The sequence below is a fragment of the Petromyzon marinus genome, unplaced genomic scaffold, assembly GCF_048934315.1.
Source record: "Petromyzon marinus isolate PM22_M1 ecotype Great Lakes invasive population unplaced genomic scaffold, UKy_Petmar_22M1.pri1.0 PM_Scaffold_14, whole genome shotgun sequence".
In the NCBI taxonomy this organism is placed as follows: Eukaryota; Metazoa; Chordata; class Hyperoartia; order Petromyzontiformes; family Petromyzontidae; genus Petromyzon; species Petromyzon marinus.
The window spans coordinates 611,694-672,641 of NW_027423102.1; the positions used below are offsets into that span (position 1 = coordinate 611,694).

The following is a 60,948-nucleotide window of genomic DNA, read 5'->3' on the forward strand; positions in this document are numbered from 1 at the left end:
CTGACCCTATAGCCCTGACCCTATAGCCCTGACCCTAACCTAATACTTTTGGTGTCCTTCCCCGGCACCTCCGATTAGCACGGTTGGCTATGTACGGTGCGAAAGAAATTCAGCCTTCAATAGCTGCCCCCAGACATGAGTTATCATTTGTGGTCAAGTGGCTTCTGAAAAATAAGCTAATACCTCATTGGACTTTACCTGATAATATTTTTAAAAATTGCTTAGTTTATTCTTTTTTTAGTGATTTGTTTACATTTCCTATACCTTGCACTCCGATCGTTTTTTTTGTATTGTTTGTTGATGTAACGTACAAAGCCGTCCCTACTGGACATCTCTGAAAAAAGCTTTATAGCTCATCGGATTCCTCCAGTATGATTACATATTCAGATTTTGATTCTTATATACATATCTGGGGCAGCTCGTGTTGGTAGTGAGCCCCGATGAAGGCCAGCAAGGCGCTCGAAGGGGACGGAATGGTCAGAACAGTGTCTGGTTCTCAGACTCACCAGAGACACTCACCAGGGACAGACTCACCACATATCGACACACTCACTCACCCACCCACTCATCCACTCACTCAATCTCCCACCCACCCACTCACCCTCACCCACCCATCCACCCACCTACTCACCCATCCACTCTGACTCACCCACCCACCCACTCTCACTCACCCACCCACTCACTCACTCATACACACACTCACCAACTCACCCAATCACTCAATCATTCAAATACCACTTACCCACGTACTTATTCACCCACTCACTCAATTACCCACTCACCCACCCACTCAACTACTCACCCACCCACTCACCCACTCACTCACCCACCCACTCACCCACCCACCCATTCAACCACCCACTCACCCAGCCACCCACTCACTCACTCACTGACCCGCTCACTCACTCACCCACCTACTAACTCACCCACTCGCTCTCCCACCCACCCACGCACCCACTTGCCCACCAGCTAACTCACCCACTCACTCAATCACCTCCCCACTCACCCACCACTCATTCACCCACTAATTTACCCACTCACACATCCAACCACTCCATTACCCTCTCACACACAGACTCACGAACTCACCCATTCACCCAATCACTCATTCAAAAATCCACTCACCCCTATACTCATTCACCCACTCGCTCAATTACCCACTGACCCACCCAAGCACCAAATCATGTATTCAGCTCCCCATTCATTTAATTAGCCACTCAACCACTGATTCATTCAAACTAACTCACTGACCCACCCACTCACTCATCCACCCACCTAATAATTCACCAACTCAACCATCCACTTACTCATTAACACATTCACACATCCACCAATTTACACACTAACCAACTCATTCAATTACCCATCCACCCATTCAACCACCAACCATCCACTCAACCAGGCACCAACTGATCCAATTACCCATCCACTCACCCACATATCCACACACCGATGCACTCATTCATCCACCACCTACCCACCCACTTACTCAATTTCCCACTCACCCAAGCAGTAATGTGATGGTTTATAATGTGCAGTCAATGGCAACCGCGCTGAGACCATTAATTCACCAGACTTGAGAACCTGCTTTAATCGTAGGTGAATGCCTGGATTCAACCCCATTTTAGTGCTCTGACCTCTGAGCCACTGGACCATCTCTAAACAATCAACACCTCCCCCCATGTTAAATACATATGCAGCCTGTTTAGAACGCAGCATTATTGGAATACTTTGCCAACACAATTGGTATTGTGGAGCAGTCCTGCAATTGCTTTCTCATGCCTCTGCTGGCAGGAAGAATTTCCACAAGAGAGACCTCTAGAAAGGCGTTTGAACGATATTTTGGTCTATTCTTCCATACTCGTCAGATCATTTTGAAGAGGAAGGAGTACCCACACTTTTACCCACCACACGCAACTTGCCACTCGATTTTGGTGTACCCAGTTGTACTGTTTGGCGGACAGAGGCAGGGGAACTTCAGATACTCGACCATTTGTTTCAACTGCTGTGCCAGAAGGTGGAACCAGCAATCTCTCTATTGCCAGTGAAGTTTACGAGCCATTGCATCACAGCAGCCCCCTCCAGTATGCAATGCTAAACGAGGGTCTCTCTCTCTGCGTGCACATCAGGGTAATATTTAATGAGGTGGTATGGACGTCTCGCTGCTTCGTGATGGATGTGATGGCAGTGGGAAAGTGGAGCAATGGAACAGCGGGGCATTAGGGCAGAGTGGCATCAAAGCAGTGGGGCAGCGGAGCAGAGGGGCAGTGAGGCAATGGGGCAGTGGGCAGAGGGGCAGCAGGACAGCGGAAGCAGCTTGGCAGAGGGGCAGTGGGGCAGTGAAGGGGTGGATGTGTCAGACGAATCGCCTGATGATCTTTTCCCACCACTGCTTGTACACGTTCTGAAGAAGGGCCATTGCCTGAAACTTCTCTCATGACATAGTTGTCATTGTACTGCCGCACACACAGCCGGGACACTGCACACGAGCCAAGGCACATTGAACCAACCCAGGCAGCGCTCACAAGCAATGCAAAGTTACATTGTTTCCTCATAGGTTTATGTCATAAAGTTTATAATAAAAACAACAATGATAATTATTACATAATGCATTGGATTGATGCTAACTCTTAACAGAGTTAGTCTGTTGGCAGCAGTCAGTGTCCAGTACAGTCCTGGCATCTGCTGCTCAGTTTCCTTCCCCGGCTGCGGTCCCAGTGGCACCTCCATCACCCCAACTGTGCGGTCGACCGGCCGCAACCAAACAGCATCATGCTGCGGAAGAGCGCATGGATCGCGTTCGCCACACGAGCCAGGCCCTTTCGTTCCTGCACTACCACCGCCTCCTGCCACTCTGTCTCCTCCTCTGTCTCCTCCTCTGTCTCCTTCCCCGTCGCCTCCTCTGTCTCCTCCGTCTTCTCTTTCTCCGTCTTTTCGACCTCCTGCATCACCATCTCTTCCACCACCACCACCACCATCTTCTCCTTTTCCTCCTCCACAGCCATCTTCTCCTCCATCTCCTTGTCGTCCTCTTCGTCCTCCACCGCTATCTCCTCATTTGTCTTCTCCAACTCCCTCTCCACCTTCTCCATTTCCTCTTTCACCTCCTCCTTCACTTCCTCTTTCATCTTCTTCTCCACAACCTCTCTCTTCTCTTCAACGGCCTGCGAGGATTGCTGCGCTGACTCCGCTCTGTGAAGAGACGCGCATGACACCGTTCAACCTTCTTGCTATGGCAGACATCGCAGTCGTCTCCTTACAATCTGTAGGTGGACTGTGTGGCGGATTAATTCGAATTTAATAACCACAGAAAACATCACAATCAGTGAGTACGCTTGGCATTGCAGCTGTCATTCTCTCAATGCAAGGCTAGCACGAAGAAAGGTGCTGCTGAATCTAACACAGACTGCTGTAGTTTCACAGTAGTGGCTGGAATTGCTGTGTAAATCCAATGGAATAACTTGCAGTGACATTTGTATATGTGTACTATAATTGATCCCTGGCACACAATGGCATACTCATTTCCAATGACATCAGGGGAGATTTTTAACGTGTGCTATGAAGGAGAGGGTGTGCGTGTCTTTGTGGTTTACGCAGCAGCACTAATACCCAGGGCAGGACGCCAGAGCTGAACTGTAAGCAGTGAGTGATGAACCCGCTATCGCTGGCCCGCTTCACCCATGCACGATTGTGGAAAAATATCTATGGTGATTCGTGGTCGACTAAGTTGCCCCCTTTGACTTTGATGGCATCTCAGAGCGCTTTACACGTGATGAGCCACTCACATCTTGCATTTCTCGTCTTAATGCATTTGAAAGGGGGCACCCCCCTCCTCCCAATGGCAGCTATCCTTGTGCAGTAAAAATACACTTGGTAGTTGGCCAGGAAACGGGCATTAGTCTGGCAACAATATAGTGGATGTAGGGTTACATGGTGAATATATTACCGAATTGTTACGTGGTCTCACCCAGAAAGCAATTATGGAGAACATTTCTATCGCCGAATGTACATGTGGGGTTTGCATTGTCTGTGTGTTTGTGCGGGTGCCAGAGCTGGAACATCTTTGCCTCATAACTAGAGGGATCTAGGTTCGATTCCCAACTGGGCCACTTTCTCTGTGTGGAGTTTGTTCTCTCCCCCTGTTCTGGGTGGGCTCTGCAGCTTTCTCCCCATAACTGAACCCACATAAGCAATGCATATCACTCAATTAGGATCGCAAACAACAGTCATTTTGTTCCCGATTACTAACAAAACTTGGCAGGACCCTGCTGAAAAAAGGTCTTGAGACTCACTGATGCTTATCCTGCGTAAACAATCATAATAAATACACACAGGACACACGCAGAGTTGCTTACCCTGGCTCAGCGGCTCCTTCTCTAAAGACATCTTCTCCAATGTGCAGTGTGATTGGGCCCTGTATAGGAGTGGTAGTGGTGGTTGTAGCGGTAGCGGAGGAGGTGGCAGTGGTGCTGGTGGTGGTGCTGGTGGTGGTGCTGGTGGTGGTGCTGGCGGTGGTGCTGGTGGTGGTGCTGGCGGTGGTGCTGGTGGTGGTGCTGGTGGTGGTGCTGGTGGCCGTGGTCCGGAGGCAGTGGTGCTTCAATTTGGTGAAGCGCTTCTCCTCCTCGAGAGGCTTCACCTCGCCGAGGTTATTCATCTCCCGAATGCTCCTCTGGTTCTTGGGGCGCCTACACTTGAGCTGCTTCTATTCGTGCATATGCGCAACGATAAGCACAGGAACATTCAAACATGCACACACATGCACAAAATAATACCCACACGCACGCAAACATGCATTTCCACCCATACACAAATGCATACTCACACACCTATGCATGGAGGCAAACATGTATATTGGCTCATCCAAATATGCTGAGCACACACATACATATACACAATCACCCGATGTTAAAACAAACCTTTACCAATCAGTACTTTTGAACAAAGCATTAATGTATCCCTAACCACTAATTCGCCTAAACCCTACAAACTAATGATACATGTTACACCCTCATATATTCCCACAGACACCTATCGACCCCACAGACCTCATGAACCCCATTGAGGCCTTGATCAACTGCGATAATTTAATGGCGATTGTTATTAACATTCATCACGGGCAATAGGTGCCACAGAATGTTCCATTGTAAGGATCTAGCTGCCCATAATCTGGAAAAATCTAACAGCAGCGCTCATCGTGGGCAACTGGAATAGCACCTTCCAATGAGCTCACAGACAGAGGTCGCGTCACTGCCTGAAAAAAAGGCCAATTTATGTGCATGCACGAGTGGGATATGGCGTGACATGGTGGCAAGATGGGGTGATGTCGGGAGATGATGTGGTGGTATTTAGATGTGATGTGTTGGAATGTTATGGAGAGATCGTGTCGTGTGATGGTGTAGACACATGGTGAGGTTCTGTGATGGGTTATTGACTGGATGATGGGGTGGTATGATGGGAAAGGTGGTGTGGAGAGATGGTTTGGTGATGTGATGTGTAGTCATGTTGTAGTTTAATCGTGTGGTGGCATGCTGTACTATCGTGTACAGACGGTGTCCTTGACCCTCACCGACCACATACACACCTTTTGGTCGCAATTCTTGTCACCTTGGTTCGGGAAAGGGTCAACTCTGTCCATAATGTCCCCCCACGTGGTCGTTTGGAGCTGCGACTTCCGGACTACGGAGCACAGACATTTCATTCAAAGGATGAGTGATGGGTTAGAGAATGAAGCACATGGAGATTTCACAGAACTCATTCTGAGATCCCTCTAGTTACCTCTTATCACACTACAGGCCCTGCTATTGAGAAATATTCATCACATGGCATTAACACTTTACATGTCATATTTTTGTGAGCATGTTGAGATCATTCATTCCATAAACTTGAGACCCTAGTTTAATTATAGGTTGCTGAAACCCAGAGCTTAATAAACGTTCTCTGCCATGCTGGATCAGTGTCTAATCCCTTACCCACCAAGCCAGTTCTGCTGAATGCCATTATTATGGAGTTCTCCTCTGCATTTCCTAGTAATTTGTGAAAAGTAAGTTTATAGCTCATCAGAATTCTCCAGAATATATAAATATTCTGATTCTAACAAACTATTTTATGTAGGTATATGTAACTTACTCTCATAGTGCTCCAAGATATCAGCCCACTTAAGTTGTCTGTCCATGTTGTAGGTGTTGTGTCTGTTTGATGTTGGTGGCCTGGAGGGGTTAGAACAAGGATCAAATTTATCAACTCAATTAATCACTCATCCTCTCAATAATTACCATTTTCCACTCACAGTACCAGTTCACTCACTCTTGTGCATGTTGATTTACAAGCCCCTTCATTTACTTGCTTACCGCCAACTCACTCACTTGTGCACCCGCTCACTCACTCATTCACTCACCCACTCACACATGTTTATTCCAATCCACTATTCCATTGAACATAATCGTCAGACTTAACCCTGTTCATGTAGAACCCATTTGTATTAATCCACTGGTTGATAAACGCCTCTCAATGCCTCATGGATGATGAGGGTTATGTAACCATACTTAAAAACGCTGGTCAGTGTGGGTTGGTGAAGGTCGGGGAGACTGCAAAAGAAAATATATTTCTGCACTGCCCTCCAATGCTCACAATGGCTATTACACCATTTATAGCACGTGGTGGCCACCCAATGCTAGGACATCCAATCACTCCCCAAGCTAGACCCTGCTTAGCTTCTGAGACCTGATGAAATTAGGAACATAACGGGTAATCTAATCAGAGGTCAACCAATCGAATTACCTGAGCAATATCCCTCGCTCAAACATCAAAATACTATTACTCAAGCATAACCCGAACACCTGATAGGCAACCCTAACCCGTCATACCGAACACTAACCTTTAATACACAAACCCTAATACACAACCGTAACTCTAAGTTCTAAACCGTAACTGTATCACACTTTTGATTTAAAGCTTTCGTGACTGCAGTAATTCATATTCTTAGTTTTTTCGGTAAAGTCACGTTGAAGGGAAACAACTAAATAACAAAATATATATAAAACAATAAAAAATTATCACGACGTTTCGACCATAACTGATGATGACCGTTTGAGTTATGGTCGAAACGTCGTGAGAATTTTTTATTGTTTTATATATATTTTGTTATTTAGTTGTTTCCCTTCAACGTGACTTTACCGAAAAAACTAAGAATATGTATCACACTTGCCCGTATGGCAAACTCCAACCTCTAATTATAACTGTGAACTCTAACCCTTCACTCTATCCCCAAACACTAAAACTCAGCCTGTAGCCCATAACCACAACTTTTCACCCCTAATTATTAACAACGATCCCTGATCATTTTTAAAACGCCCGTGTCGGGCTCACTTTTCAGATGTGATGAAGACCAGGCTCACAACTGACGAGATTAACTTTACTTTTATCACCGGTTGTGCATCTTTTAAAAACTAGAATGCGAAATAATCGCGTCCAGTTGCACATTATTTAATTGTAAATGCATTTACATAATTTTGCTTTACAAACAATGTTTTCCATCAATTAAATAATTGTTGAATAACAAGACAAAATGCAGGAGTATCTGCATTATTATGAAAAAACTATTGTAACATTTACAATATTATAGAAATAAGAGAGAAAATAATAAATTGTGTCAAGCAGACGATCATACACTGCAACACGTAAATTAACAATTGGGAATTGTTTAATGATTAATGTTCACCTCTTTTGCATGCCGTTTCTATTTGAAACTAATTCTCACAACAATGTAAGAAATATCTACATCAATATTAATTCTACCGTCAAGAATCCAAAAATCACAATATCCACGACATTGTAGTTTGATTTTATAATAACATTTGCTAAAATTATATATTTAAACGTATTTGTTACAGCACGTTACCATAAGCTGAGCTAAACCCCCAAACCCCTCATGCTCATGTAGTGAGTGAGACCCCCACACCCTTGAAAGCCTCAATAATAAACCCCATTAACACGCAAACAATCCTTAAACCACCCCTTTCAGGCTCACCGGTTAAATGATGTGCAGGCTGACAACTGCTGAGATTAATTTCAGTTTCATCAACAATAGTGGAGGCTTTAATAACCACGAGGCAAAATAATCTCACGCTTATTTTAGCTGAGACAAGAAACACAGCGACCAATTAACACAGCTCTTCCAATATGAATGACACGTGGTGCATGACGTCATAGATATCATGATGTCAAAGGTACCACCCACATGACTGTGACATCACAGACTGGAGACAACTACGTCATCAGCCAGGATCTGACCTGAACAGCAGACCCCTTCGCAATGTTAAATGTAATGTAACTCAGATTATTTCGGGCACAATTGTCCCAGTAATAAGAAAATGATGATTGTGTACATTTTATTCGTAATCTAGATGACTTAAACAGGCTCGTTATCAACGTTTTGAAAGGTTACACGGTTACGGTCTCAACAATGTTAGAAACAGCAATATATGAAGTGATATTCCAAGTTACGAATCTAATTGTCTTAATTTGATGGCAGACAATCCAATTACCACAATATTATGAATATTTGAGTCTAGTTTGAGGTGACAATGTAAAATTATATTTTTAAAATGGCATCTTATGAAAAAAAACTATTGTAACATTTACAATATTATAGAAATAAAAGAGAAAATCATAAATTGTGTCAAGCAGATGATCATACACTGCAACACAAATTAACAATTGGGAATTGTTTAATGATTAATGTTCACCTTTTTTGCATGCCGTTTCTATTTGAAACTAATTTTTACATCAATAATCAATCACATAAAACGACAATGTCAGAAATATCCACATCAATATTAATTCTACCGTCAAGAATCCAAGAATGACAATATCCACGACATTGCAGTTTGATTTTCTGATAACATATGCTAAAATTGTATATTCAAAAGTATTTGTTACAACACGTTACCTTAAGCTAAGCTAAACCCCCAAACCCCTCATGCTCATGTAGTGAGTGAGACCCCCACACCCTTGAAAGCTTCAATAATAAACCCGATTAACACGCAAACAATCCTTAAACCACCCCTTTCAGTTTGATTTTCTAATAACATTTGCTAAAATTATATATTTAAACGTATTTGTTACAACACGTTACCATAAGCTGAGCGAAACCCCCAAACCCCTCATGCTCATGTAGTGAGTGAGACCCCCACACCCTTGAAAGCCTCAATAATAAACCCCATTAACACGCAAACAATCCTTAAACCACCCCTTTCAGGCTCACCGGTTAAATGATGTGCAGGCTGACAACTGCTGAGATTAATTTCAGTTTCATCAACAGTAGTGGAGGCTTTAATAACCACGAGGCTAAATAATATCACGCTTATTTTAGCTGAGACAAGAAACACAGCCACCAATAAACGCAGTTCTTCCAATATGAATGACACGTGGTGCATGACGTCATAGACATCATGATGTCAAAGGTACCTCCCACATGACTGTGACATCACAGACTGGATTCATCTACGTCATCAGCCAAGATCTGAATGTAATGCAACTCCTATTATTTAGGGCACAATTGTCCCAGAAATAAGAAAACGATGATGGTGAAAATTGTATTCATATTCTAGATGACATAAACAAGCTAGTTAGCAAAAGTTTAAATGGATACACGCTTGCGGTCTAAACAAAATATCAGGGAATATGCGAAGCAACGAATCTAATTGTAAATTGGTGGTAGAAAATCAAATTATCACAATATCATAACCATTGTAGCCTAGTTTGTGGTGAAAATCAAATTATCACAATATCATAACCATTATAGCCTAGTTTGTGGTGAAAATCAAATTATCACAATATCATAACCATTGTAGCCTTGTTTGTGATGAAAATCTAATTATCACAATATCATAAGCATTGTAGCCTTGTTTGTGGTGAAAATCAAATTATCACAATATCATAACCATTGTAGCCTAGTTTGTGGTGAAAATCTAATTATCACTATCATAACCATTGTAGCCTAGTTTGTGGTGAAAATCTAATTATCACTATCATAACCATTGTAGCCTAGTTTGTGGTGAAAATTTAATTATCACAATATCATAACCATTGTAGCCTAGTTTGTGGTGAAAATCTAATTATCACAATATCATAACCATTGTAGCCTTGTTTGTGGTGAAAATCAAATTATCACATCATAACCATTGTAGCCTAGTTTGTGGTGAAAATCTAATTATCACAATATCATAACCATTGTAGCCTTGTTTGTGGTGAAAAGCTAACATTTTTTTCATTTCATTTTTATAGCACTACTGTAAAATGTACAATAATATAGAAATAAACGTGAGATCCTCAGAAATTGAGTCGAGCAGACAATCATACACTACAACACATAAATCAACAGTTGCGAATTGTTTCATAATTAACTGAAACCTTCTTTGCATGCCGTTTAAATTTGAACCTATTTTTTACATCAATAATCAGTGGCATAAAACGAGAATATAAGAAATATTCGCAATAATATTAATTCTACCGTCAATAATCCAAACATCACAATATCCACGACGTTGGAATTCGATTTTTTTAAAATAAAATATGCCAAAAAATAACCCGTACCCATGACCCAAGCCGAAACCTACAACCCCTCACTCTTATGTACTGAGAGAGGCCTCCACTTCTTTGAAACCCTCAGCAACAGACCTCATAAACATCCATGAAATCATATTCTTTGGGTCTTTCGGTAGTCACGTAGATAAGTTGAGAGAAAATAATTTTTAAAAATAACAAAAAACTACGACGTTTCGATCATCATCAGGAGAAAAGAGGAAAGCTGCTGAGGCAAAACAGTCTGTGACAATTCTGTAAGCAGCCAGGGCCTTAAATGAAGGGCAGACCCCTCCCCAATGTTGAATGAAATGCAACTCGTATTATTTCGGAAATCAGAAAACGATGACTGTGGACATTTAATTCATATTCTAGCTGTGAGTGGGGACCGGTGGCGCAGCGGTGAGCGCACTGTGAGAATGTGGAGATTGGTGGCGTAGTGGTTTGCACATTGTGAGGGGGGAGTGGTGGCACCGCGGTGAGCACACCGAGTGATTGGGGAGCTGTGGGCAGTGGTTAGCTATAAATGCTCCGATACGTGTGGCATTGCCTTTGCACTGTTCCCCTTTTGGCGATCTCTGATCTGACACTGGTGGTGAGACTAGGTCATAAAGAAGGCTGTCTCTGGTGTAGGCCAATCAGTTTCAAAGACAATTCAAATATTATCAGAGCATGTTTGTTTGCATATTGACCACAAGTCACGTGTGTGGTTAATGCAGTAACTTGATTCCTTGCAACAGGTTTCTAATTGGTTGTTTGAACATTTTAACACCACTTCCTGCTTTACTGCCAGAAAGGATAAAACCTTTTATTATTTTTCACACTTTGATTCTGGAAAAAGGTCCCATGATACAGCTTGTTTGGCTGGATGGGGCTAAATGGATGTGTCATAGGCTAGAAGAGAGATGGAATTATGCGGTTCAGAAGGATGTGGATGGAGCTAATTGGACTTTCTGATGACTTGTACCAACAGTGTCAAAATCGGCCTCTGTGGAGGTTTTCATATAAAGTCTTATAACTTTTTTCACAAGATCCCTAATCTCAAGCAAAAGCCACCCAGACACGAACATGTGACACATTGCAATGTTTATTCACCCGATCGCTACTAAGCATGCATCAATTTTCAATTGCAGTCGACAGACACGTTATGGTTTGATGTGGAAAATAGACTGTTGCAGAGTGTGAATACGATCTTCAAAAAATATATATTTTTGAAAGCAGCTTACAGTCTTTTACATGATGAAGGATCATTGCCATTTATCATCCCAACGAGTAAACCATCTTAACCAATCAAATGTCTAAATTTTTGGAATACCATGAAACACTATTAAAGTGTTCATTTTTGTACATATTTTCATGAAATGTTTCCAATAGATGTTTATATAGTTTTCTTACACACGTCATGTAGTTCACTATGATAATAATGGTCTTGATATCACGCCATTTACACAGGGGCGTCTCAGATAAGGGGCGTCTCAGATAAGTGCCATGCATCACGTTTCATGAGGTTTTCTAAATAAATTTTTTGCAGGCTCCTTGTGCAAACCAGTCTTGTTTTCATGTCGTTAGTAAAGCAAAACTCACAAACTCATGGACTGTGTTGACCGGGGGAGGTGAAGGTAATCACCAATAACCTTGCCATGGACACTCAAAGGCAATGAAGAACGTTCTCCCTGTGGAACTCATCATCCCTTCTGGATGCCCCGATCATTGCAGTGGTCCCCTAGAAGGCCAATAGACCCCCTCTGAGTACCCCTACTGCTCAACATCCATGGCAATTAATGTATGGGAGATGCGAGTTGATGACCCAGGTCAAAATATAACAAGAATATAAATGTATCATACGTAGTTTGGACAACACTCACTTTGCTAGCATGTATAATCAGGTTGGGCCAAATATTTAGACAGTGCATTCATTGTCCATTGTGTCAGTTTTGAAAGAATTAAGCAACATTGAAAAATAGCAAGCTCTGTCTTCATCTCCTGCCAATGCCAACATCATGCTCATGTTTGCTTTGCCAGGCCCGTTGACATGTGTGGCAAACCCAAAAGATAAAAACGCTATTGACAACGCATGTAAAAAAAATACTTTTCTGATTTGACCCAAAATCTGTGTTCACTTGGAATTTTTTTTTGCATTATGGTGCAGTTAAAATATAGCATTCAGCTCATTAAATTAACCTTTTAACATTAACTTTAAATCAGTTTTAGAAAAATATATTTATTGCCTTAATTAATTATTTTGATGTTTAGTTCCCATAATATTTATATCCCTGATCTATAGTATTCTGCTTGTGCAGAAATGTATAAGAGACTACTGCATGTTCTGGTGAATCCAGTCCATGAACTTGGCGACTGTGCGCTAGACACCTGGCTGGTATGCCCGTGCACAGCCAACACCCCAGCTGGTGATTCCAGAAAGCAACCAGCGGCCGTTTGAGTCCTGGCAAAGAAAGGGCCCCCCAGAGTATCCCTGCAACAGACACACACGACACCAATGTTAGAAGTTTACTGACTGACAAGGAGGCATGATGGAGCGATGATTACAATGATCCAGTATAGGAAATGGCATGTCATGATACCAAAGAGGGCATATCAGAAGGCCCAATAAGTAGGTTTAAATGTTCAGTGCAAAGAGCAGTAGAACTGAGAGGGAGGCTTGAAATGTTGTGGGACTGGGATCCTGAATGAGGACTTTGTAATGGAAGGCCCATTCAGGACATGGCATTAAAACTCCACTCTCCTCTTGCTTAAAACAAACACCTACAAAATCACCCGAAGACAAATTGGAAATATATTTTAATTACATGCTGCGTCAAATCTCACAAAGGGTGATTAATGCACTCAGCAGTGACTTATCTGTGTGCTCCAGTTTCCTTCCACATATATACACACTCACTAATTGGCTGGCAACATCTGAACATATATAGAAATGCAGGGCAATTGTTGGTGCAGGCTCACCTCCCTTGCAATATTCCAGCTTGGTCTTTGGCTCCTCAGAAATTCTGAGATGCAATAATCATGAACGACGCTATATAAAATGAATCGCTAGATATTTTTTAAATAGCATAGCAAATGTGCTAAATTATCAGTGACAATTTGCTTGATTCGGAAAAGCCACATAGATCAGAAGGCTGGGAATGCGTTCACGTCGTGCTGAACAGGGAGCTGTGCGAGTGACTCGAAGCATGGCTGCCCTTGTGGCGCCCAGCTGATGCCCGCATCGCTCGTGCCACTCTCCTGGACCACCGAGTCATGGAACTACCCGCGGGACCCTGAGTCAATGCGACTCGTGTCGTTGAGGGAGTGGCCGCAGGGCAAGTGAATGTCGGGTGCCCACAACTTAATCGGCATTATTTTCTATTGGCAAGCTTTAGGCAACCCTGTGATGAATTTGTATGTTTGTCTAGAGGATACATTCATCATAGTAACAGGACCTTTCTACCAAAATCTGTTCTTAATTATCATGGTAACTCAACACGTTCGTCAATAACAATGACCTTAAAATTAAATAAAAATGAAAAAATGTAGACTTTTGGGCAATGGCCCTTTTTCATTGTACAAATGGGAGAAGGACCATGGCCCGAAACGTTGCATATAATGTTGTGTCTATTGAGGCCACAACATTACTGACTAATGTGTTGAGTTTTTTAGTTAATTGTTCTTGGGCACCACTGCCAACGCAGCAGCAGCATTGCCAAATAATAATGTATCATCCGGTTAACTTATTAGCACTCCATACTGCTCAGTCTGGGTCAGCAAAGCATTGAACCAGTTCAGATTTTGCTTTCCACTGATACTAGCCATGACTGGTTATCAAACTCATGTGGCTGGCTTCCACAGCAGGGCACGCTGAACAACACTGCCATTGCCGTGAATATTGCATGTTTATATTATTCTTATAACATATGATACTTGTTTCGTACCACGTGTGTTGATTTTCGATTTAAAGCTTTCGTGACTGCAGGGATTCATCTTCTTGGTTTTTTCGGTAAAGTCAAGTAGAAGGGAAATAATAAAATAATAAAATAAAAACTATTAAATAAAATTATCACGACGTTTCGGCCACAACACAAGCAGCCGTCCTCAGGTGAAGAAACAGAGCTGTCGGAAAGACAGCGCTCCAATGAACACTGCTAAGCTTGGCAGCGTATTTTAAGCTGGGTGGGAGGAGCGGAGCACCTTGACAAAGGAGTTTACATATCAACAGAACGATTTAGCATTGAAGTAGCTATGCTAATGTGATATATTAGCAGGATGTTAAAGTCAGAAATTAGCATGTAAATGGGAGATTAACATAATGTTAACGTGAGGAATTAGCATGTAACTGGTCATGGAAGTGGCTATGTTAAAGTCAGAGTTTACATATCAACAAAATAATTTAGCATATATATAAATAAATAGTGCATATTTAGTGTATCATTGAGTGCATGTTTACGTGCTCTAACCCAAAAATCTCGATTATGGACTCAAAAAACCGCTGGGAGACTTCTCACTCAGACCCGTAGCAAGACAATATCGCCCCAATATTCAAATTGTTCAAATATCCCCCGAACGAGTCCAGGATCAATTTAAAGATCATACTCGGCATTCTGAAGGTTCTCCGTGGTCTGACAATGATCACGTTGGCATGTTTACGCTTCTTACAAATATTTTTGCCCCGTTGAATCGATCACCAAACCCAAGTGACGGTAATGTTACGGTAAAAAAAATCTCAGTGGGTGACCTCTGGGCAGAGCATGACCTTGCAAACAGACGACCAATCGAGTGAAATAAACATGGGAAACGCACCTCGATGAACAGGCTGACTTCCCTGTGTGTTCGGACAAACTCATTCATCACAGGCAAAACGAACATGTCCCGAATGCCCAGGTCCTTCAGGAACTGCATCTGGAGGTGTTGGCACACCAATTGCATCACCTAGCAAAAGAGGAAAACAGCAGGAACGACGTGAATACATCATCGCCATACAGCAGTCTACGCCCGTCAATTTCTCACAGCGGTAGTAAGGTCCTTAGGTGTCTGGGAGCACAAGGCAGGTGCAGGTGGGTGAGTCATAATTTCCCTCCCTTACGCCAAAACTTATTTCAGGCAGTGCAAGAGATAATGACACAGGTGAATTGTCACACAAGCCAATTAGAAAGCTGCCATGCTGTTAATGGTTAGTAAACTGAACTCACAGACCAGAGGTCGCTAAATGGGCACACCACAGCTGATCGGCAAGTCGTGTGTGATGCAGCAAAGTGTGGCTTTCAGCCGGCTCTTCCAACACATCTGGTCAACGTGGAAAAGTAGAATATGGGACCTTCCTGGTGTGGACTAATCAGTTTCAAAGAATGTTCACCACAAGTACGTGTGGTTAATGCAGACAGGATTCCTTGAATGAGGATTCTGTTTGGTGTTTTAACATCTTGACACCTGTTGTATTGCCAGAAAGGGTAAAACCTATTGTTATATGGAAAAGTAGACCAAATACTCGTAAAGAGTTTGCTCTCATGAAGGTCTTTTCACCAGCGGTGGTGTGACCAAGCAATTGCAGAGCTGCACTTTTATATAAGTCAGGTCAGAGCCAGATACACATTGGAGGATAAACATCCCACGGTGGCTGGGCAATTGTTGTGCAATAATGTCAGGTCAAACTTACTTAGGATATTTACAGGTGCGTTTTATTCATGCCGTATATATTAATGCACACATTGTGTAGTAGTATTATTAAACTCACCTTTAATGACGATGACCATAAACATGATTAAGAGTGTGACTATTAATGAATGTGCGACTGTACGATGTGGACGTAGCGGAGGGGCCCCCACGGTGAGCGGTGACGCAACGCGCGCAGTGGCCCGCGTCACGTGGTTGACACCTCACGTGCACAGAGCGAGGCAGGCAGAGCCAGAGGGGGGCGGCGTTGCCTAGGCGACGTTGGCGTCCTCGCGGTCTACTCCACGGTCAAGCTGCGTGTCACTTGGTGACCCCCCCACCGCCTCTTACTGCGCAGTCAGAATTGGGTTACAAACAACTTGAGGGGACGCCGCCGCGTTACCGTCTCGTCTCGCTCAACCGCGCAGCTCAAGAAAGTAGTTCGGCGTCGACCGCTCACAAGTCGCCTTATGGCGGTGCGCGTTCCCTAAATGAAGGCAACCGCGTTATAGCGTGAACACGCGGGACAGACCCAGTTGTCGTGTGCGGGTCAACTCCCTGAGATAAACTTGCTGCCGACTTCATGCGTTGTATACGCCCAGTGCTCAGCCAATTGTTGTGAGTGTCGCTCCTCTGCCCTCTGTTGTTAATGGAGGGAGACTGCACCCAACTGCCAAGTATCATCCTTCGCGAGCCTCTTCAAAACGCTCATCTTGACACCGCTGCAAGCAGACATCGGCCTTGACCTCACCCCACAACAGTGCAAGTTTAACTGCTCAACATTAAAACACAACGATGGGGTCGCTTGCACCAATCGCACAACATCACAGCATTGACTCTCAACTGTTACTTGTGTAGAGGGGGTCACATGTGTCACCATAATTGTCCTAATCGTGCTGCGAAATATTTTCCTTGCCATATTGCCTGTGACAAACAGAATGAGTACAACTGGTAAGTTAAATAAAACCAGAGGTGGGCAACCTGTACTTTAAAATATTATTCATAGCAGGCAATTTGAATACGACTTATAGAAACACCGATGCAGCTATACACAGGCCAGATTGTCCGGATATTCGGTTGACACTAATAGGGTTTATTTGCCAGTATTGTAGATTATTTGAATTACATTTGTTTGGGCGTCAGGGTGGTGCAGTGGTCACGCCCGTGCATGGCATCTTCTGAAGGAGTGCCTGGTTTCGCTTTCCTAATTCTGGTCCCTTTCTCTGCATGGGTTTACTCCCATAGCAAAACAACAACAAAAACATACACTGTAACTGGTACTAGCCAAACATCTGGGATTGTTTTTGTTATACTGCATTGCCCAAAATGGCATTTGGTGATAAAAAAATTTGGCAGGAATTGATGCACTAATGCAATTTGAACTCTTACATATTTTTATTTCATGACTTGCTTAGCGTTCATATTCTTGGTAAAGTCACGTAAATAAAGTCACGTAAATAGAAAACAAGAAATCAAATTCAAATTAAATAATTAAATACATAAAACAAATAAAAAATAAATTGAAAATAATAAAAGCAAAAAACCCAGGACGTTTCAATCGCAACACAAGCGGTCTTTATTTTATTGTTTTTTGTTTTCTATTTACGTGACTTTACCGAAAGAACCAAGAATATGAATTCCTGCAGTCACGAAAGTTTTAAGTCAAAATTTGCTTCGCGTTCCTTTACTTTGCCCTCCTATCTGTTTGTACTGTTGTTTGTTGTTGTAACTTTCTGACTCGCCCCGACTGGACATCTGTGAAAAAAAGAGCTTCATAGCTCATCAGATTCGTCCAGCCTAATTAAAGATTCTGATTCGGACATTAACTGACCCAGTTTTCGCGTGGAGATCACGGCCAGGATGTGGAACAAAGGGACCCCCGGTCACACTCACGTGGAATGCCTAGGGCATTGCACAGCATTTAAATGGACTAGTTTTGTGAGATTGAGTGGTGGCTTAGGGAAGGCCTTTATTCAACAATGTATATCATGGCCGATAATAATTTTTATAGTCATACACCATAGCCCACGATTTCCTGCACCGTTCATTCACTTGAGGAGACTGCGCATGGTGGAGATGGATGACCCTCGGTATCCTGTCCCAAAGTGATTCCAGTGGTTCAGGTAGTGGAAGAGTTGCTAGAGCTTCTGGCTCTTGCCGAAGCCTTGTGACTTTGGGATGAGAGCGTGGTAGGATGAGTGAAGCGTGGAGCTAAAGCTCCTGGAACATCCTGTACCCAAACAACACCAAACATTCAAAATCTTACAATGCTGCTGTTCCAGTATGAACAACATAACAATGAACAACATTTTCACAAATTCAACGTAATGCAGGAAATTGAGTGGCTCGAGGTTAATTTCAATGTCAGAGCACCGAGCCAATGCCATTGAGGTCCTCCGTTCAAAATTCAGTGAGCCATCTATCAACAAACGTTCCTGCGAATTGAGGGCAGGAATGCTGTGGTCTCAACTTAGTCACCAATGGCTGCACAGTAAACATCATGTCAAATGTGTTTTTGTTCACTGAAGCATATCCCAGCTCTGAGGGTTTGAATTCCATTTGACGTGTAATGAATTATCTTCAGCTTGGATTTCTGGTAAAGCACATCAGTGGCAACTTGTCTTCCTTGTTCGACAAACTGTGTTTCTGGAACATTCAAGCATCCTCAAGTGCCGTGGATAAGTAAGAGTTTTATCGTTCCACTAGTGTTTTGTGCACCGTATCAGCTTTAACAGGATTTGCCCAAAAAGCCTTAGCAAGGAAGGATGAGTCTTTGTAAGTTAGCAAATAGAGAGGGTGGAGACCTAAGCATGTAGACATCTCAACCACAACTCTACCTGGTCTCTGTTATTTATTTAATGAGCCAGCCCTTGCCACACTGAGGTTATACGAATGAACCTTGCATGCCATAGACAGGGCAGTGAACGGCAGTTGCTGCAATTGTTTTGGTTGTTTGTAGTTTTTTCTTACCCAGCGATGGCAAGCTCGTACTCCGAGTGCCTATAGAAGGAGGCTGGGTCAAAGATGACGGGCCCTTCATTAATCTCTGCAGCGTTCCCAGTCCATAGGTCACCGTGGAGCAGTGCCGGAACCACCTCTACGTCCCGGAAAAATTCCCCCAACCGAAGCTGCACACCACGCAAAAAACAACACCACTTTATTCATGATAACGTTTTTTTAGAGTTAGATCGCATAAATTTACATGCGTCGTACACCCACTCCAATTGCCATTAGGCAATTGCCAGAAGCCAGAACGCTTCTGGCAATTGCTTGATGATGCTGGGTGTAATCACCAGCGAAAGGTCGTACTCGTTTGAAAATGTTCTGCGTTTCCTCTCTAACACACCAGAGTGCCGAGCAATAACATAAATGGCACGTTCTGTTCATGTCAGAAACATTACTAATGGGCTGTGTTGGGTGGATGTGGGTGTACGGACGCATTTACACTTACGCTATCTAAGCCAAAAAAAACTTTATCATGAATAATATTGGTCGCGAAAGCCTGCGTGTGAAACACCACTTTACCTTTAAAGTCACCTCGAAAACCCACTGCGATCAAATGGGTTTCCCATATGGCTGTGCACATGATGAGCTACACTGCTGCATGTATTAACTCTTTCCTGCTCCGAGATGACTGCAAGTTGCGGGGTGCATCCCGTTCACCGCTGAATCTCGTGTACGTCATCGGAACGTAATAGGAAGTAAATATTAAATAACTTTATCGGTACCGAGGATCCCACAAGGCCGTGCGGGAAGGTGTGTAGCACAGTTTGGTACCAGCTATAATAGAGTGCTGTCCTGTCGCTACGGTGCTCTGCGGCGAGTACAATGTCTTTAAAAACAACGGCGCTATGCCTCTCTAAAAAAAATTACCGCTGAACCACTTGCGCGTTCCGAGATTCGGTGGTGAACGAGACCCATCCTGAAATGAGCAGTCGTCTCGGAACAGGAAAGGGTTAAGGGCGAGAGTGAAACGGCTTACGAACCTGAAGCCGAGACCAGAGCTCGCGGGTTTCCCGTTCACCGTAGTCCTTCTCTATCATGTCCAGCTGAAGCTGCAGTCGCTGCCGTGAGAAGAACGTCACCCAGTCCTCCTGCCACTCATTCAGCTGGTGGCATAAATATAGTTTTATTACAGACATTTAAAAACATAAGCAAATAATACCTACTTTATTTGGCCAATCCTTGACCTAAAACAGTGATATTCACTCATTTTCGGAGGCGGGCCACTTTCGCGAATAAGACATTATCAGTGAAAGAGCCATCTCACATTTGAAACCATTGGGGGGTTTGACAGCATGATGGGGTGTTTTCACTTGTGTGTATTGTCGGGGACTGCACGTCAGGGGTCGCAGTAAAAAGGACACCAGGGACTGCCACCGGCCCGCGGGCCTTGCAATGAAGAACACGGTCACCCAGAAACGTTGAATTTTATGTACAAATGGCTGGGTAATTATTAAGACATAATTCGACACTCATGTTATGTACCGATTATCATGCTGTAGTCTTTGAACATCTCATTCTAGCCACCAATTGATATCCTCATAAAAAATTACAACAGCATTGATCCTAACGATAGGTTCTGCGCTTAATTCCCGCACCTCCGTTTAGCACGGTTGGCTATGTACGGTGGAAAGGAAGTGCAACATACATTCATACAAGTCTGTCAAACCCGGCTGAGTGTAATTGGTAATTAGCGAAAACATAACTGATTACGTGAACACTGGTTATGCAAGATCGATCTCTGAGGGAACTTGAGTGACATCTGGTGATGTCAGTTGTAACTGTGTGCCCTGTTATCAAAGGTACAACTCTGTGCAATTGAAGAAAATATATGCATTTTTTCATCAAATATACTGTTTTATAAATTTGTGTACTTATGCAAGAAAAAATGTACGTCAATCTAGTTCTTAAAATGTAACCTTAAACCAATGTTACCATCATCAGTGGTTAATAGACTATTACACAAAGGACTCTCATATTTCTACGATGTAATACTAATTAGACTGACATCTGAACAACAGCTGATTTTACCGCTCCATGATAAAACTAATTTAATCAAGTAAACATTATTGCCGCTCCTATAAAACTTTGGTCACCCAGGCTGTCCTTCAACAAAAGGGTATATTAAATCTATAATATGCTTTTTTCTGGGTTAGATCGCATAAAAATAAATGAGCCGTTAAACCTACCACCACCTAACAGCCAATTTGTAAGGTTGTCACGTAAACGGAACATGCCAATCCGCTACTAGTACAGCAAACCGAAGTGTTGGAGAGAAAATCCACAACATTTACAATCTGAGTATGACGTTTCGCCAGTATTTACAACTATCATCATTAGGTGGACAGCCAAATTCGTAGAGAAATCCTCCTGTTTCATTCCTTGGAGGGATAGATGTGATGACGTCACTTGTGAGCCCTTCAGGAATTGGAATGTTCTGTTTATGTGACAAACCTTACGAATTGGCTGTGTCGGTGGCGGGTATAACGACAAATTTCTATTTCAACGATCCAACCCAAAAAAAACGATATTATGGATATTGGCCGCGAAAGCCTACGTGTTAAACGGGTATATTAAAATTTAAATGGGCTACAACCAGTTTCATGACTTTAAAGCGGAGATCACATGTGGGATGTAACCACAGCATATAGCCGTATGAAACCCACATACTCTACATCCTCCTGCCCAGGGTCCATACCTGTTGGGAGAAATTCAAGACTGAAATTTGTATCAAAATCTGTAAAGCACATGAGAACCTTAATTTAGCAGTCTCAAACTGACTGGGACCCCTGTCGTGACGGAGCAGCTGAACATTGCACAAAATCATCAACGCATATACCAAGGGTGACCAACTTTCCTGACCCTACCAGCAGCATACCATAATCTTTAGATGGCCACGGGAGCCACAAGAGATAAAGATTAGCCATACAGAAGTTGACTCGTGTTGACTGGCTGTGGAATTTTGAGTTTAGAAATCTCAGTGCCCTGGGAGTACTCATGGCCTGCCTCCGATACCAGATTGTTCTCACTTCATATAAAGTTAAATTGAAGAGTTACAAATTAGCAGCGCCTCTGCAGAGCCACACTTGAACTGCCCAGGAGCCACATGCAGATGCCGAGCGATGGTCTGGCCAACCATGGTATTTTCTGTACATTATAGACTTGTAAATCTAGCATATATAAAAAAATTAGCTGGAAACATTTATTTTAGCATTTACTCTATTGCCCTTTAATGAATGAATAGCAAAACTACATGAACTCTCTCCTAAAGCCTTCTTTTGGCTAGCAGACCTTGACATTTATCTCCTGAACATATTGCGATTATATTCTTGGTTCTTTCGGCAAAGTCACGTAGAAGGGAAATAATACAAATAAAACATAATATAATAAAATTCTCACGACATTTCGGCCACAACGCAAGCAGCCGTCCTCAGGTGAAGAAACAGAGCTGTCGGAAAGACAGCGTCTTAATGAACACTGCCCAGTGTTCACTGCCCAGCGTTCATTAAGACGCTGTCTTTCCGACAGCTCTGTTTCTTCATCTGAGGACGTCTGCTTGCGTTGTGGTCGAAACTTCGTGAAAATTTTATTATATAATGTTTTATTTGTATTATTTTATTATTTCCCTTCCACGTGACTTTACCGAAAGAACCAAGCATATGAATCCCTGCAGTCACGAAAGCTTTAAATCGAAAAATATTGCAATTAGCAAAAATATAAAGGGACGCAATGTTGAATGCTCTAAGTCTCCTTTGCAGAAGAGTTTGCCCTGATGGACTTAAATACAGATACTTTTAATAGCCATAATTCATATATTACCCAACATAATTCATATTCTGAAAAGTACATTGCACACACATGAACAATACAGTTCCCTTCATCACAAAGATGGCTAAAACAAAGAGATGAATGTGATTAGGTGTGGAAAAGCATGACTGCTGGCTGGCTAGTTGTGTTCATGTATGAAATAATGACAGCATGTGTCTATCTCATTCACTAGCTCAATCGCTTGATTTTTACGATTAATAAACAGCTGTATGAAATGTGTGTTTGTTTACACACAAATCGCCTGTTTACACATATTCATTAGATCCGATTAGCATGCCTACTCTCAGTGCGAAGGAATGTCAACATAATACATAGTTGACATGATGCTAGGGTTGGATCGGTGGGCCTAGTTTTCCACATGTTTTACATTTTCATGATTCAATACCGATAGTTTTCTCTTCCTTGTGAAGCCTCTCTCCAATCTTCCTGTTGTGAAGGTGCATTTCAGCCAGATGCTGCCCCAACAAGCCTGAGCCCCTGTCAGAGTGTACAACACAATAGACATGTCAAAGAAAACATTAACTTTATCATGTCAACAAACCCCAAGTAATAATTCATATGCAAACTAAACTACATCATATTTGTCCAGGTGGTCTGTGGCCGAGAACCTCGCTTGAAAATACGAATATATCAGTTCACATTCTGGTTTGGGTGACTCAAAACAATATTCTTCTGGGGTTTATACAATGAGTGTTACCTTCCTGGGAAGTCAATCCTATGTAGACTATAAATGAAACCATTTTTTATTTTACCAGAGCTATTTTTCAGAACCGACCTGGCCACAAATGATAGCCTAACGAAGTGGCTTATCACAGGGAAATTTATAGCAGCCAAATGCTCAAAATACTCATGTTTCTAAATGTACAGGGAAAAACTGGAGAAACCGGAGAAAAATCTGCACGACCACGGGGAGAACATGCAAACTTCAAATATACAGCAGGCGTCAAGGTCGGTATCGAACCTACGAAGTCCAATATACCAGGCGAGGCAGTTAACATCTCCTAGCCACCATGGCGCCCCATTCTCTGACTTATCCACCCACCCACCGACTCGTAAAGCCACCCACCCACTCACTCACCGTGCCACGTACTGAATCTCTAAACCAACAACTCAACCACAAACTCACTCACCCTGCCACGTACTGAATCTCTAAACCAACAACTCAACCACCCACCCACTCATCCAACCTCTCACTTACTAAACCAGCCACTCACCAACCCACCGACCCACTCATCCACCTATTCACTTAAAATAGTTCAACTACAATTGAATTATTTAAAATTCACCAGGTAAGGCCCACTGAGCTATATAGATCCTTGTCGGAAACGACGTGGCAAACAAATGATAGCTCAAAGAAGTGGCTTATCACGTGGACATTTATAGCAGCCAAAGCCTCTAAATATATATTTCTAAATATGCATGAAAAACTCGGAGGTCCCAGAGAAAAATCCATGCAACCACAGGGAGAACATGCAAACTCCAAATATACAGGCGTCACAATCGGGATCGAACCCACAATGTCTTATACAAATGGCGAGGGAGTTAACATTCCGCTACCCTGGCGCTCCACTCTGACTCAGCCTCCCACCCACCCACTCAAACACCCAGCCAAGCACTCATGAACCCAATCACCGTGGCACCCACTCAATCGCGAAACCCACTCACTCATCAACACACCCAGCCACTCGCTTAACCACTTACCTACGAACCCACCTGCATACCCCCCACTCACTAACTCAACGACCCACTCACTCAACACTCCACTAACCCACCCAATCACCTATTCATGCCCCAAATCACACACTGACCCATTCACCCACTTAATCTATAACTCATGCACTCACTCACCCACCTGCTCACCAGCCACTTATCTACTCACCCACCCACTCATCCTGCCACCTACTCAACCTCTAACCCACCCACGCACCGAACTACCCACCTACCCAATCACCCATCCAATAAACTACAACTAAACTATTTTGTATTTTACCAGGTAAGCCCCACAGAGCTATATAAAACATTTTAGAAGTGATCTGGTTACAACTGATACGTGAACGAAGTGGCTTATCAAGCTGACATTTCTTCTAAACAAATCTTGACTCTAAATGCAGAGGGATAAATCTGGAGGACCCGGAGAAAGATCTACGAGGACACAGGCAAAACATTAAAACTCATAATATACAGGCAGCAGGGTCAGAATCGAATACACGATTTCCTGTATACTCAGTGAGGTAGTTAATATCTCACCACAGTGGCACCCCGCTCTCTGACCCACTCACCCAATTACACACTAATTCACCCACTCAACCTCCCACATTAACTTACCCACCCACCAGTCACTCCCCCATTCACCCAACCACCCCCTCACTCACCCAACCACGCACCAACTCACCTACCCACTAACTCACCCACCCATCTTCTCCCGCACTCAGCCAGCCACCCGCTCAATCACGTGCCGACTAACTTACTCACACACTCACCGACCAATACACCCATTCACTTACCCACCCACAATCTCACTAGCCAAGCCAACCACCCAGCCCCTCACTCACCCACTTATTCAATCACTCACTACCCCACACACTCACCCAACCACTTGCTCACTTACCCATACGCTAACCCAACCACTCACTCACCGAATCACCCACCCACTAACTCATCAAAATTAATTCTCAACCACTCACCCAACCACCCACGCAATCTCATACCCACTAACTCACTCACCTACCCATTTATGCACTCACGCACCCACTTACTCACTCACTCACGCACCCACCAACCAACCCACCTACCCATCTCTTCACTCACTCACCCACCCACACAGTCAATCACTCACCTACATACCTACCCACTAATACTCACCCACTCATCCAACAACGAACTCACCAACCCACCCGCCGACTCACTCACTCAGGTACTAACCCACTCAACTTCTAACCCACACACTAACCACCTAACCACCTACCCACACACTCACTCACTCACCCACACACTCACTCACTCATCCACCCACCCAAACATCCACTCACCCACCCACTAATTCACCCACCCACTCACTCCCTCATCCATCCACTCACCTACTCGCCCATCCACTCACTTACTCAATGAGCCACTCACCTTCTCACCCAGTACTTACACATCAACTGACCCTGCCACCCACTCAATTTCTAACCCACCCACTCACCCAACCAGCTGCCCACTCCCTCAGCCACTCACCTACTTACCCACCCCACTTACACATCCACTTACCCTGCAATCCACTCAATTTCTAATCCCCCACTCACCCAACCACCCGCCCACTCATCTACTCACCCATTACCACGGAATTATTCACCCACCCATCAGTCAACCACCCAATAATTCAACCACTCACAAACTAAATCGCCTATTAATTAAACCACCCACTACCTCAACCACCCACTAACTTAACCACAGAGCCACTCACCCACTCAGCAAGCCATCCACTACTATATCTCTAACCCAATATCTCACTCACCCACCGCCCACTCACCTACACACGTATGCACTCACTCACACGCCACTCACTCACCTACACACTAAATTATGTTTATTTTACCAGGTTAGGCCCAATGAGCCACATAGCTCGTTTTCAAAACAACCTTCACCACAAATAAACCGACCATTAAAATTATAGACTGATCATTTCTTTGTCAGTGGGCAAACGTATAAAATCAGCAGAGGATCAAATACTTTTTTCCCTCACTGTACATTGCGGGGGTCACTAAAATATCTCCAAAATCCTGAATAAACACAAGATCCAGGTCCGATTCAACACAGTACAAAAAATCCGTGATCTGGTTCCATCTGTAAAGGATGTGGTTCCAGACATACAGTACCTGGGCTTTTACAAACTAAAGTGCCTCTGTGGTAGCAGCTACATTGGATAAACCATACGACATATATTGGACCCCATCCGCGAACATAAAGCAGACTTGAAACACGGTAGGACGAACTCCTCTGCCGTGGCAGATCACTGTTATAATTCAGTGGGCTCACATGACATTGACTTCTCCAAGACAGAGGTTCGTTGCAAGCCAACCAGCTACCATGAGAGATTCGTTCATGAGGCCATCCACATATACAAGCACAGAGACAATTTCAACCGAGAAGATGGATTCTGGCTTAGTAACCATTGGAAAGATGTTTTAAACCATTTCGGTTCTTAATTGATTGTATTTTATGGTGATTTTCAGACCGCAGCCCTTTCGCTGGCACTGCCTCTTAATACTTCTCACACCACGGTCAATGGTATGGTTTACAACATGTAGTATAATAATTAATAGTATAACATTGTAATGTTTAACATAACTCATAAGGCAATATATAGCATCGTAATTGCATAATGAATATACATCAGTGTGGTATATAGTTGGGTTCATAGAATAAGACATAGTGTAATATCACAAGTCTAATAGTTTATAATCTAAAGTATAGGGTAGTGTAAAGTAACGCATTGTATAATTCAAAAGTGGAATTTGTCTATGATGTGATGTTATACCATGTAGTTTAGATTGGAAGGTATAATATTGTATTATATAGTAGTCCAGTTTACAGCATAGTCATAAGGCAACTCAGGACACAACAGCGCACCTTGGCTGTTGCACTTGCCCCTTTTCTTGTTTCCTCTCTGCCTGTGTTCCCAGCCCCCTCCCTCCTCCTCTCCGGAGGTGATGCAGGTAACATGCAAATTCATATTTTAACTCCGCCCACACAGCTTAATAGACGCGGTCCTTGCATGTCAGCGTTCATTCAAGCTGTCTTCCGGACAGACCTGTCTCTTCACTTGAAGAAGGCCACTTGTGTTGTGGCCAAAACGTCGTGATAATTTTATCGTCTTATTTTATTTTATTATTTTATTCCCATTCTACGTGACTTTACCGAAAGAACCAAGAAGATGAATCCTTGCAGTCATGAAAGCTTTAAACTGAAATTTACTTTTTATTTCACCAGGCAAGGCCCATTAAGCTATATAGATCATTTTCAGAATAGACCTGGCTACAAATGATAGATATACGAGTGGCTTATCACAGATACATTTATTGCAGCCAAATCCTCTAAACGCATGTTGCTTCTAAATGCAGAGGGAAAACCCTGAGGATCTAGAACAAAATCCAGGCGACCACGGGTGAGAACTTGCAAACTCCAAATATACAGGCGACAGGGTCGGGATCGAATCTACCACCTCCTGTATACAATGCAAAATAGTGAACATCTCACCACCTTGGCGCCTCACTCTCTGACTCAACCATCCACTCACTTACACGCTAACTTACCCACTCAATTTCCCATGTTAAATTTCGATTTAAAGCTTTCGTGACTGCAATGATTCATCTTCTTTGGTTCTTTCGGTAAAGTCACGTAGAATGAGAATAAAATAATAAATTGATCAAATAAAATAACATAACACAATAATATTCTCACGACGTTTCGGCCACAACACAAGCGGCCTTCATCAGGTGAAGGGACGAGACTGTCTGGTAGGACAGCGCCACTCCAGCGCTGTCCTACCAGACAGTCTCGTCCCTTCACCTGATGAAGGCCGCTTGTGTTGTGGCCGAAACGTCGTGAGAATATTATTGTGTTATGTTATTTTATTTTATCAATTCATTATTTTATTCTCATTCTACGTGACTTTACCGAAAGAACCAAAGAAGATTCCCATGTTAAATTACCCACCCAGCCGTCACTCACCCATTCACTCACTCACCCAACCCGTCACTCACCCCTCCGCTTACCCACCCACTCACTCATTAACTTGCCCACCTATCTTCTCAACCACTCACCCAGCATCCCACTCAATCTCATACCAAACTAATCTACACACACACACCCACACACCCACTCACTAACCCACTCACCCAGCCACCCACTCAATCTCGTACCCACCAATTCAATCACTCACCCCCCATCCAAGCATTCAATCACCCATTCACTCACCATTTAAAACTCCCACTCATCCAATTACCCTCCCACTCATCCAATCACCCACCCACTAACTCAAACATAAACATCTATTCACTCACCCAATCCTCCGCTCACCTACTCAATCACATAACCACCAACTCAATATCTAACTCAAACACTCACCAACGAACTCTCAACCTCCCACACTCATGCACTCACCCACCTAACCAGTAACTCAACCACACAAATCCACTTATTCACCCCTTTGCTCAGCCAATCAATCACACAACCACCCACTCAATCTATAACCCATCCACTCACTCAACGACCCATCTTCTCACCCACTCAGACAACCACCCACTCAACCACACACTAACTGATCAATCCACTCATTCACCCACCCACCAACTCACCCAACCTCTCACCTCCACCCACCCAACCACCCACTCTCACCCTACTACTCAATCACCCACTCAATTTACAAACTCAATCACCGACTCCATCACCCATCCACCCATATTGACCCACCCCCTAACTCACCCGGACACCCACTCAGCCACCCAATAATTCACCCACTCACTCACCCCAATTATCCAACAACCTACCCACTCAACTCCCCCACCCCTTCACTCATTCACACACCCACTTAACTTCCCACGCTCACCCACCCATACAACCATTAAATTACACATCCACTCACCCCCTCAACCTCCCACAATCATCCACTCACCCACCCACTAACTCATCCACACACACACTCACTAAACCACAAACACTCATTCACCTACCCCTCCGTTCAGCCATTCAATCACACGATGATTGATTAAATCACTAACCCGCCACTCGCTCCCCCACTCACTCCCCCACCCACTTACGCACTCCCCAACCCACTCACGCACTCCCCAACCCACTCATCCTCTCACTTACCCAGCCATGCACGCACTCACTGACTCACCGAGCCATTTACACAATTAACAATGCACTTACCAAATCACCCACGCATCCACTCACCCACTCAAACTCCCCCACCCACTCACCATCCGTCTCACTCACCCACTCGACCCCCCTCACTCACCCACTCGACCTCCCACACTCACCCACCTACTCACCAACCCACTCTCTCATCCAACCATTCATTCACCCCCTCAACCTCCCACATTCACCCACTCGGCTACCTACCAACTAACTCAACCACATACACCCGCTCACTCAACATTACCCACTCACCCTCTACCCACGCAATCAATCAATGCCTCCTTCACTCACCCAACCTGTCGCTCACCCAACCCCTCAGCCACCTACCTCCGTCTCAAGCCTCGTGCAGTCCAAGCTCCAGGAGGGCCTCCTCCTCCTCGAACCCGCCGAGGTTGGGTCCCGTGTACGTGCCCTCGTGGCCACGCACGCTCACGCGCACACGGGGTCGCGCGTTTGTTCTCGCCACGCGAACCTCGGCCGTTATCTCCCACCCGAGTCCCCGTCCACTGGGGCCCCATTAGGGTCCCCGTCGGGGGGAACAATGAGGTGTCCATCCGCTGTGTCTCCTCCCCTCTCGACCCCTCTAGGACCCCCTGCGCCGCTCACGATATTCCCCCAGGAGGACCCTGTCCCTCCTGTTTCCATCTCGCGGGGTCACCTCTCCGCACTCCCGCGCTTCAGCAGGCTCAGTGCTTGCACCACCATGCGGCGATCCTCAGAACCTGCGGGGGTGGACGAGGGTGGGGGGATCATCATCGTCAGCAGCAGATGCAGCATCATTATTATTATAAGCAGCTACAGCAAGTCGCAGCATCATAATCATCATCTGAATTACCACCACCAGCAGGAGCACTATCATCACCATCTTCAACTTGCCAAGCCATCATCATTACATCATCACCAGATTAATAGATCTCTACCATCACCATGTGTAAAGACATTAGCATTATAATCACTATCTCCTGCATATCCTAATCTCAACATAATTATCGTTAACATTATAATCAAGATCATATCGATCAACGCACCGGTGTAAATTGTTCTAGTTGTATTCAATACAAATCAGTTAATATTTGCATCACTCGAACGTGCCACACCACTGCTCCACTCCCCGCTGCCCTCCTCCATCCTCCCCTTACTCCTTGGCCCCTTAACCATCTGCCAACTGCCCCCTTGCTGCCCGGGCTCGTGGGTACCCTCAGAGGATTTGTATTCAGCTGTAATATCGAGGCTAGAATACATTTCCGCCTGATAAGCCACTTCGTTGAGTTATCATTTGTGATAGCCAGGTCGCTTCAGAGAAACATCTATATAGCTCAGTGAGCTTTACCGGGTAAAATACAAAATTGTTTAGTTTTTTTGTCTGATGGTAAGGTACCACGCAAACCACCACCATCATGACTGCTGTCAGGCTCCGTAGAGCAGGGTGCGTGTTTGTTGTCATCGTCTACAAGAGCTACACGTGGCAAACCGGGGGTGCTGTCGCATGGCTCGGCGATTGCGCATTTGCAGAATTAATCTGGCAAGGGTCACATGATCAGAAAAGGGGCAGTCCAGCAACATGAACCCTTGCACTGTGCCGCTCCCCACACCTGCAACCAACCAGCGTGGTGAAGTATGGTCAAATACACCGCAACGATCCGCTAGGTTGTGGCGGTCCCCATACAGCAGCGGAATCGTGAAAGGGCCATAGCGTGGTCGCACATCCATCGTCCCACGTGATACCACCTGCGGGGCACGCCTCGCAACGCTCAGGTGAGCGTTACCTGCACTCGCTTCCTGCCGGATAGCTTCAACCACCTGCCAGCCATCGTATCCCGAGGGGAGGTCGGGTCGCTTCATTTGCTCGTCGCTCCACAATTGGAAGTTCCTGGCAAAGGTGCGCGAGGTGGATGAGCTGGAGTCCTGTCTGTGAGCGTGTGGGTTTAGCACGCTGCGCTACAATGAATCCGGCGACCCGAGCTCGATTCCCGCTTACAGCCACCATCACCAGTACGTCCTGGATCTCGAGAGGTCGGTTCAGCCTTAAATTAGTATCTGGTACGATGTGTACACATCGCAACTCGGGAGAAAAAGGTAGCTCAGGGTGGTCCCGGCCACCCACACAGAACATTTGTGAAACCCAGAGATTATGCGTGAAAAACGTGCAGATCATTAGAAAAACAGGCAAATATCTTGCGTGATATCAAATATGGATCATGCGTAAAACACATACCGATCATACGCAAGAAACACACACTCAGGCAATGTATGAAAACACACTCATATGCTGCTGTAGGATACGTTGGTTCAGCAGATGTACAGGGTGATGGATTACAATGTTAAGTTTTTTTTAAATGGCGATGAAGAATATTGTCCATTCATTTGCAGTCCTGCCGTACACTCATTCATTCACGTGCTATCTTTTCGTCTATGCATCGGTCAATCCGCAAGTCAATTATGCAAGAGGACTCAGTCCCCCCCTGCCCCGCCCCCCTCTGCAAGTAGTAGCAGCTCCCTGCACCACCCAGCTAACCCCACACTGCATGCCGCGTTCTGCGCGATGCCTCAAGTTCAAGGTCGTGTGGGTGACACATTACCGTGGTGATTATTTGAAATGTAACTTTTTATTTTACCAGGTAAGTGAGCCATATAGCTCTTTTTAAGAAGCGATCTGGTCACAAATGTTAGTTTTAACGGAGTGGCTCATCTTGTGGAAATTTATAGCAGTAAAATACTCTAAACCAGGGGTCTCAAACTCGCGGCCCGCAGGCCAATTGTGGCCCGCGGAACGATATTTTGTGGCCCACTATTTGGCATCAATTTTTTATTTATTATATTTTTTTTACCATAGCTCAGGCTCGTGACAGCTTCCGGTGTTTGTTGACAAGTTAGCCAACGCGAATTAGCAACGTTAGTCACTTGGTTGAAACGTGATTCCGGAGTGACACCAAGTGGAAGGAAAATATATCCTGTCACCCTGTGCAAGGTACAGAGGACTTAGGAAGTGGGCGGACTCAACAAGTGTAATCAGTGACCTAATAAAGACGACAGAGTGTTGCAATAGGAAAGCGAAAAAAGCCAAATGTTGGTTAAAACCTGAATATTATAAAGAAGTTATAGATTATTATTACAAGAGAAACAAAGAAAAGGAAAAAGGACAGATATGTGCAATCGCAAAAGAAAATAATTTACCAAGAACAATTTAATCAAAAAGAGCAAGAAATTAAAAGATATAAAACATGAGACAATGCACTTGATGTTAAGAATTAAGACAGGTGGAGTAACATGGACACCAGAGTTAGCTCAATGGCATCTAGAGAGATTTGGTAGAGCAGAAGGATATGTAGGATGTGAACAAAAAGAAGAAAATCTAGATCACTTTATTTATGAATGTGAAAGGTATAAACACCTGAGAGAGAACACGATTGATGAATTTAATAATGATAAGAAAAACGAAGTGCTCAAAAAAAGCATGAACATTGATAAAGTTTTCAAATACCTCTCAGAATATATAGAAAGGGCATACTAAATAAGATCCCAAATACTCAGGTATTGGGATAAAAACATGTAAATATATCACCCCCACCTTCCCTGAGCTTTCCAGGATGTTCAAGCGGACCATGTGCCTTTTTGGGAGCACATATCTGTGTGAAAAGCTCTTTTGCACCATGAACTTTAATAAGTCAAAGTACAGGTCCAAACTTACTGATGAGCAATTCAAGCCATACTGAGGGTCTCAATTGCTTCCTCCCTCAAGCCAAATGTGGCTCAGCTGTGTAAGAAGAGGAAGCGCTGCCAGGTCTCTGGAAGCATGGAGTAGGTAAGAGAAGCCTATGTTCTGAAAAACCGTTCATGTTCTGAACTGTTATTAATAAAGATTGAGAAGATTGGATCAGTTGCACTTTTTTTTGGAATACTTGATGCGGCCCAGCCTCACCCAGACTCTACCTCCAGCGGCCCCCAGGTAAGTTGAGTTTGAGACTCCTGCTCTGAACGCATGTTTCTAAATATGGAGGGAAAAACTGGAAGACCTGGAGAACAATCCACACGACCACGGGAGAGAGAGAGACATGCAAACTCCAAATATACAGGCGTCAGGGTCCGGATCGAACCCACAAACTCTTGCATACCAGGTGAAGGAGTTAACATCCCACCACCGCGGCACCCTTATGTACCAGGTTACACAGTCACGGACTCAAATAAAGACACAGTCCCTTCATTTAACAGTCTGTTCGATAAATAAGTTCTGTTAGCGAGCACCTATTAAGGCTAGCATGCCACACGAGGGGGTGGGTGGTCAGTTTTACCCAGGATAGCCCTACTGGCTCTTTTCAGGAGGGTTCTACCACATTTCCCAGCAATGATTACTAGGCACAGTATATTCCAACTGGGTAATTTGCGGGCAATTGTATTTAATTCGGTTAATCTGGTCCATGACGCTGGGATCTTCAACGTCCACTGAAGCAGACGGCACATGGTGTCTTTGCGGTGAACACGCCTGTAGCATTAAACAGGGCGGCCGCTGGATTCAAACCGCGAACATCTACGACAAGCGGCACACGTACAATTGCTACAGACACACGCCGAGTGTGTAATCACTCAATATGTGAGTGATTACACGCAACATTGTCGTGATTAAACACAACGTTGTTGTGTGTGTAATCACACACAAAAATATTGATGAGACGCAACGACGTTGTGTTGAGTGTAATCACAAACAACGACGTTGTGTGTAATCACACACAACGACGTTGTGTTTAGTGTAATCACTAACAAAGACGTTGTGTTGAGTGTAATCACAAACAACAACGTTGTGTTTAGTGTAATCACTCAAAACGACATTGTGTTGAGTGTAATCACTCACAACGACGTTGTGTTGAGTGTAATTACACACAACGACGTTGTGTTGAGTGTAATCACAACAACAACAACGATGTGTTGAGTGTAATCACAGGCAACAATGTTGATGACACACAGCGTCCAACAGAGGGCGTCGTAGTCGTGCCATGGGGAGGCGGCGAGTGATGAACGCCACTGCGGCGCCGCAAAGAGATCAGAGCCGTGATATTTATTTATTTGTACACTGGAGGAGGAATCCGATGAGCTACGAAGTTTTTTTTTTATCACAAACGTCCAGCGTCTTGGCCGTCACGATAGAACGAGGCCGATAAACGTGGAGGTATAAATGAGGGTGATGCTAAGTCGGTGTGCCGTGCCCTAAGTGAGGTTGCCATGGGCGTGTGTGTTGGCCGTGTCAGGAGCGGGTGAGGAGGACGAGGCAAGGGGTGAGGAGGACGAGGTGAAGGGTAAGAAGAACGAGGTCAGGAGGTGAGGGGTGAGGAGGACGAGATGAGGGGTGAGGAGGACGAGATGAGGTGTGAGGAGGACGAGATGAGGTGTGAGGAGGACGAGGGGTGAGGAGGACGAGGGGTGAGGAGCACGAGGGTGAGGAGGACGAGGGGTGAGGAGGACAGGAGTGAGGAGGACGAGGGGTGAGGAGAGTGAGGGGTGAGGAGTAAGAAGAACGAGTTGTGGGGGTGAGGACGAGGTGAGGGGTGAGAACGAGGTGAGGGTTGAGGACAAGTGAGGTGGACGAGGTGAGGGGTGAGAATGAGGTGAGGGGTCAAGAGGGCGAGATGAGGGGTCAAGCGGACGACGTGAGGGGTAAGGAGGACGAGGTGAGGAGTGAGGAGGATGAGGAGCGGGGTGCGGTGGACGAGCGAGGGGTGAGGAGGACGAGGGGTGAGGAGGACGGGGGGTGAGAAGAAAGAAGAACGAGGTGTGGGGGTGAGGAGGACGACGGGTGAGGAGGACGAGGTGAGGGCTGAGGAGAGCGAGGCGTGAGGAGAGCGAGGGGTGAGGAGAGCGAGGGGTGACGACAGCGAGGGGTGAGGAGGACGAGGGGTGAGGAAGACGAGGGGTGAGGAGGTGAGGAGCAGGGTGCGGTGGACGAGCGAGGGGTGAGGACGGGGGGTGAGAAGAAAAACGAGGTGTGGAGGTGAGGACGAGGGTTGAGGAGAGCGAGGGTTGAGGAGAGCGAGGGGTGAGGAGAGCGAGGGGTGAGGAGAGCGAGGGGTGAGGAGAGCGAGGGGTGAGGAGAGCGAGGGGTGAGGAGGACGAGGGGTGAGGAGAGCGAGGGTTGAGGAGAGCGAGGGGTGAGGAGAGCGAGGGGTGAAGAGAGCGAGGGGTGAGGAGAGCGAGGGGTGAGGAGGACGAGGGGTGAGGAGAGCGAGGGTTGAGGAGGACGAGGGGTGAGGAGCACGAGGGGTGAGGAGGACGAGGGGTGAGGAGAACGAGTCGAGGGTTGAGGAGGACGAGGTTTGAGGAGAGCGAGGGTTGAGGAGAGCGAGGGGTGAGGAGAGCGAGGGGTGAGGAGAGCGAGGGGTGAGGAGAGCGAGGGGTGAGGAGAGCGAGGGGTGAGGAGGACGAGGGGTGAGGAGGACGAGGGGTGAGGAGGACGAGTCGAGGGGTGAGGAGGAAGAGGTGAGGGGTATGAAGAACGCGGTGTGGGTGAGAAGGACGAGGTGAGGGGTGAAGCGGGCGAGGCGTGAGGATGACGAAGTGCGGGGTGCGGTGGACGAGGTGAGGGGTGAGGAAGACGAGCTGAGGGGTGAGGAGAACGAGCGGTGAGGAAGACAATGGGTGAGGACAAGGGGTGAGGAGGGTGAGGTGAGGTGAGGGGTGAGTAGGATGAGTCGAGTGGTGAGGACAAGATGAGGGGTAAGAAGAACGAGGTGAGGGGTGAGGAGGACGAGGTGAGCGGTGAGGACGACGACGGGTGAGGAGGACGAGCTGAGGTGAGAGGTGAGGACGAGTCGAGGGGTGAGGAGGACGAGGTGAAAGGTGAGGCGGACGAGGGGTGAGGAGGACGATGGGTGAGAAAGATGAGGCGAGGGGTGAGGACGAGGGGTGAGGACGACGAGGGGTGAGGAGGATGAGGGGTGAGGAGGACGAGCTGAGGGGTAAAGCGGATGAGGTGAGGGGTGAGGAAGACGAGGTGATGGGTGAGGATGAGGTGAGGGGTGTGGACGAGGTGAAAGGTCAAGCGGACGACGTGAGGGGTGAGGACGAGGTGAGGAAGATGAGCTGAGGGGTGAGGAGGACAAGGTGAGGAGGACGAGGGGTGAAGAGGACGAGCCGAGGAGGACGAGGTGAGGGGTGAGGAGGACGAGGTGAGGGTGTAGTACGAGACGAGGGGTGAGGAGGGGTAAAGATGACGAGGCAAGGGGTGAGGAGGACGAGGCGAGGACGAGGTGAGGGGTGAGGAGGACTAAGTGAGGGGTGAGTACGAGACGAGGGGTGAGGAGAACGAGGGGTGAGGAGGACGAGGCGAGGGGTGAGGAGGAGACGAGAGGTGAGAACGAGGGTTGAGGAGGACGAGGCGATGGGTGAGGAGGACGAGGCGATGGGTGAGGAGGACGAGGTGATGGGTGAGGACGAGGTGAGGAGAGCGAGGGGTTAGAGAAGGACGAGGTGAGGGTGATGAGCTAAGGGGTAAAGATGACGAGGCGAGGACGAGGTGAGGGGTGAGGAGGACGAGGCGACCCGAGCTCGATTCCCGCTTACAGCCACCATCACCACTGCGTCCTGGATCTCGAGAGGTCGGTTCAGCCTTAAATTAGTATCTGGTACGATGTGTACACATCGCAACTCGGGAGAAAAAGGCAGCAGAGGGTGGTCCCGGCCACCCACACAGAACATGTGTGAAACCCAGAGATTATGCGTGAAACACGTGCAGATCATTAGAAAAACAGGCAAATATCTTGTGTGATATCAAATATGGATCATGCGTAAAACACATACCGATCATACGCAAGAAACACACACTCAGGCAATGTATGAAAACACACTCATATGCTGCTGTAGGATACGTTGGTTCAGCAGATGTACAGGGTGATGGATTACAATGTTAAGTTTTTTTTAAATGGCGATGAAGAATATTGTCCATTCATTTGCAGTCCAGCCGTACACTCATTCATTCACGTGCTATCTTTTCGTCTATGCATCGGTCAATCCGCAAGTCAATTATGCAAGAGGACTCAGTCCCCCCCTGCCCCGCCCCCCTCTGCAAGTAGTAGCAGCTCCCTGCACCACCCAGCTAACCCCACACTGCATGCCGCGTTCTGCGCGATGCCTCAAGTTCAAGGTCGTGTGGGTAACACATTACCGTGGTGATTATTTGAAATGTAACTTTTTATTTTACCAGGTAAGTGAGCCATATAGCTCTTTTTAAGAAGCGATCTGGTCACAAATGTTAGTTTTAACGGAGTGGCTCATCTTGTGGAAATTTATAGCAGTACAATACTCTAAACCAGGGGTCTCAAACTCGCGGCCCGCAGGCCAATTGTGGCCCGCGGAACGATATTTTGTGGCCCACTATTTGACATCAATTTTTTATTTTTTAATTATTATATTTTTTTACCATAGCTCAGGCTCGTGACAGCTTCCGGTGTTTGTTGACAAGTTAGCCAACGCGAATTAGCAACGTTAGTCACTTGGTTGAAACGTGATTCCGGAGTGACACCAAGTGGAAGGAAAATATATCCTGTCACTCAGTGCAAGGTACAGAGGACTTAGGAAGTGGGCGGACTCAACAAGTGTAATCAGTGACCTAATAAAGACAACAGAGTGTTGCAATAGGAAAGGGAAAATAATTACATGGATAGCAAATAGCATCAGATGGGTGGCAAGAACAAAAGCCAAATGGTGGTTAGAACCTGAATATTATAAATAAGTTATAGATTATTATTACAAGAGAAACAAAGAAAAGGAAAAAGGACAGATATGTGCAATCGCAAAAGAAAATAATTTACCAAGAACAATTTAATGAAAAAGAGCAAGAAATTAAAAGATATAAAACATGAGACAATGCACTTGATGTTAAGAATTAAGACAGGTGGAGTAACATGGACACCAGAGTTAGCTCAATGGCATCCAGAGAGATTCATTAGAGCAGAAGGATATGTAGGATGTGAACAAAAAGAAGAAAATCTAGATCACTTTATTTATGAATGTGAAAGGTATAAACATCTGAGAGAGAACACGATTGATGAATTTAATAATGATAAAAAAAACGAAGTGCTCAAAAAAAGCATGAACAATGATAAAGTTTTCAAATACCTCTCAGAATATATAGAAAGGGCATACTAAATAAGATCCCAAATACTCAGGTATTGGGATAAAAACATGTAAATATATCACCCCCACCTTCCCTGAGCTTTCCAGGATGTTCAAGCAGACCATGTGCCTTTTTGGGAGCACATATCTGTGTGAAAAGCTCTTTTGCACCATGAACTTTAATAAGTCAAAGTACAGGTCCAAACTTACTGATGAGCATTTTAAGCCATACTGAGGGTCTCAATTGCTTCCTCCCTCAAGCCAAATGTGGCTCAGCTGTGTAAGAAGAGGAAGCGCTGCCAGGTCTCTGGAAGCATGGAGTAGGTAAGAGAAGCCTATGTTCTGAAGAACCGTTCATGTTCTGAACTGTTATTAATAAAGATTGAGAAGATTGGATCAGTTGCACTTTTTTTTGGAATACTTGATGCGGCCCAGCCTCACCCAGACTCTACCTCCAGCGGCCCCCAGGTAAGTTGAGTTTGAGACTCCTGCTCTGAACGCATGTTTCTAAATATGGAGGGAAAAACTGGAAGACCTGGAGAACAATCCACGCGACCACGGGAGAGAGAGAGACATGCAAACTCCAAATATACAGGCGTCAGGGTCCGGATCGAACCCACGACCTATTGCATACCAGGTGAAGGAGTTAACATCCCACCACCGCGGCAGCCTTATGTACCAGGTTACACAGTCACGGACTGAAATGAAGACACAGTCCCTTCATTTAACAGTCTGTTCGATAAATAAGTGCTGTTAGCGAGCACCTATTAAGGCTAGCATGCCACACGAGGGGGTGGGTGGTCAGTTTTACCCAGGATAGCCCTACTGGCTCTTTTCAGGAGGGTTCTACCACATTTCCCAGCAATGATTACTAGGCACAGTATATTCCAACTGGGTAATTTGCGGGCAATTGTATTTAATTCGGTTAATCTGGTCCATGACGCTGGGATCTTCAACGTCCACTGAAGCAGACGGCACATGGTGTCTTTGCGGTGAACACGCCTGTAGCATTAAACAGGGCGGCCGCTGGAACCAAACCGTGAACATCTACGACAAGTGGCACACGTACAACTGCTACAGACACACGCCGAGTGTGTAATCACTCAATATGTGAGTGATTACACGCAACATTGTTGCGTGATTAAACACAACGTTGTTGTGTGTGTAATCACACACAAAAATATTGATGAGACGCAACGACGTTGTGTTGAGTGTAATCACAAACAACAACGTTGTGTTGAGTGTAATCACTCAAAACGACATTGTGTTGAGTGTAATTACACACAACGATGTTGTGTGTAATTACACACAGCGACGTTGTGTTTAGTGTAATCACTAACAACGACGTTGTGTTTAGTGTAATCACTAACAACGACGTTGTGTTTAGTGTAATCACTAACAACGACGTTGTGTTTAGTGTAATCACACACAGCGACGTTGTGTTTAGTGTAATCACAGGCAACAATGTTGATGACACACAGCGTCCAACAGAGGGCGTCGTAGTCGTGCCATGGGGAGGCGGCGAGTGATGAACGCCACTGCGGCGCCGCAAAGAGATCAGAGCCGTGATATTTATTTATTTGTACACTGGAGGAGGAATCCGATGAGCTACGAAGTTTTTTTTTTTATCACAAACGTCCAGCGTCTTGGCCGTCACGATAGAACGAGGCCGATAAACGTGGAGGTATAAATGAGGGTGATGCTAAGTCGGTGTGCCGTGCCCTAAGTGAGGTTGCCATGGGCGTGTGCGTTGGCCGTGTCAGGAGCGGGTGAGGAGGACGAGGCAAGGGGTGAGGAGGACGAGGTGAAGGGTAAGAAGAACGAGGTCAGGAGGTGAGGGGTGAGGAGGACGAGATGAGGGGTGAGGACGAGGTGTGAGGAGGTCGAGGGGTGAGGAGGACGAGGGGTGAGGAGGACGAGGGGTGAGGAGGACGAGGGGTGCCGAAGAAGAGGGGTGAGGAGGACGAGGGGTGAGGAGGACGAGGGGTGAGCAGGACGAGGGGTGAGGAGAGTGAGGGGTGAAGAGTAAGAAGAACGAGCTGTGGGCGTGAGGACGAGGTGAGGGGTGAGAACGAGGTGAGGGTTGAGGACAAGTGAGGTGGACGAGGTGAGGGGTGAGAATGAGGTGAGGGGTCAAGCGGACGACGTGAGGGGTAAGGAGAACGAGGTGAGGGGTGAGGAGGATGAGGAGCAGGGTGCGGTGGACGAGCGAGGGGTGAGGAGGACGAGGGGTGAGGAGGACGGGGGGTGAGAAGTAAGAAGAACGAGGTGTGGGGGTGAGGAGGACGAGGGTTGAGGAGGACGCGGTGAGGGCTGTAGAGAGCGAGGCGTGAGGAGAGCGAGGGGTGAGGAGAGCGAGGGGTGAGGAGGACGAGGGGTGAGGAGGTGAGGAGCAGGGTGCGGTGGACGAGCGAGGGGTGAGAGCGAGGGGTGAGGACGGGGGGTGAGAAGACAAACGAGGTGTGGGGGTGAGGACGAGGGTTTAGAAGAGCGAGGGGTGAGGAGAGCAAGGGGAGAGCGAGGGGTGAGGAGGACGAGGGGTGAGGAGGACGAGGGGTGAGGACGAGTCGAGGGGTGAGGAGGAAGAGGTGAGGGGTATGAAGAACCCGGTGTGGGTGAGAAGGACGAGGTGAGGGATGAGGCGGGCGAGGCGTGAGGATGACGAGGCGCGGGGTGCGGTGGACGAGGTGAGGGGTGAGGAAGACGAGCTGAGGGGTGAGGAGAAAGAGGGGTGAGGAGAACGAGCGGTGAGGAGGACAATGGGTGAGGACGAGGGGTGAGGAGGGTGAGGTGAGGTGAGGGGTGAGTAGGATGAGTCGAGTGGTGAGGAGGACAAGATGAGGGGTAAGAAGAACGAGGTGTGGGGTGAGGAGGACGAGGGGTGAGGAGGACGAGGGGTGAGGAGGACGAGGGATGAGGAGGACGAGGGGTGACGATGACGAGAAGTGAGGAGGACGGGGGGTGAGAAGTAAGAAGAACGAGGTGTGGGAGTGAGGAGGACGAGGCGAGGGGTGAGGAGAGCGAGGGGTGAGGAGGACGAGGGATGAGGAGGTGAGGAGCAGGGTGCGGTGGACGAGCGAGGGGTGAGGACGGGGGGGTGAGAAGAACGAGGTGTGGGGGTGAGGACGAGGGCTGAGGAGAGCGAGGCGTGAGGAGAGCGAGGGGTGAGGAGGACGAGGGGTGAGGAGGACGAGGGGTGAGGAGGACGAGGGGTGAGGAGGTGAGGGGTGCGGAGGACGAGTCGAGCGGTGAGGAGGAAGAGGTGAGGGGTAAGAAGAACGCGGTGTGGGTGAGAAGGACGAGGTGAGGGGTGAGGTGGGCGAGGCGTGAGGATGACGAGGCGCGGAGTGGGGTGGACGAGGTGAGGGGTGAGGAAGACGAGCTGAGGGGTGAGGAGAACGAGGGATGAGGAGAACGAGCGGTGAGGAGGACAATGGGTGAGGAGGACAATGGGTGAGGAGGACGAGGGGTGAGGAGGGTGAGGTGAGGGGTGAGTAGGACGAGTCGAGTGGTGAGGAGGACAAGATGAGGGGTAAGAAGAACGAGGTGTGGGGTGAGGAGGACGAGGCAAATGGAGAGGACAGCGAGGGGAGCGGAGGACGAGGAGTGAGGACGAGCTAAGGGTGAGGAGGACGAGGCGAGGGATAGGTGAGGGGTGAGGAGGACGAGGTGAGCGGTGAGGACGACGATGGGTGAGGAGGACGAGCTGAGGTGAGAGGACGAGTCGAGGGGTGAGGAGGACGAGGTGAAAGGTGAGGCGGACGAGGGGTGAGGAGGACGATGGGTGAGGAAGATGAGGCGAGGGGTGAGGAGGACGAGGGGTGAGGGGTGAGGAGGACGAGGGGTGAGGAGGAAGAGAGTGAGGAGGACGAGGGGTGAGGAGAGTGAGGGGTGAGGAGTAAGAAGAACGAGCTGCGGGGTGAGGAGGACGAGGTGAGGAGTGAGAACGAGGTGAGGATTGAGGACAAGTGATGTGGACGAGGTGAGGGGTGAGAACGAGGTGAGGGGTCAAGAGGACGAGGTGAGGGGTCAAGAGGACGAGGTGAGGGGTCAAGCGGACGACGTGAGGGGTAAGGAGGACGAGGTGAGGGGTGAGGAGGATGAGGAGCAGGGTGCGGTGGACGAGCGAGGGGTGAGGAGAACGAGAAGTGAGGAGAACGGGGGTGAGAAGTAAGAAGAACGAGGTGTGGGGGTGAGGAGGACGAGGGGTGAGGAGGACGAGGCGAGGGCTGAGGAGAGCGAGGCGTGAGGACAGCGAGGGGTGAGGAGGACGAGGGGTGAGGAGGACGAGGGATGAGGAGGTGAGGAGCAGGGTGCGGTGGACGAGCGAGGGGTGAGGACGGGGGGTGAGAAGAAAAACGAGGTGTGGGGGTGAGGATGAGGGTTGAGGAGAGCGAGGGGTGAAGAGAGCGAGGGGTGAGGAGAGCGAGGGGTGAGGAGAGCGAGGGGTGAGGAGAGCGAGGGGTGAGGAGAGCGAGGGGTGAGGAGGACGAGGGGTGAGGAGGACGAGAGGTAAGGAGGTGAGGGGTGAGAAGGACGAGACGAGGGGTGAGGAAGACGAGGGGTGAGGAGGACGAGGGGTGAGGAGGACGAGGGGTGAGGAGGACGAGGAGAGGGGTGAGGAGAACGAGGAGTGAAGAGAACGGGGGGTGAGGAGGACGAGGGGTGAGGAGGACGAGGGGTGAGGAGGACGAGGGGTGAGGAGGACGAGGGGTGCCGAAGTCGAGGGGTGAGGAGGACGAGGGGTGAGGAGGACGAGGGGTGAGGAGGACGAGGGGTGCCGAAGTCGAGGGGTGAGGAGGACGAGGGGTGAGGAGGACGATGGGTGAGAAAGATGAGGCGAGGGGTGAGGAGGACGAGGGGTGAGGAGGACGAGGGGTGAGGAGGACGAGGGGTGAGGAGGATGAGGGGTGAGAAGGACGAGTCGAGGGGTGAGAAGGACGAGTCGAGGGGTGAGGAAGACGAGGTGAGGGGTGAGGAGGACGAGGGGTGAGGAGGACGAGCTGAGGGGTAAAGCGGATGAGGTGAGGGGTGAGGAAGACGAGGTGATGGGTGAGGATGAGGTGAGGGGTGTGGACGAGGTGAAAGGTCAAGCGGACGACGTGAGGGGTGAGGACGAGGTGAGGAAGACGAGCTGAGGGGTAAGGAGGACGAGGTGAGGGGTGAGGAGGACGAGGGGTGAAGAGGACGAGTTGAGGACGGGGTGAGGACGAGGCGAGGGGTGAGGAGGGGTGAAGAGGACGAGCTGAGGAGGACGAGGGGTGAGGAGGACGAGGTGAGGGGTGAGGAGGACGAGGTGAGGGGTGAGGAGGACGAGGTGAGGGGTGAGAACGAGGGGTGAAGGAGAACGGGGTGAGGAGGACGAGGCGAGAAGCGAGGACGGGGTGAGGACGAGGTGAAGGGTGAGGAGGAGGTGATGTTTGATTCGTGACAAAACATGTAATAAAGTTATTAATAACAATCTGAATTATAGTCAATTATTCACGTCTACTACAAAGAGTGCAGGTAGCCGTGTGAGGATGAGGTGAGAACGAGGTGAGGGTTAAGGACGAGGTGAGTAGAACGAGAGGCGAGGGGTGAGAACGAGGTGAGGGTTGAGGACGACGGGTGAGGTGGACGAGGTGAGGGGTGAGGATGAGGCGAGCGGTGAGGACGAGGTGAGTAGAACGGGGGTGAGGACGAGGCGAGGGGTGAGGAGAACGAGGTGAGAAGATGAGGGGTGAGAACGAGGGGTGAGGAGAACGAGGGGTGAGGAGGGCGAGGTGAGGGGTTAGGGGTGAGGAGGACGAGGCTAGGGGTGAGGAGGACGAGGCTAGGGGTGAGGAGGACGAGGCTAGGGGTGAGGAGGATGAGGTGAGGTCGGTAAGGGAGGTGTCCGTCTCCGGAGTGTTGCATGATATTTGTTGCTATGCTCGATGTTTGGTTGGTGACATAACATTCAATAAAGTTCTAAATAACATCCTGAAAGATAATAAATTACTCGTGTCTGCTGCATAGAGGCCAGGTACCCGCGTTTGCCTTCCGCGTGTGCGTGTAGATAAATCAGAATCTGTATTTTACATGAGTTTTGACGTTCTCTTTCACACACGTCCAGAATGGTTGGTTAGCCAGTTGCATCAACAACAAAATGCAATTAAAGATACTCGAGTAAGGATTGAGAAAATGTAGTCAAGTCACGAATAAATGTCATGTAAAATCAAACTGTGCAAGCTCATACCTTCTTGTAGATTTGTCAACATCAAATCCAAGCTTGGGCAAGATGGCAAAACACCAACAGTCAAAGGACCATACCAAGACAGTGGCCTCGATTAAATTGCATTCGAACATTGAACTCTCGACACGTGGGTGAAGAGGTTCCGAGTTTCAAATCGCAGACGCAAAAGCCGCGTCGAGAACTTTGAGCCCTGGCTGATACGGAGGCAGCTTCCTCTGCCCCCATAGGGTGCCTGGGGGCACGTGATCTGGCTCCGCCCATGGTAGGCGGGGCCAATTGCGTCACTTCCTGCGCACTCACCTCCGACCCCAATGGCGTTACGTCACTCCGGCAGGGCGAGCGAGCTGAGCGGCTGCGTTTGTCTCTTGCGCCCCCAACAGGAGCCATGAAGTTCTTCAAGAGACGGCAGCAGATGCAAGCGACGCTGGAGACTCCAAATTCGTCAACAGTGGAGGTGAGTGGCGCCACCTCTTGCGTTGGAGTTATACGAAGTAACAAATATAGTACTGTGATCACATCGAGAAAAAATATTACTTTTTAAAATATTTAAATTTTACTTTAAATTGAGCGCTTGATGCGTGGGTAACGAGGTTCATAGTTTAAGATCACAGATTGAGAGTTTCATCAAGGATTTTAGTCGGAGAAAGCTTTCTCTGGGCAGTTGGTCCTTGTTTGCGTTGCCAAGGTGATAGCATCTCGTGTCAACTGCCATTTCCCAGCAGCTGTGCCTGGGGGTCACGTGACGTTTGGTGACGCAATAAGGCCCGAGCTATTGGCTCCGCCCTTTTTGGGTAAAGCCAGTGACGTAATCACTGCCATAGATGACGTCATCACTGTATTCGATGCCTTCTTCACTGAAATTGACGTCGTCACTGTAATTGATGACGTCATCACTAATCGATGTCGTCATCGCTGTAGTCGATGGCGTAATCGCTGCATCTGATGACGGCATCGCTGCATTTGATTACGTCAGCGCTGCGGGCTCCTTATCGCTGCGTGGTGGCCTGTAATTCGGGCAAAGCCAGCGATCTGAGCACCTGTGTTTCTTTATCTGCGTCGGCAAGAATATACATGATATTCTTCAACAGACCACAGTTGAGAAAGCAACACATGAGACAATGAATGTGTCAACAGAGTAGGTGCGTAGTGCCACCTCTTGGGGGCCGTCCATAAATGACGTCACGCACTTGGGGGGGGGGCAGACATTTGTGACGATGTGTGACGGGGGGGGGGGGGTTTGAGAAATGTGATGTCACATCAAAATGCGCAATTTTAAATAAAAATAGACAACACGTTCTACTTAATTAAATAGACTTTTTAATAAATGTTCTACAACATCAGAGTGCAGCACCACATTAATACGCACTACAATGGCAATAGTTTAAGATGTTTTCTTGTTCATGTTTTTGTTTGTTGCGGGTGCACCCGATTCAAGAGCCGAATGGCTCACAGGGCTATACCAAATAAATGGAACTGTGAACTAAAGCGATTTGAAGCATGTTTTTTTTTTTTTTGGGGGGGGGGGTCTGGCGTGACGTCATTTATGGACGGCTCCTTGTATTTTGATGTCAGAGGAGTTGTACTCGGTAAGAGAGGTAGGGGACAGACACAAATCTAGGCTGGAGTGGAGGCCACCACTCTGCCACTTACCAGCTAAAATGCAAACGTGTATGGAATGATAAAAAAAGCTTTGCCCCAACACCAGATTGACACCTTTTACAAGGCAGCAAGTCCGCATGAACCACAAATACCTGCTAACACCAGTGGCGAGGGATATCTGAGCCAGTGTTGGGACTCCCCTATGTCGACTTAGGCTGAAATGAATACAGGCAGTCTCGCTTAGCGCTCAAGATGCCTATGTGGAGAAGTGAGCATTCAGGAAATCAGCGCGAAAAGGGTTATACCATTATATATGGGGATGACTTCTCGACAGCGTTATCTTTTATGAACAATAAATTAGGGCTTCATTGGAGTATCAGCGCTATTTTATAAGAGTAATAAAACAGATGGTAAACATTCCATCAAAACGATTTTTTTAATAATAGCATCAGGAAGTATTATGTACTGTACTCACCAGTGTAACCGCCATATGCTCACTCACCTCGACCGGCCTTATCACTGGCATGTTGACATTCCCAGACATTTTGGGGCTAAGGCAGAGAGACCAAGGAGGAGCAAACACGTCGGCGGACGAGTTTGTCTTTTAAAAATTGGCGAGCGCTGTGTGGCTCAGAGCGTACTGTGATAAAACTGAATATCAAATTAACCTTATGGCGGGACCCCGAGGTCCCGAATAAACGTAAGTCAAAATCGTAATGAATAAATTTTTGGTGACTCCGTCACACCGCGCACATAAACGGCGCGACCTACCTGGCGCGGATCATTCTGTTGTCATGCCGTCCAAGCGCAGCGAGGACGAATGCGCAGAAGAAACCAAACTTTGAAACTTTGATTAGCGCATCGTGTAGAGCTCGTCGAGAGGGATAGATTGCCGTTTCATTCGCCTTCAACAGACAAAATGACGTCGCAACGCAGTTTATGCGAGAGCCGGGGGCTTATGGGACCCCATAAGGTTCAAATATTGTATTAACATTGACGAAATTATTGATTTTTTTTAAGTACTCATGGCCATGAATGCTGGTTGTCTTGGAGCGTTTGTCACTCTCATTGGCTGAGCGAATGTAAATGAAGATGATGTGGGTGCGTTTCCTAGGCCAGCGCTGCTGCGCATTCTACCACTCTGTTTAGGCTGTGCGGGGAATCGTGGTGTTGCCTTTGCTTGGGTGTGTGGGTGTCAGCCCATCTGTCCTATGTGTGTATACCTGTGTATTAGGCACCTCACTTGCCATGTGCCATGGTGTTGTCTCCACCATCCGATGGCGAATGGCATGTCACGATGCGATTGAAGGCAGGATTTACGCTGGGAGGAGCTAACGTGCCCGTGCCGTGTGCCCTTGCTCCCGTCGCAGTTGGAAATGCCGGAAAAGGAAATGCACCACCTGTCCCGGGAGGTGTCGACCCTGCGGGACAATCTGAGCAGGGCAAGAGCGCAGTTCGCCACCCTGCGTGGCGCACTGAGCCAGACAGAGAAGAGTCTCCTCGAGATGCTGCACCAACTCAAGAAAAACCATGCTGAGGAGGTACTGTGGCCACCACCAACCCCCCTGTCCCCTTGTTACACGGAGCACGGCTAAAGTGAAACTTCATTTGTCAAGATTTCGCCGATCTTACATTTACATGCAAATTTCATCAAGCCCTGCCCACTGACCCTTGAGCTACACCCATCTCAAACCTTTTTAACTCCCTACCTTAGCAGCGCTCCCGCCATATATTTTTTCCTGCCTCGGCAGCTCTCCTGCCATATCCTTCACTTGATGACGATTGCTTGTGTTGCGATCGAAACGTCGTGATATTGTTATTATTTTATTATTTTTGTATCTACATGGCCTTACCGAAAGACCCAAATAATGTGTTCACGTTGTGAAGCTGCGTGGCACACAAGCAGAGATAACAAAACCTCAACATATTCCTCAATAACGCTGCAATGGATATTGCTTTGACTTCTCTGATGTGATGAAGGCCCATTGCCTGAAACATTACCTTTTAGAAGCTCTGCCCTATTAAGTGCATCATTATTGATTCATGCGTTGAGTTTTTATTCAGAGTTACGATCTGAACGTCAAGGAAATGGCACATTAAATGAGTGCATTCTGGGAGGTAGCTAGGTGCCCCAGGGGTCAGACATGCTGTACCAGCATGGCTGAGATGCCAGGATTGAATGTGGATTACAGCTGCCCAACCACAGTGATTAAACCGGATTCTCAAGCATAGTGGTCTCAGCCTAGTTGCAAATGAGTGCACAAAAAACCCATCGAATTATATTTTGGTTCCGTAATAAATTTTGCTAAATTCACTGTAGCGAGTGGTCCATGGTTTTATTCCCAATAATGTTGAAAATGAAAGATAAAAGCAGATCAAACTAAATTTTTGTATCATAGCATCTCCCCACATAATGTGCATGTATTATGTTTTATTGATTAATACATCTGTACGGTGCTGACCAGCATGGGGAAGTATAGTCAAACACATTCCCATGACCGACATGGTGTGAGGAGGCGTTGTGAGTTATTTGTTTTGAATATTGACTCAATTTGAAGATGAACATTTGGGTGCAACGAGTTTCTTCATTATCTTATGATGAAGAACGTTGCCATGTTGTATGCACGCTTACCAATCGTTGATTGATGCAATGTATCATGGTTCTATTTTTTGACTTTCTATTATCATTCTAAATATTTTAAACGTGATTGCGGTATGTTCAATAAGACCACGGGTGTTTACCTTGCATATTTTTGTAGTTCTTGATTTGTTTACAATAGAATCTCAATTTCTTATTTTCATCTTGAAAAGCATCCACTGCACGTGTGCGTCCGTCTGCATGCGAGGCGCCTGTATGTGCGTCTCTGTAGTCAATGCCCGTGTCTCCGCATTCTTATCTTGTCTCCCTCTGCATGTTCTGCCTTTGGCTATGTACATCTCTCTCCACATGCACTGTCTTTCCATAATGTGTCCAAATTTGTATGACTTGCTTGTGTCTTTGTGTGTATGTCTCTGCATCTGTAATGTATTTTCTTGTGCCTCCTGCCCATGTCTCTAGTCTCTTATCTCTCTGTACAACTACATGCTCCGTGCGTCTGTATGTCTGTACCTGTCCTCATCTGCACGCTGCATGTGTCTGTGATGAAGGGCTGCCCACCTATGCATACACGTGCCTGTGACACTGTGCCCTTCTGCCCGTAAGCAGCTAAGGGCACACTCGCAGGCCATCAACAGCCTGCAGGTGGAGTTGGAGGCAGTGCGGTGGGGCGAGCGCGAGGAGCAGTTGAGGCGTGAGCACGATGCGACTCTGCATCTGGCATGCATGGAGCTGGCCGAATATCGTGCATCACACATGCACGACGATTCAGAGTACGACGCTCACGTTGTGCACATCACGGTCCTCCAGAAGGTGAGGCCTCCACTCTCGCAACAGCCACCCCCCTTCTTGCAACAGCAATGTGTCCTGCCCAAGCCCACTTATTTTCTCAATATTTTGGATGAATGCTAAACAATTTATTAATATATTCAAATTACATGTTGTAAGTACGTGTAATTTAGATGCTGCCCGTCTCCACCCGCAGGCGCTGAAGGAGCGTGACGAGCTGCTGCGGCGCTCAGAGGCAGACCTGGTGGCGGCGCGGGAAGGGGCGCGAGAGCGCGGGACTGAAACCGAGCGGCTGGGCACCGAGGCCGCGGAGCTGAGAGCGAACATGCGCGACCTCTTTACCAACCAAGAGGTGCAGCAGACCGAGGTGGACAACCTGCGGCATGAAGTACTGGAGCTGCAGCAACGACTGCAGGAGGCTAACGCTTGCTGCGAGGAGACCGGTGGGTAGGGGCCTGTGCTCCAAAATCTTTCTGAATCCACGGACCCATTGAACACTAATTTTTGTCGAGCACTGTGCACCAATAACTTCTTTTTACGAGTTAAAACGAGTAATTCCTCGTTTTTACTTCATTTCCCACGTGGACCACTTCCGCTGTCTAACATAGGACTGCACTGGGTTTACTAACTGCTCTCTCACTAGGCCCTTCCTGTGCATATATTATTATTCTGGACCCTGTGTTTGCATGCAAGCTGGTGAATAGGTCTGAGGGACCTCAGACCTATTCTGTCTGCTACTACTCCTGCTGCTGGTACTCTTCCTCCTGAGCTACTGCTCCTTCTCTGTCTGCTGCCACTGGTGGCTGTACTGTCTTCATCGCCATGGTTTTGTGTCCCTTCCGACAGGCAATTCTCTGGAGCAACAGACGGACTTTCTCAAGGCCGAGCTGGGAGTCTCCAGGGCAGAGGAGGCCGCGAGGGCACAGGAGGTGGTGCAGCTGCAGCACACACTTCAGCACACGGATGCTGAGATGGAGTGCATGCACGGCCAGATCGCCGGGCTGCAGCACCAGGTAACCAGAGCCTTATGCGGCAGCCCCCCCACCTCCATGTGTGTGCATGAGGCCTGTCCTCATCGCCTGAGCAGTGCACCATCGCATGTTAGAGAATGTTTTTTTAGGTAAAGTCACGTAGAAATAAGAAATAATAAAATTAATAATAAAACACCAAAGAATAATTCCTGCAGTCACGAAAGCTCCAAATTCAAGTTTCATTTCGATTTAAAGCTTTCGTGACTGCAATGATTCATCTTCTTTGGTTCTTTCGGTAAAGTCACGTAGAATGAGAATAAAATCATAAATTGATAAAATAAAATAACACAATAATATTCTCACGACGTTTCGGCCACAACACAAGCGGCCTTCATCAGGTTGTTGTGGCCGAAACGTCGTGAGAATATTATTGTGTTATTTTATTTTATCAATTTATTATCTTATTCTCATTCTACGTGACTTTACCGAAAGAACCAAAGAAGATGGTTCAAGTTTCATGTTAGAAAATGGTTTGCAGAAGCATAAATCACATAACTACTTCTGAGAAATATTTAAGTGCCCTCTGGTACCCACACAATAGGAGGAAATACTTTGATATCTGCCCTGCTATGGAGAGTAATGAGTAATGTTCATCACAAAACAGTCTGATCTTTGGTTTTCAGAGCTGGAACTTAGCTCGATTTAGTGTAAAGCCGACATTGTTTTCATGGGCTTTTCTGTGAAGTCATTGATGATCAGGCTGAGATCATTAACTCACTGCACATGTGAACCTGGCTTAATCACAGGTGGCTGAAACCTGAAGTGGTTATATAAGTAATATGGATGCAGCCAGGAAGGCAGACAGCCAGAATGTTTTTTTTTTCGAATGTAGTATGATAATGCATTTCTATATGGCAAAAGGTATAATTGTGACCACAGGATCGGTCCTCCCCTCATGGCTCTTAATTTTGTCTGCAGATAGGTGAATGTTGGATGAGGTAATTACACTAGACAAGGCAATCCCTGACTAGGCCTTTAACTAATTCACTCCCTCTCATAATTTGTCATGATTCAGAGTTGCGAATGTATTTTCTCACATTTTAATACTTTCAGTTAGAATGAATACAATTTAATTATAAAGTCAGCTGCAGTTTACAGGACTTTTTCTAAAATGTGATTGGCTTGCATTTGTTAGAGAAACAATATAGGCTTGCAGACAACAGCTATATGCACACCACAGAGTTTAAATGACTTAAGTGGTAATTATTTATCTGTTTGCAAGCCGGGCTTAATTACAGCTGGGTCTTTTCCAACCCAGAAAATATTTCCACATTCTGCACACCATATTCAGTATACTTCCCCAGACATGAATCCAACATTGTGGAACGTGTGCGTGCCTGTAGCTGAAGGAGTCGGAGGGGCACGTCCAGGCACTTGGGATGGAGAAGGCGCAGCAGCAGGACGCGCATCGGAAAGAGGCCTGCGAGCTGGCGACAGGGCTGGAGGAGGTCCGGCTCACCCTCACCGATGCTTTTAAGCAGTTCGAGCGCAACTCCAAGAAGGTATCGGCTCGCAAGGGCACGCGTGGTGAAGCCGCGATTGGCACTGAAGAGGGGCGCCACGGTGGCGAGATGTTAACTACCTCGCCTGTATGCAGGAGGTTGTGGGTTTGATCCCAACCCCGACACCTGTATATTTGGAGTTTGCATGTTCTCCCTGTGGTCACGTGGATTTTTTCCGGGTCCTCCGGTTCTTCCTCCACATTTAGAAACGTGCGTTTAGATTCTATAGCTGCAATACATTTCCACATGATAAGCCACTTCGTTGAACTTTCATTTGTGGGCAGGTCGCTTCTGAAAAAGAGCTATATAGTTCAGTAGGCCTTAGCTGGTAAAATAAAGATAATTAAAGTTTGAGTTTTAAGACATTTGTGGCAGCGTTCACAAGAGGAGGAGACCCTTGTGCGGCGAAATATTTATGATGATATACAACGTATTAATTTACTGTGATGAGCCTTCTGCACTCTGAACCAAGCTGTCCGAGTTTGATTACCAACCATGGCTAGCATTGGTGGCCAGTGAAATCTGACCCAGTCTTGGGTGTACCACTTCGTGCTGACCAGTGTGATGAAGTATGATCAATTAATTCCCATGACCGGTATGGCTCAGGGAAACTTTCATCCAGCAGTATCACAAAAACACATTCAGCGGTGGACGGATCATGGCTGTTCATGATGATGATGGTGATGATTACGATGGTAAAACGAACGTTGCCTGTATTAAGGCTCAGGAGGACGAGGACACAATCACTCGGCTGAGGGAGGAGCTCAAGGCGAGCAAGGAGGAGCTCGCAGCGAGTGAGGCGGAGCGCGCCAGTGCCCAGCCGGAGCTCTCCACCCCCCAACAGGGACTGTCGGCGCTGCAGGATCAGCTGACCACGTCCCAAGCTGAGAATGAGGACACTCTGCGTCAGGTAATGCTCCCAGCCTCGTTCCCACGGCCGCTGAGAACCCAGGCTCTCCTGGCCCCGGAACGGCCCAGGTCTGACCGTGACACAGCACTTGAGTCGTCAGGCTGTGTAGGGTCTGACCATCTGCTCCCCTCTGCTACGTGCATGTCCATGCCCTCCCTGTCCTGGTTTGGGAAGCGATTTTAATCTGACCTTTTACTGCAGATTTTGGGTTACTTAATCCATATATGTGGGCTTTTATAGGCGTAATCATGGGTTGTGTGCATGATGGTCTGACAAGATTGGGTGCATCCTGGGTGATTTGGTCAAACATGGGGTATGGACATCTGTGAAAAATATTTTCACAGCTCATCAGACTCCTCCAATATGAATAAAGATTCTGGTTCTAAATGTGTCTGTTGTTGCATCTGTATGTTCTACAATAACCGCACACAGTCGTTAAAATGCTTTTCTCTGTCCCTCTGCCTGTGGCCCAAGCAGCTGTTCGAGAGGAGCCAGGAGCTGGGATCCCTGCATGCGGGGATTCTTTGGTATCAGCGTATGCTGGCCGAGCTGCACACAGAGCTGGAGCAGTACCGCGAAAACGCACAGATCGGACGCTCACAGCTGCAGCATTTGGACATGCTGCGCCAGCAGAGCGAGGCGGAGGTGAGTACACTGCATTCGCACGTCGCAGACAAAGACTCCCCGTATAGCCTTAATAGACTGTTGGGGAAAGTACTGTTAGTGAGCAGCACCTATGAAGGCCGGCATGGCACACAAGGGGGTGATTGGCCAGCACCATGCCTCGCTGCCTTTGTCTCTCCAGTGGTGGTGTTTACACATCGCACCAGGTACTCATTTGAGGCTGGGTCGATCTAGGGGACGCCCAGGACCGGTTCACATAATCGTCACTGGTGTTGGCCATGAACGGGAATCGAACTCGGGTCGCCGCTTTCGAAGGCTAATCGCTACACTACCGCTCCCCACACATTCACTTTCATACACATAGACACGTGCGCGTGCACACACACACTTATAGGCAAACACTTGCTCCAAGCGCCATCCTGAATTATTACATGTCGCGGAGGATTGCTCCACTGAACAAAATAGTGACGCGGTTCAATTTTCAAGTGCAAGTTCGCGTTTAAAGTCAATGTTATAAAATATATATTTGATGGAAGCAGGTTCGTAAGTGCAGGTGTTTGTAAGTTGAGGACTGCCTATATATACACTTATTTTTCACACAGATGTGTATATGCGCACTGGGTTACTGAGCATCCTCTGTTTAGGGACTGTACCACATTACAATCCACCATCCCACCTCTAGTAAAAGTACCTACTACTACTAGAACATCTGCTCCCCTCTGCTACGTGCATCTCCATCCCCTCCCTATTTTTGGTTGGGAGGCAATTATAATCGGACATTTTAAAGTAGCTTTTGGGTTAATTAATCCATATATCTGGGCTTTTATAGGTGTTATCTTGGGTTGTATGGATGGTGGTCACCCATCCAAGTACCATAAATGTTCAACCCTGCTTTTCTTCCAAGATCTTATAATATTGGGTGCATTCCGGGTCATTTGGTCATAGGTGGTGTGGTGTATGGACATCTGTGAAAAAGAGTTACTGGTTCTGTATGTGTTTGTTGGATTTGTATGTTCTTTAACAACTGCACGCAGTCGTTAAAATGCTTAGCCATGTCCTTCTGCTGCCGTTTGTCCGTGGCCCATGCAGCTCATCGAAAAGAATGAGCACCTGGGATCCCTGCAGGCGGGGATTTTGGGTTACCAGCGTGTGGTGGCAGAGCTGCACGCTGAGCTGGCGCCATGCCAAGAAAACCTGCAGAGCATTCACTTTCAGCTCCAGGATCTGCAAGTGCTGCACCAGCAGAGTGAGGCGAAGGTGAGCAAGTGCTGTTAGCGAGCACCTATGAAGTCCGGCATGGCACAAACGCAGATATATACAGTAATACCATTATTTACGCCGTCCCGTTGTACGTACTTTCACTATTAACGTACTCAAGTCATTGATAGCCAATTGCATGTTATGTACTGTGGTACCTTGCCATAGCGTACTTGAGATTTACGAACTTTACTATAAAGACCCAAATAGTTTACGCTGGATGGCGACAGTAAGGCACCAGATGACGCCCAAGCGTTTGCATCTCTGACTACAGTAGTCACTTTCATGTGTACATGTGTAGTGACTAACTCAGAGACAGTAAGACTTTTAGGCGCTTCTTTTATTTAACGAGCACCATTGGGATAATACAGACACCCTACGTGGGTACACACTATTACCGTTGCTGGCCTATACAAAACACTAACCATCTAACACTGACAGCACTGAACGGAGACAGCGAACACCTATCTAGCAGCGTAATATCGAGTGAAGACGGCAGCGACGATGGCGACAAGACGACAGCGACGAGACGACAACGACGATGACGAGATGGTGACGACGACTATCTTATATATACGAACAGCACGACGAGGATCCCACTTCCAGCAACAGCCACAAGGTCCCTCACAGGGGCCCTTCTTATACTCTCAGCGTGGCCTCGCTCCGCCACGGCCACGCCCCCTCTCTGGAACCTACTAGCGGGTTCCCGATGGCCCCCCCTCTGTGACCTTTCCCCTAGATGTCCCCCTCTCGTGTCTATCGTGGCCTGCTGACGTGGGTACTACCATACACCGCAGTTATCCTTTTTTACCAGCAGCCAGCGCTATGCCACTACACATACTCTATCAATATTTTTTCCCCACATACCGGATTTATGGTGAATATTTTTCAAGTGTAAACTAATTTTACATGATAAACAACTAATAATACACATAGTATAATAGACAAATGTATCAATAATATGGCAGTCCTCGACTTACGAACGCATTTAGTTCCTGAGGCCCATTCATAAGTCGGAACGGTTCGTAAGTCGGAATACAATAATGTGCGATATTTAAATTCCCATATTGTCAGTGTTATAAAATGTGTTAAGGTTCAACAAAAGAGTCAAGCATTGTTAAACTCGTAAATAAGAAATCATGTACATTTGCATTAACACTAAAATTATAGTGTATCGTAAGTAATACATAAAATGTAGTAAAAATATTTTTTATTTTCACTCACCGCTTTCAAATCACAAGCGTGCTCACCGCTACACTTCCGATCCGCACAAAGATCCACCGTGTAGCTTTAATAGGCTGTTGGGGCACGTGCTGTTAGCGATAGCCTATGAAAGCCAGCACGGCATGCGAGGGGTTGTGTGCCAGCACCACACCCAGCTGCATTTGTGTCCCGAGTGGTGATGTTTATACAGCGCGCTAGGTGCTCATTTGAGGCCGAGTTGACCTACGGGAGGCCCAGGAATGGTTCAGATAATCGTCACTGGTGTTGGCCGTGAGTTGGAATTGAACTTGGGTCGGTGGGTTTGTAGCGCAGCGCGTGAACTGCAACACTACCGCTCCCCACACAATCACTTTCACATATACGCACATGTGCGCGTGCACGAGGCTGACTCATGACATCTCGTGGAGGATCGCAGCACTGAACAAAATAGTTCTGTGGTTCAGTTTGGAAGTGCAAGTTCGCGTTTTAAAGTCAATGGTAACCAAAAATTAATACATTTCATAGAAACAGATTCGGAAGTCGGGTATCCGTAAGTCGGGTCTCCGTAAGTATGGTGTTCCTAAGTCGAGGACTGTATGTATACACTTGTTTTTCACACTGATGGTTGTACAGAATGGATGCGCACTAGGTTACTGAGCATTCTCTGTTTAAGGACTGTACCACGTTACGATCCACCATCCCACCTCTAGTAGAAGTACCTACGACTACTAGACCATCTGCTCCCCTCTGCTACATGCTTCTCCATCCCCTCCCTCTTTTTTGTTGGGAAGTGATCTTAATCTATTATTTTAATCCAGATTTTGAGTTAATTAATTCCTAAAAAATGTTTAACATAAAACTTTCGTGACTGCAGGAATTCATATTCTTGATTCTTTCGGTAAAGTCATGTACTTTTTTTTAATAATATAAAAAACCCACGACGTTTCGATTGCAACACAAGCGGTCTTCATCATGCTTTTATAGGTGTTATCTTGGTTTGTATTGATGGTGGTTGCCCATCCAAGCATTTGAAGTTCAACCATGCTTTTCTTCCAAGATCTGAGATGATTGGATGCATTTCGGTTTATTTGGTCAAAGGTGGTCTATGGACATCTGTGTAAAAGAGCTTCGTAGGTCATTACATTACTCAATTATAAATAAAGATCCTGGTTGTGTGTGTTATTATACCTGTATGTTCTGCAATAACCTCACGCAGTCGTTAAAATGCTTTCCTGTGTCCCTCTGCCGCCATTTGCCCGTGGCCCACGCAGCTCATTGACAGGAATTGGCAATTGGAATCTCTGCAGGCAGAGATTCACTGGTATCAACGTGTAGTGGCGGAGCTGCACGCTGAGCTGGTGCCCTACCGCGACAACGAGCAGAGAAGAAAACACTCGGAGCAGCAGCATCTGCAGAGCGAGGTGGAGGTGAGTGCACAGCACTCGCGCATCGCACACACACACACACACACGTATATAATTTGCGTTTAACGTAAATAATAGATTCATGCACACACGATTCAGTGTATTATGATAATGATGAGCTGGTCTAACCATCACGTTAAGCCGTCATGGTCCCCGTTTACAAATACAGATTATCTATCTATAGACAATTTCATTATTGCTGGACACAGTGATAACGATGAGAATGATTTAGCACCTTTCTGTACACCGGGGCATCTCAGAGCGCTTTACATCACATCTCATCTCAACACGTGTGAAAGGGCACCCCCAATGACAGATGTCCTGTGGGCACAAGGTGACTCAGCACCTGGTGTGCAATTGGCATTTGTCTGCCAGTAGGGGGTGCTGATTGTTGTGTGTAATCCCAGTTGAGCTGGTAGAAGTACTGAGTTGTGTGTAGTGTCTAATGGGTCAGTATGTCCACAGCTTGTCACGGTTGAGGAGGAAGAGGACATCTCTGGCTGCTCACTGGAGCCCGGCATTCAAGAAGCCTCCCAAGACCTGCCCCCCCAGGCCTCGAACACCCTCTGAGCATCTCACAGCCCCCCACACTTCCAGCACCACCCACCCCCACCAGCACCTCCCCTTCCTTACAAGGCGTCGCGTTTTAATAATAAATATTTGTATCTAATACTATCGCCTCGTCTCAATTCTTTTGAGTGTTTGGCACACGCGAGTGGCTCACATTTATAATGCTAAGGGCTGTCTACATCCACAGTGTGGCTGTTGCGGAGCTTCTAGAAACCAAATGTGAGGCAGAGTTCTGTGTCCCTTGGGTAATGCCAGCCCTCCAAGGGGTTTGCACTGAGTTTGAGTTGGGGGCGACAAGCACAAGGTTGTGGAGGTGGTGATGGTGGTGGAAATTTAGGAGGATGGCAAGGAGGAGATGCCCATCAATAAACTAGTTGGCCACGGTGAAGCCAGCAACCATAGTCGTTCCTACGTCCCCTGATGTGAGCGGCAGTGCTGGAGGGCAGTTCCACAGTCTCAGACGGACGTGGATACTCATTACCATAATCGCACAGTTATCTTACCTTGGGCAAAGTATTTCAACCAAGAGATTCAGATAGAAATCATCTGTGTGAATAATGTAATTTCTAAAGCAATAATTACCTTCTATATTATATCCCATATAAATATATAAAATTAAGATGATGCTGAAATTGTGATGTTTGCCTAATATGTGAAACTGCCCTACATGTAGTGCCAAACACTGACGCTCTGAAACATATTTCTGCAGCAAATCTGTAGCCCTATCCCTAACTCCAAGCCTGAATAGACTATGGAATATATGAAAACTCAGTCCAATTCACAAATTCGGAGGCATCATCACAGCGATGCACCAACTCTACTTCTTACACAATGATCTGGCTCAACCACCTCAATCCAATATAGTTGTTGCTCTACATAAACGTCGACCATACGAAGAACATGACTCCAACCCCTGTTCGTCCCCTTGTGCTAATTCATTGCTCAAGACAATGCGTTTCCATGTAGTTCTCCCCTCTTCGGGTTTTGAGAGATCCTTCTTCCCATGATGTGTCCCCAGGTTGTGTACGTCACAGATGGCAACTCTTATCCTCGTACATGGACGGTCACGTTGCGTCCCTTGTCTCCTCCCATCACCCATCACTTGCCATCCCTCCCCCCCCACCCCAATGTAATCACTCAAAACCAACTGTGATTGACTGCAGCAGTGTTTTTAACAGACACCAGTCGTGTTACGGCTATTGGTGTTGTTATCGTTTATTGTAATAAACGCATTGCCTCCAGGAGAAGTCTCGCTCTACGTTCATACCCACAACACAGGCGCAAAATACATTACAGAAGTTATGCTAAGCAGCAGCAAAGTTTGAGTGATAGCTCATCTGACACTGACTCCTCTCACAACGACCAACTTTCCGAATACTCATTCAGTAGTAAGACTCTTAAATTGACGGAGAAAGCTCTCGTCAGAATCCCCTATTTTGATCCACACAATAGGAACAGAAACATACACTCATATCACAACAGTCGAAGTGGAGGCAATGATCAGAGGTCTGAGGAAGTTGGACGAGAAAACAAGTGCTGAAAAGAAGGTTACATGAATATTCTATACCATGGGTAAAGTCGCTACCATACAAGGTTAGGAATTATTTCAAACAACTCAGCCTAACAGTGATTACGAAGTTTGGAGAATATTCAACACTGAGGGGTTTAATGCTGCCAAATTTATGACCCAGTGCGTAAACGAGGAGTGTATTACGCAGGTGATGTTGATCAATACCACGAAGGTGACAAAATGTTCAAGATTGTTTTTTTAATCCTTGAGTCCAGAGATTACAGAAATTGTGGGTATGGTTTTGGACCCAGAGACGGCCTCCTTACACCACATACAGAATAGGGTTCACACGGCATGGCTATATAGAATTAGGAGCCATAATTCGGACAAAACACAGGGAGAGAGATAATGCACCCCGCCATCTAGAGGGAAGTAAAAATCACGTGAGCAGCTACAGCACCTCACACCAAGACCCACAACACAGAGTTAGTTAGTTCATAGTTCATTTATTTGGTATAGCCCTGTGAGCCATTCGGCTCTTGAATCGGGTGCAACCGCAACAAACAAAAAACATGAACAAGAAAACATCTTAAAGTGAGTATGTGACTGTGCAAACAGAAAATACAGGAAAAAAATATCAAAATATTCCTGAAATAGCACCGTACACC

General features: G+C 46.6%; 2 protein-coding genes and 1 long non-coding RNA gene across 8 annotated transcripts; 2 read left to right on the forward strand and 1 right to left on the reverse strand.

The window, feature by feature from the left end:
- Positions 1-11,650: 11,650 nt before the first annotated feature.
- On the reverse strand, positions 11,651-45,455 carry LOC142922673 (fructosamine-3-kinase-like). 6 transcript variants are annotated; one of them, XR_012940218.1, is made up of 8 exons: positions 45,269-45,455; positions 23,438-23,529; positions 20,208-20,330; positions 19,192-19,349; positions 18,263-18,451; positions 15,373-15,501; positions 14,508-14,556; positions 11,651-13,054 (listed from the first exon to the last, which is right to left on the reverse strand). XR_012940218.1 is itself a non-coding variant. In XM_076063508.1 (5 exons), the coding sequence occupies exons 1-5, from the start codon at positions 45,288-45,290 to the stop codon at positions 18,433-18,435; spliced, it is 414 nt and encodes a 137-aa protein (XP_075919623.1). In that variant the 5' UTR covers positions 45,291-45,455; the 3' UTR covers positions 17,294-18,432. The 6 variants fall into 6 exon arrangements, 1 of the variants encoding a protein (XP_075919623.1); XR_012940219.1 differs by having other exon boundaries at positions 14,508-14,559; XR_012940221.1 differs by lacking the exon at positions 14,508-14,556 and adding an exon at positions 30,280-30,674.
- On the forward strand, positions 45,455-51,047 carry LOC142922672 (uncharacterized). The gene is made up of 3 exons (XM_076063507.1): positions 45,455-45,719; positions 48,235-48,405; positions 50,070-51,047. The coding sequence occupies exons 1-3, from the start codon at positions 45,525-45,527 to the stop codon at positions 50,370-50,372; spliced, it is 669 nt and encodes a 222-aa protein (XP_075919622.1). The 5' UTR covers positions 45,455-45,524; the 3' UTR covers positions 50,373-51,047.
- Positions 51,048-55,409: 4,362 nt separating this feature from the next.
- On the forward strand, positions 55,410-58,863 carry LOC116937989 (uncharacterized). The gene is made up of 3 exons (XR_012940222.1): positions 55,410-55,573; positions 58,048-58,203; positions 58,666-58,863. It is a non-coding gene; the product is annotated as an uncharacterized LOC116937989 (long non-coding RNA).
- Positions 58,864-60,948: the final 2,085 nt, after the last annotated feature.

What these genes read in the sequence shown, in the direction of transcription:
- LOC142922673 (XM_076063508.1), bottom strand. Translation starts at nt 45,290, where the DNA reads ATGTTGACAAATCTACAAGAAG. An exon ending in CAAGGAAGAGAAAACTATCG is followed by an intron (nt 20,331 to 23,437) that starts GTATTGAATCAT and finishes TTATGCCACCAG; the next exon opens with CTGAATGAGTGGCAGGAGGA. An exon ending in AGCTCTGGTCTCGGCTTCAG is followed by an intron (nt 19,350 to 20,207) that starts GTTCGTAAGCCG and finishes CGTGGTGTGCAG; the next exon opens with CTTCGGTTGGGGGAATTTTT.
- LOC142922672 (XM_076063507.1), top strand. Translation starts at nt 45,525, where the DNA reads ATGGTAGGCGGGGCCAATTGCGTCACTTCCTGCGCACTCACCTCCGAC. An exon ending in CAAATTCGTCAACAGTGGAG is followed by an intron (nt 45,720 to 48,234) that starts GTGAGTGGCGCC and finishes CTCCCGTCGCAG; the next exon opens with TTGGAAATGCCGGAAAAGGA. An exon ending in AGAAAAACCATGCTGAGGAG is followed by an intron (nt 48,406 to 50,069) that starts GTACTGTGGCCA and finishes GCCCGTAAGCAG; the next exon opens with CTAAGGGCACACTCGCAGGC.